The sequence below is a fragment of the Neofelis nebulosa genome, chromosome 4 (genome assembly GCF_028018385.1).
Source record: "Neofelis nebulosa isolate mNeoNeb1 chromosome 4, mNeoNeb1.pri, whole genome shotgun sequence".
Lineage (NCBI taxonomy): Eukaryota > Metazoa > Chordata > Mammalia > Carnivora > Felidae > Neofelis > Neofelis nebulosa.
Genome location: NC_080785.1, coordinates 98,299,614 through 98,371,702, shown reverse-complemented (window position 1 = coordinate 98,371,702; position 72,089 = coordinate 98,299,614). Strand labels below are relative to the sequence as shown.

The following is a 72,089-nucleotide window of genomic DNA, read 5'->3' as shown; positions in this document are numbered from 1 at the left end:
AGGGAGAGAGAAAGAGAGAGTAAGCATGAGTGAGAAAGAGGGACAGAAAGAGAATCCCAAGCACTATCCTCAATGTCAGTGTAGAGCCCAATGCAGGGCTCAAACCCATGAACCATGAGATCATGGCCTGAGTTGAAATCAAGAGTCAGACACTTAACTAATTGAGCCACCCAGGCACCCCTGTTCAGATTTTCTATTTCTTTCTGATTCATTTTTGTTAGGTTTTATGTTTCTAGGTATTTATTCATTTTTCTAGATTATTGAGGTTTTTTTTCTGGAATGTAATTGTTAATAGCAGTCTCATAATCTTTTGTGTTTATGTTTCCTTTTTCATTAGTGGTTTCATTTACTGGCGATCTGTCTCTTCTGTTGTTGGTTGGTTTAGCTAAATGTTTGTCAGTTTTGTTTATCTTTAAAAAAGAAACGACTATGGGGCGCCTGGGTGGCGCAGTCGGTTAAGCGTCCGACTTCAGCCAGGTCACGATCTCGCGGTCCGTGAGTTCGAGCCCCGCGTCAGGCTCTGGGCTGATGGCTCGGAGCCTGGAGCCTGTTTCCGATTCTGTGTCTCCCTCTCTCTCTGCCCCTCCCCCGTTCATGCTCTGTCTCTCTCTGTCCCAAAAATAAAATAAAAAGCGTTGAAAAAAAAAATTTAAAAAAAAAAAATAAAAAAATAAAATAAAATAAAATAAAAAAGAAACGACTCAGTTTCATTGATTTTTCTATTGTCTGTAGGTCTAGTCTTTATTTCATTTATTTCTGCTTTGATCTTTATTATTTCTCTTTTTCTGCTAACTTTAGGCTTAGTTTGATCTTTTTTATTGTCTTTTTGATGTAAAGTCATGTTGTTTATTTGAGATTTTTCCTTTTTCTTAACGTAGGCATTTATTGTTACAACCCTCCCTCTTCAAACGCTTTTGTTGCATTCCATAAAATACGGTATATTGTATTTTCATTTTCATTTGTCTCAAGATATTTTTGGTATCTTTTGATCTTGTTAAGGAGTGAGTTGTATAATTTCCACATATTTATTAATTTTCCAATTTTACTCCTATTATTGATTCCTACTTTCATATCATTGTGCTAGGAGAAGATATTTGTATAAAGATTGATATTCCAGTCTTAAATTTGTCAGGACTTATTTCGTGGCCCAACACATGATCTATTTTGGAAAATGTTACATGTGCACTTGAGAAGAAAGTGTATTCTGCTGCTATTGGGTGATATGTTCTGTAAATGTCTGTTAGGTCCATTTGTTCTATAATGTTATTCAAATCAGCTGTTTCCATATTGATTTTTTTGTCTGGATGATCTATCCAGTTATGAAAATGGGGTATCGAAGTCCCCTACTATTATTGTATTGCTGTCTGGGTTTCCCTTCAGTTCCATTAATATTTGCTATATATATTTAGGTGCTCCAATGTTGGGCATATATATATTTACATTTATTTTATCCTTTTGGTGAATTGATCTCTTTATCATTATAGTTAGATAGTCTCTTGTGACCAGTTTTGACTAATAGTAAGTTTTCTTCTGATATAAATATAACCACCTCTATTCTTTTTGGATTACCATTAACACGGAGTATCTTTTTCTATCTCTTTACTTTCAGTCCTGTGTGTCCTTAAAGTTAAAATGAATTTCTCATAGGCAGCATATCTTTGAATTCTCTCTTTCTATTTTTAATTTATTCAGCCACTCCATTCTTGATTGGATAATTTAATCTCCTTACATTTAAAGTAATTATTTCATTGATGTCAGGGCTTACAATTGCCATATTATTAGTTATCCAGTATCAACTCTCCTGTTTAGCATTGTCCTAGAAATGTTAGAGCATTAAGGCAAAAAACAAAAAAAGAAGGAAAGAAAAGGCATACAGAAGGGAAATGAAAAAATAAATCTGTCCCTATTCACACATAGCAGATTTGCTTCATAGACAATCCCAAGGAATAGGAAAAAAACAAAATAAAACAAAAAAAAAAAACTATAATAAAAGTGAGTTTAGCAAGGTTGCAGGATATAAGCATAACACACAATACATTGTGTGTATTATAATACATAGAATATGTATATGTTCATATATAGAATATGTATATATTGATACATATATATATACTATATATATATATAGTATATATATATACAATATATATATATACTATATATATATATAGTATATATATATATACAATATATCTATACATACATAGAATATGTATATATTGTATATATGTAATATAATACATAGAAATGTATTTCTATACATTAGCAAGGTACATACAAACCAAAAATTTTAATAAATATATGTATTTATGTAATAGGTTCAGAAATGAAATAGAGATAAATTTAAGAAAACATATGTGGATTCTGTAGTCTGAAAACTATAAAACGCTAATGAAATCAAGTAAGAACAAGATAATTGGAGAGAACATATCGTGTGTATGAATTGGAAGACTCAACATAGTAAAAATGTTAATCCTCCCCAAATTGATTCAATATGCCCAGTTAAAATCTCAGCAGGATTTTGTTTTGCAGATATAGACAAACTAATTCTAAAATTTATGTAAAGGCAAAGGAACTTAGAACAGCTAAAACAACTTTGAAAAAGAAGGTAAGGTTAGAGAAATAAGATTTTAAGATTTACTGTAAAGGTACAGGAATCAAGAGAGTGTAATATTGGCAAAGAGATTGCATCAAAATGAATCATGACAGAAGCCCTGGGGGTGGCCATTACGATGCAATAATTAATGAGCCTGTTGTTTTGCCAACGGACACCTTCCTTCTGTTTGAGGTGGTCTTCATGAGTGAACATTTTGCCATAAAAGCATTTCCTTAGGTGGCTGGTACATTCTGTCTTTCACAGACAGGACCCAGATCTAAGCTAGTTCTAGAAATTCAAAGTAGAGGAAAAAAACAAAAAACAAAGCCCAAGTGGGTCAGTTCTGGTATAACACGTTGGCTCTGAGGTTTTTAGATTCTGGAGCTGGTGAGGTGAGTATTCTAAATCTCAGCACATGGATACCTGAGCCATTGGACATATATCCTGTAGTACTCATGATTGGCTTAGGAAGTGGAGTAAGACTAAGAACTGTGCAGTGATTCTCCAATTTGAACATGCATCAGAGTCACCTAAAACACCTTGAGTTTTTGATTCAGTAGGTCTGTGTGAGGAGTAAGAATTGGCCTTTCTAACAAGTGCCCAAGTGACGCTGATGTTGCTGGTCCAGAGATCACACTTGGAGAGTCAGTGGAATAGTGCACAGTAGTGAATCCATATGTGAAAATGCACAGAATACAAAGATAAAGAAAATGAAGATAATTATCAGTAAAATGCCTGTACCATTCACTTCATAGGTTTATTATAAAGCCCACAGGCATAGATAATGCATGTGCATATCTCTGTATAAATTATCAAGTGCTACACAAATATAAAATATTTTATATCACCTTCAAAATACAGTCCTTCATTGTAAAGAATGAGGTAATATTTGTCAATGTAAATCACTGGGTTTGGGAAATACCAGCTAGGCAGGGAGTAGTTGACATTTAGGATTAATAAAAGGTATATTTTGTGGTGAAATGGTTGATATACTTGATCTCTCAGTTTCTAGGCTACAGTAGCATTATGAAACTTGTGTGACTGACACTGAAAGATTCCCCGATTTACTTATTTATTTTTTAAAGTTTATTTATTTGTTTTTAGAGAGAGAGAAAAAAAAAAGCAGGGGAGGGGCAGAGAGAGAGGGGGACAGAGGATCAGAAGCAGGCTCTGTGCTGACAGCAGAGAGCCCGATGAAGGGCTCGAACTCACAAACCACAAGATCATGACCTGAGCTGATGTCAGACGCTTAACTGGCTGAGCCACCCAGGTGCCCCAAAGATTCCCAAATTTATGATTCAATTGTTCAGTATGGACTGCATTGGGTTTTACATTCACACGGAATGGCAGTCCTGTATGGTGCATTCTTGCATTTGCTTCTATTTCACAACTGCTATTCTGAAGATGTGTCTGCTCCTGTACTCGGCTTCCTTAAGCAGCATCTCTTCAAAGCTCCCACTGCTGGTTTCAGTATCTTTCAGGTAAAGGCCCAGCCAGCAGCTTTTAACTGCTGCTTTGTCAGAGGGGGACTTTGCCTGGACCTCTTACCTGTGACTACTTGGGATTCTGGATCATCTTCCCTTCCTCCCAACTCCCACACTCCCATGCCTTCTCTTAGGGCTCAAACTGCATGAGCTCACTAGAAAATGGAAACCACCCTAAGTATTTAAAACCCCAAAGATAGCTTCATGCTGTTGTTTTTGAAGCCTCTACCTACATGTGTAAGTTACTTCTCCATACTGCCTACTAGCTAGGCTCTAACCAGCTGCAATAGTTCCAGAATGGAGAAGGGTGGGATAATCACACCTGGGTTGTTGGCATCCTTTCCCTCCCTTATCTCCACCATCAAGCACATGACATCTTCAGGTGAGAACGGAGTTATTTGCTCTCTCAAATGTTTCAGGTGGCCCCATGAGCATACTTGTCCTCTGATAAGAACCATGTTGTTGCTAAGGCTTTTTCATCAGTGACATGGGCAGATTATAGATTGATTCATAAATATCCTGAAGGCAACCTTTGTTTAATTTCACATCCATTAGATTTACAGAAATGTATGGTCTTACACAAGTATCAACCTCTTGAGGCATTATTTCTCAAGCACAGAAATCAAGGGGCTGGGCTAGGTGATATTAAAGAAAAACGTTCTTTGGTTCTTCAAAATTTTCCTATGAGAAAAAAAATGCATGGATTTGAGCTTTATATCACTGATTATGGATCCAATTTTAGTTTTTTTTTAATGACTATTCTCTGTAGTTTATAATGGGGTATTCATAATTGTATCAGATTGAACCATATGAAATTGGCTTTTGTAGGTCAAAAATGGCTGAATATTTGCTATGGTTCAACCTAATATATCCTACTAGAGATAATAAAAGCCACATTTTAAGTGGACTTAAATTTTGTTACTGAATACTGTAAAACCAGATTTTATACAGGGCATGATCTGTTAGGATCTAAGTTTTTTTAGCGTCTAATTTAATGTCAAAGAAATGTCTTTGTGAGAAGGAAAGTGATGTGTTTCTTTTCCTTCCTTTCCATCTTTCTTCACTTCTGGGAAACCAGCTCCTAGCATCTCTAGCTTGAGCTAATGGCCTAAAAGATCTCCCAAGCCTGGGGAAGTCAGTCAATAACTGGCTTACAGGTGCATGGAACTTTACATGACTTTTCTTTCGCATGAAAGTTCAACCAGTGGAAATACTCATACTTTTCTTTTTTCAGAAGTCATACCACTTTAGCATGAAAAATCAGGAACTGACCAAAAATTGTAATAGCATTAGGTTCAACTCTCTCTTTTGCTGACCGTCTGTTTCTCCCTCTCTTCATGTCTTCACCACGATGCACGTGCCCTGGTGAACTGAGGTGTGTGCATGGCACCCTCTTTAGCTCTCTTAGCTCCCTTCCCTTCTGCCAGAAGGAGTTGTTTTGAAGTTTGCTGTGATCTAAAAAAGAGGAAAGTAGGGGCCATCATATCGGGTGTGGTGATGAGTGCCTGATACAACTACCAGGGGATATAAGGTATCAAAGCCAAGTGGGACCCATGGTTTTGGACACTGGGAAGGGTACGCTGTGTTTTTCAGGGATTCCTCTTGGAGTTGTTCTTCAGCTACAGGATTTTAAGGAATGCCTTAGACCGATTTATTAGTATCTCAACTTCACTGGCATTTCAAGAGGAATGGTGTGACATCCTTGGAATATTTCAACCGGGAATCTCAACTCTTATGTTGCTCAAGTCTGTTCCAACTGTTAAAAACAAAAAAAAACCAAAAAAACAAAAAATGGAATTTTGAGTGTAATCCCCTGTTACTGGTTTCTTTTTTGTTCCTGCCACATCCTGTGTACTCTAGTTCCCGGATCAGTGCTTCTTGAAAGGGTTGATTTTAAACAAGAAGCATTTCCCTAGCAACTAAAAAGAGTTAGTTACTTTGGGGAATAAAACCAGCTGAAATTATACATAGCAAAACAGGTGCCCACATGGAGCCGGGGGACTCACTCAGAGGAAAGGCATGAAAAGATGGGCTATCACCTGAAACGTGATGCTCAGAGCCTTGGAGCCTGAACTACTACTCTGCCTCCCTACCCGGCTGTACCCTCAGATGCCCAGGCCCAAGCTTCCTGGAGCTCTCTCCTTGGTTGATCTTCTTGGGGATGTGTATTTCTTCTTACTCCACAGCCTACAGCCCTGTACTGGCTCCCCTTTCCAAATGGGAAAGAATACTAATGTGCCTCCTAGAAATGAACATTCCTGTGGATGTTTCATCTTCTAACTGCCTGTCTATTCTTTTTTTCTCTCCGCTTTTGCCAGCTTGGGCTATCCCTCATCACTGGCTTATTCTAGACTCCGTATCTTCTATCCTGCAAGATCCACTACAGAGAATGTTTTAATGCAGAGAATGTTTTAATGCCCTGAGGCCCCAGCCCCAAGTCTCCACTTAAATTCTGTACATCCTGCCTTCCCTGCATGTGGAGAATGGATGGCCCAAGCCTGGGCTGGAACATAGGCCACATTTTTCCATGTTATATCCAAAGGTCAACCGTTTCACTTGTCCATCAAGAATCTGAAGCACATGGATCTATTTTTTTTTAATTTTTTTTAACGTTTTATTTATTTTTGAGACAGAGAGAGACAGAGCATGAACGGGGGAGGGGCAGAGAGAGAGGGAGACACAGAATCCGAAGCAGGCTCCAGGCTCTGAGCCATCAGCCCAGAGCCCGACGCGGGGCTTGAACTCACGGACCGCGAGATCGTGACCTGAGCTGAAGTCGGACGCTTAACCGACTGAACCACCCAGGCGCCCCATCTCTGTTTAGAGGCGAATACCCATTTCAGGAACAATTCAGGAAATCGACCTCCAAGTGCTCCTGCCAAAAATATTACAGGAACTACTATTATTTAATCATCTGAGACTTACACCCTCTTATAAACATAACAAACTTACTTGTTTTTGCAGGTTCTCTACCTACCCTTTGGTAAGTTAAGCTCCCAAAAGCCAGTAGACCTGTCTAGTTCTCTCAAGAAGGCTTTCTCAGAGAAACATTGTTATATTTGCATTCAGCTGAAGAACCACTGTGAAATCAGTATTTGACGAGCATGCTTGCAAAGGTGCAGCTGAAGACAGTGCCCACTGTTCTTCCGCATCTGTTACAGAGCAAGTGTGTCGGACAACTTCCTGACACAGGCTTTTTCTGTATGAAGAGTGCTGCCGACTCTGGTTTGGCCTCTTCCCCCTGTTTGTACTCATTTATTCTTCACCTACTTCTCACCTAGTTACCCTGATGTGCTTTAAATATTATTGTAAGCCGTCTTAAATTCTTTCTGAAAAAAAGTAGGTTACTCGTGTACTCCAGACTGACTGTGGGCTGAGAACGTCAAGAGATCGAAAGGCAAGCCCCCAAATGTGAAAAACTTGCTCAGTGAGCATCAGTCAGAGCTGCCGCCTCCCCAACTGCAGTACCGCCCTGGATGCTCTGAGCTTTTTTGCCTAATACGGAGCTGTGTGCCCTCTTTTGTCCATAGTTTCCACGTGGTTCCCATACTTCTCCAAATTCCTAGCTTATTCTAATTTCAGGTTAATTTCAGGCGCGTTTCGAATACCTGCTCAACCTGACGTCCAAGCTTTTGTTTGTTTGAACCATCAAAAGGTAAGGGCCTTTCCTCAAGGTGCTTTTCAGAATTCGGTCTGTTGTATTCTTCTGTACACCTGTATCGTTATTTTGCTTAGAACCTTCCTTTTGATGCCCTCCTTTTTCCTATTTGACCTCAAATGCATGGAATTGAGTTCAGAGTATTTGGATGCTGATAGACTGTCATCATTGCCCCACTCAAGGCTTACTTTTCCTCTTTTTGTTAGTTACTTATTTACTTTGAACAAGGTAGCACGTGTCTGTAATCCACCCCCTCAGGACAGGACACTCACCTAAATCCCAGCCATGTGGTCCCTCTTGCAAGCTCTCTCCTTGCATCCTCCAACATCAAAATCATCCTGAAGCTTATGCTTATCATTCTGTTGCTTCCTTTTCTAAGTAGTCTCATTTCATCAATATGTATATCTAAAAATGTGCATTTTCACTTTTGTTGCTTTTAACCTTATGAAGAGAATCTGTGTGTATTATTTTGAGTCTTGCTTTTTTCACTCTATATCATACTTTATTTTATTTAGATCTATCCTTGTTCTGCATGGCTGTAATTCATTCATTTTGACAATTGTGCAATATTTTCTTATTTGAAATCACCGGTTTTTCATCTACTCTCATACCTATGTTAGATACGGTGGAGATTTCCATGCTATTGTTCAGAAGCCTCCAATGAACCTTTTTCTGCATATGGCCTGCAATTCAAGTGCAAAAATATATCTTGAGTAAGGACATATCAGTGGAACAGTGACTCATGAGGGCAGGCAGATGTTCAATTGTTTTCTAAAGTGGTCACACCACCTTATTTTGCCTCCAGTCACATACAGGTATCTCATAAATCCACATCCTCCTCAATTGTTGCTATTGTTAGACATCTGGGTTTACAACAATAGGATAGGTAAAAAGTCTCACTTAAAAAAATAAATTTATTTTAAAGATGAATAAACACTAGTATCACTTGTTATGAGGAGAAGGAAACCATGAAAAAAAACCTCACATTTTAAATTGTTGCTAGAGGGGTGCCTGGGTGGCTCATTGGTTAAGCATCTGACTTCAGCTCAGGTCATGATCTTGCGGTTCATAAGTTTGAGCCCTACAGCAAGCTCTGTGCTGACAGCTCAGAGCCTGGAGCCTGCTTGGGATTCTGTGCCTCCCCAGTCTCTCTCTGCCCCTCCCCCACTCGTGCTGTATCTATCTCTCAAAAATAAACAAACATTTAAAAGTTTTTAAATAAAATAAAATAAAATAAAATAAAATAAAATAAAATAAAATAAATTGTTGCTAGATACTCTCACCTACTGAATGCATTCAACCCCAGGTCACTGTTCCCTTTATTAAAAGGGAAAGCTAGAAGGTATTGGAGAATATTAGAGTCAATGACTTAGTCTGATTGAAAGACCATTGAAAAGGAAGTGACTTTCTCACCCTGTGATTGACTGGATCTAATTTTGGATACTCTTAATTCTTAAAATCACCCACACTACCACCCACTACATTTGCCCTAAATTGGTTCTCCGCAGTATTTCCTCAAATAATCTGTTACTTACAGCCAATTTCTGGGGGACCCTCTGAGGCTCTGATGCATATGCATCTATTTGAATAAATTCTCTCTGCATTTCATATCTAGAAAGAGTGCCTTCCTTTGGTGGAACTTGGGAAGATAACAGAGTCCTTTTGGATCTTACACTGTGCTTCGATATTAAGAGGTTGGCATGGTACTTACTGTAAGACTCCTGGCTGAAAGTTCTCATCTGTCTGAACTGGTTTTGGTCTTCCAGTCTTACATTAAATGTTTTGTGTCACATGTGTTGTAACACTGTAAGCTACCTCAAGTGTTTCAGAAGCGTGTTTTAATAAATCATGCTTTTGAAAAATGAGGTCGGGCTGACTGCAAATGACAGAAGGAATCAATGAATGGAGGCAATGATCAGTGGTAGTTCACATTGTTATTGAACTGTTAGAGGTGGTTCCCTCATGCCTTTCCTCCCAGATCACAGGCTTCTAGAAGACAGGAATTACCCTGCATTTCATGTTATATTCCTTGGCCCTTGGCAATATGTTGGATGGTAGGCACGAAGCAAACACTTGCAAGGTAATATGTGTAAGTGGGGGGACACCCTCTGGAGCAAAGGCAGGACAGTTGGAAGTGAATGATCTCAGTAGGCTTTGCCAACTTTTGCTTGAAATCTCAAAACTGAAACTCAAGGCTTTATATAAGTTTAAGGAGATAACTGTGTCGTCAGGGGAACCAGGGTTCTAGTTCAACTCTGCCAGTTATCAGCTGTGCAATCTTGGGTATTTTCCTTAATTTTCCTGTTTGGAGTGGTTACTCTGTAAAATGTGATCCATGATTCCTTCCAGATTTAATGAGGTTTAATAAAGGCAAGGCATGGGCTATAGAGCCGATGCCTACATGTTGCTAATTCCCCTCCTCTAATTTCTTGAAGGTGTTGTTTCCCGTGTGGAATTAAAACTCACTTAGAGCTCCTGCTCATACATAATAATTACCATTATTTTTAGCTACAGCTAGATTATATACAATGGATTCGTGTGTTGAGTTTTCGTCGCCTTGATATATGACATTAGGCAGGTATTGTCTTATGTCAGCTATCCTTAAGTGACATCTGAGCTATCTGTCATTCTCCTGAGCTCATTCTTGTAAAACAGAATGAAAGAGCCTCTCTAAAATCTTGTTGCCTTCCTCTGTGGTAGACTACTATAATATAGGTTTTCTTCATCAAACCAGTCTGACGGTTTGATGAGTGATAACTCTACTTCAGCTCTGAACACTAAATGTTCTCTCACTTCATACACAATAATAATAATAATAATAATAAAAGATATTCAGGGTGGTACAGACACTATATGTCTCCCAAAGTATTTTATTGACCCTGAGAGCATGTGCTAGAAACGAGGGATAACAGTTGTGTTCCGGGTGGGATAGGGCCTTGCATGTATACACCAAGACACCCTGTTAGGAAGGCTGGAGAATGTTATTCACATGAGGCCAGCATCAGATTCTGGGCAAATCAACGGGGGTGCTTGTAAGATATGAATCACGTCCATTATCTGGCCCACACTTAAGATTCCGAGTCTGTCAATGAAGTTGGTCAAAATTGGCAAAAATGTTCGTTCTGGTCTCCATGAACCCTGGAGAGCTATAAAATTGCTCTGAGTGGAAAATTCAACTCTAGCAGAAATTACAAGTCTGCAGCCAACACCACCAAGCAAACTGAAAACCAACCAGAATATTAAAAAAAAACAAATGACCACAAACCATACAAAACGTTCAGGTCTGTGGTATAAAGAAAAATACTCCCAAGACTCCAAAGGTCTGATTTATTAAAGACCTGAGTTCTTGCAAATGCATAAAATTGCACAATTACTCACAGAAAATCAGTCCTCAATGCATTTTGCACCAGGTAGAAGATATATGAGGAAAAACCCCATTTATATAAGGAGCCCAGGATCACTATGATTTATTAGGCAATTTCCCCACGTGCAATTCTGTGTGAGCACCAGGCCCAGCATGGAACCCTAACCAGGAGAAGAAATCAAGATGTGGCCAGAGGGCCCGGAAAATGTCTGGATTCAAGGGTATGTTTGTGTGCAACTTGGCAGTAATGAGACCAAGTAGGGAGGCTGGAAATCTTAAAGAAAGAAAAACATACCCGTTGGGCTTCAGCAGCTAAAGGAGGAAGGTTTTCCCTGAGAAGAGTCATTCACTCCCAGCTCACTCTGCTCTCCTCAGGACTTCCTGTCCTGAGGAGAGCAGAGCCTTCACTCCCCTTCCGAAAGGCCGAATCCACTATGGACCGGCACCCACGGCCCCCCTTCCCTGAGGGGTGCTGCTGTTGTGCTAGTCCAGAAGGCTAAATTTTGCACTGAGCTGCACAGAATTGTTATGCCTTAGGGATGCGAAGGGAGGGAAGAAGCTACTGGATCTTGAAGTCATGTTTGTTGCTGAGAACAAAGTATATATTTTAGTCTAAAAATGCCGAAAACCACTCTCTGTGATCCCGGCTGCTACATCTAAAACAAATTGTTTGGGATGCTGGAAGTCTTAAGGAAAATTCATTTACACCAATGACTAGGAATAAGACTGAATCTCTTCCATGTTTCCCTGTCGTGAATTTCCCCAGGTAGTTTCGTGGAATATTGCCATGTGGCATATTTCTGTCTTCAGGCATTCACAGAATATTTAAATTACACAGCTGGAACTCAATATGAGATTATATTAAAAAGTTTAATTAGAAAATTTGTGTACATATATCAAATGATGCATATGTGGAATATATGTGTAGGTATATATGTGTGTGTAATTTTAATGTATGTACATATTTCACAGACAGAATTCCAGGATAACTTTGGTCTGGAAAATCCATTCCCCTTTCTTTAAGAAAGCTCAAGGCAGGGTGCCTGGGTGGCTCAGTTGGTTAAGTGTCTGACTTCCGCTCAGGTCATGATGGCACAGTTAGTGGGTTCCAGCCCCGCGTCGGGCTCTGTGCTGACAGCTCGGAGCCTGGATCCTGCTTCGGTTTCTGTGTCTCTGTCTCTCTCTACCCCTCCCCGACTCATGCTCTGTCTGTCTCTCTCTCTCTCCCCCTCAAAAATGAATAATGGTTAACAAAGAATTAGAACAAGAAGAAAGCCCGAGGCATGGGCAACCTTCTTTCCGATAGTTTTGATGCGGTGGAATTCAGTCTAATGTGTGCACTTGACCTGCAGGAGCTGGTGGGCCTCCATGTCTGTTCCTGTACCCCCAGCACCCCCTGAATGTGGGAGCTGGAGCTGCTCTGAGAGCCACCTTCAGGGAATGAATGGTCTCGCCCTCAGGCTTCACTCTGTGTTTGAGTTTTTCACTTGTGGCTCCAGGTCAGTGTCCAGGCTCCTGCGTCCGGGAAGTGGGGGAAAGGAAAAGAAAACTTGACTATTTCACCTGGGTCACATCACCCGCCCTTTTCTCCAACAAAATGCTTTCTTCTGCAGAGGGTTATCCCCTGATTTCTTGGGCTCTCTTTTCCTCCCAATTTGCTTACTTGGCTCCCTGACTGCATTAAAAGTGTATATTTAAGGAAAACAAACAAGCAAACAGTCAAGTCATCAAAGCATCAAGTTTCAAAGCAACCATGTGAATTCAGAGAGATGCAGGTTCTAATCCCAGTTTCACAATCTGCCAGCATTTAATTAATCTGCACCACCGTTTCCTTCTCTACGAAATGGGGATTAGTAATTAACCAATTCAAAATAGAAGCTTATAACCTAGGGCCAGATCCATGCAAAATGCTTAATAAAAGGTTAAAACCATCATCGTTAATATTAACAGATGCTTGATGATGTTAATGAATCATTAAGCAGTTCAAATTCAGGCGGATTTTTTCCCCCAAATATATGTGCTTGTGTAGATACGTCTGACGTAGCCTCGGGCATCCTGAAAAGTATATCTGGGGTGTTGACGTGGAAAATTCACTAAGTGAACCCTTCCCTGCTGAGTCAGAGTTATTAGTCCATGGTCCTTACTTAGCCCCTTGTTTATACATAAAATGCCTGCATTATTTTTTATTCCTACACTTGCTTAATGTTTCTGCAGCTCTCTCTGTGTGCCGTAACTCTATGCAGCCTGATTTTTTTTTTTGTCTTGCTTCATGAACAGACCGAAGGTCATGTCATGTCTTCACACACTTGGTACAGCACGGCACTCTCTATAAATGTTGTAGATAATCCTGAATGTAGAGGGTTCATCACACGTAAAGGGCTTTTCTGTAAATTTTGTTGTTGTTGATAATGTTCACTTGCTTCTTCACATAAGCCTGTCTCCAGTTAACACTGTCTTCAGAAGCGAACCCTCAACAAACTGTGTGGTTTCAAGGGGGAAAATCACAAAAGGGAAGTTTAAGTTAAAGATGTTATTCACATATGTTGTCCTAATTGGTGGCCAAAGAAGTAGAGGTGATAATCTATCTTGTTAACAATACTTTCAAATAGTTCAGAGCAGCTGTCTGGTGTCAGAATGTGGTTGGAAAAGCACCCTTGGCCAGTACATTGGCCTGGCTACCAGTATATAAGAGTCACTGGTTTGAGCAGGCTCTTCTACGGAAGCCCAAGTGATGTAGGATGTTATCATGACCCTTAATGCGAAGTTTCCCAACTGATGAGCACTTACCAGCGATTACTATAAATGGACTATGTTAGGTATTGTGTTCATCAATCTGCACTTTCAGAGCCTTCTGAGGCTCAATTGCCAAAAAGAAATTTATAAAGTTCCACAGTTAAATGTGAAAAATATATCTCAGTTTGCAAATCAAACTCTATTTGGGCACTGTGGTTTCAAGTGTTTTATATATATATACATATATATATGTATATATATATGTATATATATATATATATTTTAATTTTAAAAATATTTATTTATTTTTGACAGAAAGCAGACAAGCAGGGGAGGGGCAGAGAGCGAGGGAGACACAGATTCCAAAGCAGGCTCCAGGCTCTGAGCTGTCAACACAGAACCCGATGCAGGGTTGAAACCCACTAACTATGAGAACATGACCTGAGCCCAAGTTGGACGCTTAACCGACTGAGCCACCCAAGTGCCCCCAAAGTGTTATATTTTAAAGAGATAAATTGAATAATGACTAAAGTTAGTGAAGTAGCCATGGGTATTGAATGCCTTGCTTCCATGCTTTTTGAGTGAGACTTTAAAATACAGATGGCTCTTGGCATTTGTGGGGGGGGGGGCAGAGTACTTTAAAAAATTCCCAAGGGGCACCCCCAAAATAAATTTACCTTCCATCTTGTTCTACCAATGAAACTTGCAGTGACTAAGTGGTTAATCACAGGATAGGTAGAATATTCCACTCATTTTATTTTTTCAGTAAACTAAATGATGGAAAAGAAGTATAAAGTGTAAGAATTGATGGATTTATGGTCTAACATGAGTGGAATCATGCAGAAGTTGTGTGTGTGTGTGTGTGTGTGTGTGTGTTTTCTCATTTTGGGGCCTATCCTGATTCACTACTAATATGTTTTTAAAAATCAAGGAGGAACTTGTCCAAACCTCAGTTCATAGGAATGGAATTAATATTGCTGTAAAAACAAGAGTGGGGGGAATAAAGTCTGGAACTCTGGCTAATAGGAACCACTGAACTCAGCAGCCATGTGGATGGTGTGACTCATTCCGGGAAAGAGCTCCCCTCTGCCGCTCTCGGATGGAGACACCACCACTTCCAGCAGCCATTAGCTCAGCTCTGTAAATTAAGCCGATTAAGACCCAAAGTTGCCTTAAAAAGGTGTATGCAGTACATCGTCCATGTGCTTTGAGGACAGTGACCAGGATTGTGAGAGATGAGACGCTCTGGGGACTTGTTCTTTCTTTCCTTCGTTTTATAGCCTCTCTTGTAAAGTGAAAAAAAAAAAATGAGTTGGAAAAATAAAGTTTTGTGGAAAAATGTCTGAGTCCTGTTCAAATGAAAAACATTACAGGGAATTATTTATTTATTTTTTTACCCCAATCGGTCTTGTTTTCAAAAAATATGACACATGCCATTTAAAAACTTCAAGATGGGAGAAGAAAAGTCATACGCTTCCAATTAAATTCGGTTCTTTGAGCGTTCCCCAAGAGGGTTTAAGTATTCCATGGGAGCCTGAGGAATAAAGGCACTTTCGTCTTTTTCAGAAGGGGTGTGCTGCATTATCTCCGAAACCCCTGCCTGTGGTCCCGTCTTGAGCAAATTTCCCAATTTGCTTAGAAGAGAAAAGGCTACTTACCACCTGGTGGAAACAAATTTCTTTTTCACGTATTTTTCCAGATTATGCTCCAGCGATAAAGCCTTGCTTGCATCTCCGTGACAAAAGCCACAGTGGTTTATTTCTCAGTGACGCTATGCAACCACGCGTCTGTGGGGCCTCAGGGACCCAGTTGCTGAGCGTCATGCCAGATGGAAGGAGGGCTCTGGAAGGTCTTGTCTCAGCAATTCAGTGCTTAGCTCAGAGTAGACCCATTCGAGATATGACCAGAACTAGTCACGTGACACCACCCCACCACAGGGGAGCCAGAAGCACAATCTTTGTGTTTGTCAGAAATATTGGACGGACCGCCTTAAACACAACCACACATGTCATTGCACACCAACGTTATTTGGAGCTTGGCCTCCAATGGTTCCTTCCTGGCATGGAGGTGTCCATGAATTCTAAAATGACTTGCAACTCATGAATCTAAGTTGTCCTGGCTCCTCTCACCTCAGCCAATAACTGTTTAGGTAAACCACAGCGACTATTTTGACTACAGTTATCATCCAGCTAGAAGTTGAACATATAGATTTCCCATGCTTTCATAAGCCAGATACTTCACCATTTACCACCCAACTGAGAATTTAGTTGTATTCTCGTCTTCATTAATATGAGATTTTCTCTTTTTCTATTACAACACGGCAGAGAAATCACTAATTAGAAACTGCTTCTCCTCTGGGAATCCAAAGACTATGTGACTCAGCGTTCTGATTAGGAAAACAGTGGTGTTTTCAAAAATTAATTTTAATAGTTGCCATTCAAGGAATATTTCGAATATGGCTTGAGGATTTTGCAACTATTTTGGAAAGCACATCAAATATGTTAAGAGCAATTGTAAGATTATGACTAAATCTATTTTCCATCTAGCATCTAGTATGTGAAGACATGTGGCAAATGCTTTGAAATTATATTGTTTTGAATCCCTAATTAAAAGATATTAATCATGAAAAATTGAGAAGCTGCTATAATGAGATACTACCCTAGGAAAAATGTCCTAAAATAATAAATAAAGGAGTTAAAGAAATTCTGAGTTGAGAGATCAAATGCAGTGGTCCTGAAACTTTGCACTCCTCCAAATAAAAATTTACCCAAGACCTTTTATTTAAGTTTATTTATTTATTTTGAGAGAGAGAGACAAAATAAGAGAGAGCATGAGCAGGGGAGGGGCAGAGAGAGAGAGGGAGAGAGAGAATCCTAAGAAGGATTCTGTTAGCTCAGAGTCCAATGCAGGACTTGAACTCACCAAACTACAAGATTGTGACCTGAGTGGAAACCAACAGTCAGATGCACTTAACTTGAGTTACACAGGAGCCCCAGGCTTTTTTGTTTTGTTTTGTTTTGTTTTTTGAGAGAGAGAGAGAGAGAGAGAGAGAGAGCCTGGGCACATGCTGGAGTGAGCAGAGGGAGGGGGAGAATCTTAAGCAGGCTCCCCACTCAACACACAGCCAGGTGTGGGGCTCGATCTGGCAACCTGAGATCATAACGTGAGCTGAAATCCAAGTTGGACGCTTGACTGGCTGAGCCACCCAGGCGTCCCTAAAATTTACTTAAGACATTAAAATACCACAAGGTAAAAGCAGGTCTGCTTTCCTGAACACAAAGCAGCTGCAGGCAGTGGGGTGGGGAATGTTGAGGCAGCACCGTGGTGGAGGGCTTTCTGCCCCTACTGCTTGGATTTTCCTTTGTTTCTCCCTACTCGGGATGGCTTTGGGGCGCTTACAGAAATCTCTGGGTCTCCACGGAGCACAGGCTCAACCACCCACTTCACAGATGAGGCAACCGAGGTACAGAGAGGTCAGTCATGGACCTAAGGGGCCCAGCTGGTTGACTGAAAAGCCAGGTGTCTAGAAGTAAAGATTGAGGTTTTTGAGCTTTGAAAGAATTTTTCAACACACTCCAAACCAGAAAGAAATTCGGGCAATACTTGCTAAATACACATATAACCCCTCAATCAGCATATATTTATTACATCTCTGGTTATTTACCGAGAAGGACGATATATCCCTGGTGCCAGGGGATTAAAAAAAAGTCACATTTCTCACCCCCAAGGAACTTGTTGTCTAGTTTGGAGAAGAAAATTTTTTAAATCTATTTTTCTGAACCGAGCATCCATCTGTCTCTGCATTCCATGAGCACTTACTCAATAAATATTTAACCAACATCTTATTTATTAGACATACTCTATGTCTGTACTCCACTTTCCTCTGTTACCTCTCTTACATTTTCTCCTTCTTTTACAGCTCTTCCCTTTTCCTCTCCTGATTTCTGATTTCTTCCTCCTTTTCTCTCTCATCACCACCACCATCATCTAAAACATCGCTGTAAGCAGGTGAAAGCCTGGAATTTCTTTTAGCATAGCAAATAGCCTTGCATTCCACATTGGAAGATAAAAGGATTAAAATGCAAATGAAGGGTTGAAAGCACAGGTTCTACTTGTGTGACTGGATTTCAGTTAAAGTGCAATTAATCAATCCATCATCAAGCATAAGTGACTGATAACAGAGTCTTTCCTGTTTTCATAGGTGCAGTGGGCGGGAGAGGGGGAGTAAAGACAGTAAGAAGCCTTGGGCACCTCCAGGGGTGGGGGAGAGGTAGCATCTAGAAACAAGCGGGTCTGGGACTGCCAAAGTCTTGGTAGTTTTGCCCGGGACAAATAGAAGCATTACCCTGAAGTATCTGTGGAGAGCAGCTGCGACAGCAAGGCAGCTCTACGTGATTTATGAAAGGGCTCACATGATTTATGAAGACTTAAAAAAACATCAGCACACAGCTGACTTTCTATAAAGGAGCTCCCTTCCCCCGGGATTCAAGGAGCTTGGAATTTAATGAGGGAAACGGAATCTACAATGAGAGATGATAAGGAAATGAGACTGTTTCTCACACAGACATACCAGAATTTATGTATCCTGACACTCTGGCCTTCACAGGCCTCAGCCAAAGCCCGAGATTCCTTGTTCCCCAAGACACTCGTTGGAACCCTTCCACTCTGCCCGTCACCCTGACGCTCTTTCTACTGTGATCATCCCCAAGGAGGATTCTCTCAGAACCTTAGTTGACTGATACCTGCCCACCCCCCCACCCCTGCCCCTTGCTTGGTTGTAATCCTGCCCATCCCTCACATCCTAATCTGACTGTCACATAGGATCTGTCTCATCCCCTAACTTGTATAGCACTCTGCTCGCAACCATAGCATGTAGTATGTTTTACTTTGCTATTGGCCCACATATTTTTTTCAGGTGTGTTCTACAAAAAAGACAAAAGTGAAAAATTAAAAACAAAAGGAAAAACAAGAAGGTGTTAGGCCTTGGTGGGCTGTGGGTGCCTGCAGGAGGATATAAATTGATGACATAACCAAGGAATCCCCCGTATCCTAGATCGCTTCCAGAGAGAAGGGGGTTGGTTCTGTATGTTTGCCAGTGAGCGTTCCCACCACCTGGCCCGTGGCCATCCAGAGTCCCGGTGGAGTTGGGAGTGGTGGGGGAGGGGTGGTGTGGAGAGGCCTGGGCTCGGGCCCCTTATTTTACTCCCATTTGTGTGGACACAGTGATTGGTCTAAGCGCTGGCGGGTGTCTCAAGTCCAGCCAATCAGAATACTTGCCCAAGATCTCTTCATCTAAAATATTAGATGAGGAGCATTTGGGGCTATGAGTGGGGCTGCTGGTGTTTGTCCCCAGTGAGAGAGAATGAAGTCAGATAGACACATGAGCGAGGAAGAGACGGAGGGAGAGAAGCTAGTTCCAGTCCCCAAGCTTATGGTTTCTTAGGTCTTTTGTGCCTGTGTATACGCTACCTTCTTTTCTGTTAGCTCATTTAAGTCGGGTTTCTATTGCTTGCAACCAAATGCCTTTGCTAAAGTGACCTCAGTTAAAGGAAATGATCTTAAAACCCAAATGGGTAGAATAATGAAATTTTTTTAAAGAGCCAAAATATAATCACTTAGTAGGTGAAGTAATTCTAACAGAAAGTCTTGCTTTTTTTTTTAATTTAATGTTTATTTTTGAGAGAGACAGAGCATGAGTGGGGGAGGGGCAGAGAGAGAGGGAGGCACAGAATCTGAAGCAGGCTGCAGGCTCTGAGCTGTCAGCACAGAGCCCGAAGTGTGGCTCGAACTCACGAACCGAGAGATTGTGACCTGAGCTGAAGTCAGATGCTTAACGGCTGAGCCAGCCAAATGCCCCTAGAATGTCTTGCTTTTTAAAAATAGTTTTTCTGCCCTGGGCTCAGCACATATGCCTATTGTCAGTGCTTAAAGAGGCAAAACAAGAGGAAAAAAGAGGTATAGACATTTGCAAAGACAGGTACAACATTCCAAAGGAAAAAAGGAAAGGTCATGGCAGAGATGGCCAGCTATCCACCAAGGTTTATGTTCCCCTTCCATAGCTTAGAGTCAGCCGGGGAGAGACTAGATCAAGTTTCCACTTGGTAGAGAGTCATGTGACTGGCTAAGAGCCAGGTGTACCTTCTCCACCTTCTCTCCTCCCAAAGACTTTGGGATGACAGACCCATGAGTAATTAAGTCCCGAAACCACCATATGGAAGTTGTAAGAATCGTGAACTACTCTGGGGTTTTAATTGCATTAATCCCACTACGACTGGGGAGCTTACCTGTTGCAGCAGTTGTACCCTACCAGTACAGATGGGTTTCTCACGCTCAGGCCGGAGAGCAACGACTGAGTCCTGGAAAGATTCTGTGCCAAATCTTGGATGTTAGAAAAGGAGACTAGCACCCAAGAATAAGTTATGTCAGACCGACCTGAGCTTTTCCTGAAGCAACTGCTAAGCAAGAATTAACAGCAAGGCACGTCAGTACATCTGGCATATTTGGATGTAAGCAAGACGATGGACATAGCTTTGTTAATATCCTCAGACACAAGGCAAATTTACGAACAACCCAGCTAGGGGAGCTGCGCTACATTGGGGATTAGATTGATATTATCTGGAGGACGGCTCTAGTAGTAGGTGATAAGACCTATGCTGTCCTTAACCGTGTCCTGGTCTGTATACATTTTTTGAGATTTTCTAAAAAATATAAAATGTCATCCTTATCAGATTGGAGCCCTTGCAAGAAAAAGGGATGGATTACTCTATGGTCAACAACAGAATTAAAATCGAGACCAGCGTTTGGCACACTTTCCTGTACGTGGCCACACAGTAAATATCTTAGGCTTTATAGGCCGAGAGGTGAAGTTGAGGATAACATGTAAGTACTTTCATGTAATTTTCATGTGTCATTAGCATACTCTTGTCTTGATTTTTCCCACTGAAATATGAACGTAAGAACAATTCTTAGATGGTAGACTTAGATGGTGCTAATGCAGGTGATAGGCCAGATTTGGCCCACAGGTTGCCACGTGTCAACCCCTGATCTCAGATGAAATATTGGGGTGAATATAAAAAGATGAAGTTATTCTAGATTAAAAACAAGATGATGACATCAGACCTAAAGAATCAGCCTCCCACATACGGGAGGAGAGACCAGGCTTAGGTATAGAATGAGATTTGGCGGCCTTAAAACATTCCTCCGTGGACCACACCCCAGAGGAATGGTTGAAGACTCTGGAGACAGTGCAAAGAAAGACAGAAGACTTCAGGTTTGGGATTTTAGATGAGCTGCTCCCTGGGAAAGGAACCCACGCCTTTAGGGCACGGGGAGTCACAGGGGTGTTCTTCCTGGGCTCTAAATCTGCCCGATAAGAAGACAATCCAGGACACCTGGGCTCCCTGGGACCGCTGGCCTAGATGGCCCTTAATCCTTTCCCAATCCTGAGAGTCTGTTTTCCTTCCCTTACAATCAGGCTTCCTAAAGACATGGGAGGTATCTGTTTCACGATTCTATCTCTCACCGTAAATATTCTATGAATATTTACTAGTGAGTGAACCTACTAGAGTTTGCAAATTGCTTTGATATATGAGACAAAGAAAAATAAATTCTCCAAGCAGAGGGAGGTGGGCTGCCCGAGCGTGGGGCTTTGTGGTATGAAATACTCAGGGGTTACTGGACTCAACGCAAAGTTTGGCTTCAGTTCTTTTTAACCTTGGCCTTGAGGAGCAGAACGGGTTTTATTCCCATTCTCGGACTGCGTTACATTAGTGCTTTCAACACCAGAACAAACACTCCTCCGGGTTTCAGGCCAAGCTAATCCCGGATGCCCTCCAACACCCACCCACACATTGCAGGCCGGAATCTTCCCCAGGAAAGGCTGAGTTTTCCAGCTTGGCTCATAAACAAGCAGTACACAAGTCCTCAGAAACCCATTTAACGAGTGTCATCCAGGACTTACAAGCTGGCTGCAAAAATAGAGAGAGAGCTCAGTAAAACACCCAGGGGCTGCAGAGCTCCTGGAAACCGAATGCAAGGGCAGGCACCGGGGATCTTACAGTGAAAGTAATTTCCAGAGCTCACGTTCAACGCCGGGCACTTTGATAAGCATTTAGAAGGGGTCCTATTACTACTGCAAATTAACAGGCAGCTGCCTCGTCTGGATTTTGCCCCAAGGGGCCAGGATCAGCAGAAGGTCAACCCAGCAAACTGCTGAGACCTCGGGCGCTGGCCTGGGGGCACAGTCGGGCCTGGGTGCCCAGGTAAGGAGGTCCTTTCCTGGACAAAAGGGACTCCTTGCTAGCTTGGTCCCAGCAGGGTTAGGGTGGTGTCCCGGACCAGCAGGCCACATGTCCCGCCTCCTTGGATCTCAGTCAAACACAAGAAGTGTAAATGGCTTTTTCTTTCTGTGCATCAAGTCGAAGCCATATTTAAACGGACACCAAAAAGCTTGTTGTTTTAAGAAGTTTTCTTTTTTTTTTTTTTTAATTTTTTGAACGTTTTATTTTATTTTTGAGAGATAGAGAGAACAGAGTGCAAGCAGGGGAGGGGCAGGGAGAGAGAGGGAGACACAGAATCCGAAGCAGGCTCCAGGCTCCGAGCTGTCAGCACAGAGCCCAATGCGGGGCTTGAACTCATGATCCATGAGATCATGACCTGAGCCGAAGTCGGACGCTCAACCGACTGAGCCACCCAGGTGCCCCAAGAAGTTTTCTTAAGAGACAAGCCCCTTTCTTCTGCTCCCAAGGGACTGTTTCTTTACTTAACAACTCAGTCGCCTCCCTGGGAGGATAATCAGAAAGACAGAATCAGCCCCTGGGAGGGCCACTCACCAGACAGGGCAGGGAGGAGGTGGGCTGTTATAGGCAGGGTCCCCAGGAGCTCAGTGTGGCCTCTCTGCTCTGGGCCCTGGAACCAGGATATTCCAGTAAGACTTCTGGTATCAGGCCCAGTCTGGGTAGGTTTCAGAAACCCCAAGGAGAGCTGGACATGCGTAGGCAAGAGCACAAAAGACACATTCCTGGGTCATTCCCCATGGCCTTTAGTGAGTTCTGGGTTCCCCCACTGCCCATCCCCTAAGGACAGGCAGGAAAAGTAAAGGAGGATAAACGGGTTGACATTCTTTGTTACGAGGGGCACATGTGTCTATGAGAGACAAGATCGTGTTTACAACACGAGGTGCTCTGGACTCTGCCAGCCGGCTGCCGGGGCAGGCCTAGACCTTGGTGGTTCTCTGCGTCCCCTAGCCCCCAGTCACAGGAACAAAGTTCTGTTCCCCAGCCAGCTCTGTGGGGTGGCTGCAAGCTGACAAACCCTCCAGACTTCCCCTGGCACGGCTCTGAGACCCACCTCTGCTCTGATCATGCCCTGGTTAGAACCCTTCAAAGGAAGGTGTGAAGTTCTTCAAGTGGTGTCTGGGCCCTTCGGGACCCTTCCCGCCTCTCTTGTAGCACCTGCAGAGAAGTATGGCTCCCCCAGCCTCTCCCACGGCTCCTTCACCACCAAGTCACCTCCAGGTCTCCACTCCACTCTGGCCCTGTCCACACCACCGCCCCTCCACCTCCACCCCCCTCCCCCCCACACGCACTCCCCGGCTAGCATCTCTTCACCCTTTACAAATTAGCATGGATGTCACCGCCCTGAGAAAGCCCTCCCTGACATCACCCCCCAACCAAAGTGTGTTAGATGTTTTCCGAAGTCCTCTCTAAAATCTTGTTCTTACCTTCATAGTTCAACGGTCACGCCATCGTGTCTGTATCACCCACTAGACAGAAGTTCCACGAAAGTAGGGCCATATCTGGATTTTCTTTTTTCCTCCCAGGCACCTAGCACAGAGCCAAGAATTTAGTAGGAGCACAGCAGTCTGGTTCATTAAATGAAAGAAAGAAGGAAGGAATGTGCTTTCCCATTGCTTTCTTGCATTGGTTGGCCCAGATTATGTCATGGTGTCAGCATCTGCTACCTGTCTGTACCCATGGATGCTCTATTCACGGGTGCCATGTGTGGACAGGAACACAGGACTTCCTTCTGCATTGTCAACCGGCTCCAACACAACACCACTCCCCCCCTTCCCATAGGGAACTCTGACACCAGGTCCTGCTCTCTCCTAACCTGCTCCCTTTGGTTACAGTTGACTAGATCTTTCCACGTGGTTCCTGTAGACCCAACAACTGGAGCTGGATAGAGATGCAACTCAGTACCGATATGTTAGGAAACAGCCTCAGAATTTAAGTTTCCAGCACATTCTGTGGGAGTCTGCCATGGAGTTGCAGAGGAAGACAGTGCTGGCAGACTACATTTCCTCCACTACTGTCCTGATAATGGGAGGTAGTGGCCTATCCTAAGGGACATGTGTCATACCAAACTCACTGAACCAAACTCAGTTCATCCCTGAAGAGGAACATGAACAGATTTAATTTGGGAGAGAAACATGACAAGCAAGCAAAGATTGTATAGGTCAAGTTGGAGGTGCAGAGGAGAGAGGAAGTGATATGTGAGCGCTCTCTTCAAATATTTGAAAAGCAGGCCATATGAGGGTCATGGATGTGCTTTGTTGGGAGGGAGCTGGTCCATGAACTCCATGAATTATAAGCAAAACTTTACCTGTATGCACATTTTGCTTCCTGGAGAGAAAGTCCATAGCTTTATTTTGTTTCTCAAAGAGAGCTCCGAAATATTAAAAACCTAAATATGATTGAAAACCAAAAATTTATTCAAACCACTGAAATATATTCTTCAGCAGAACTGAAGACCAGTCAAAGGCATGATTAAGTAAGAAATGAATATATCCAGTAGGAGAAGGGGCAAAAGAAAGGACAGAATGACAAGGAAAGCTCCACATTGGTTATGGCAAGTGTTTATAACAACACCCTTGAGTTAAGTTTTCCAGATGAAGTTTTACTGAAGCCTGACCGTTCCTGTAGTTTGACTCTGTGGTTTTCCTGCAGCTGATCTTAAAGGTGAGGTTTTCTAGCATCTGACACCTTTAGTATAGTATAAACCTTTAGTATGATTACATGTTTTTTTTCTAGAATTTCCTTAGTTGTGTATAGTTGCTGGACAGTGCAGGAGAGAAATCAGCCCCAGAAATAGCTCCTGAAATGGTCTTGAGTCAGGATGCTCTCTGTGTAATCCTCCAGAATCTTCAATACTCCTCCATGCATCCCAAGAAGCAGCCAACACAGGTGTGTGATTACCCAGCAGTGGGTATGAAAGGCTTGAGCCTTCCCTGGTGGAATGGAGTCACGAGAGAGCAGGGTGAGGGTCTTACTCCCACCCTCCAAAGCTCCAAGAGTGGCCCTGCTTCCAGAAGCATGACAGAGTTGAGTATTAATTACTTGCTGAATTTCATGCCGAATAAAACCACATGTGTCTTTCAGCTGTGGTTTGGAAACATTTCCACCCTGGATATTATCTGTGAAAATTGGATGGGATTACATCACCTTGCTGCTGGTTTATGCATGTTCAAATTTCATGTCAGCAGGGAAGAGAAGGCGCTTCTGTGTGTTTCTCCTGGAGTGCTTCACAGAAAGACAGCAGACTGACTGGGGCAGGGAGAGCTGTGTCTGCCATCTTGGGAGCCTGGAGTTCACCCTGCAGGCAATAGGGACCCATGAAACGTTTGTTTTTAAAAACTTGAGTGATGTGTTCATAATAGCCTAGTGTCGGCATGGAGTGATGAGGGTGTAAGAAGGGAGAAAAGTTAGGGATTGAGGGCCTGAGAATAGAACATATAAAAGATCGGAAGCATTTTGAAAAATATGGAGCATAAAAAGTAACTCTGATGATTCACTGGATACTGGGGGGTATCCACTCACTCAGGGGGGTGCAGCATCTCAGAAAAATTCCAGGTTCTGGCCTGAGTGACTACTGCATGGTAGAGCCATGATAAACAAAGTTAGGGATCACAGGGAATAGGTTTGAAAGGAAAATAATGAGGTATGTTGGGCCCCTTGAGCTGTGCGCTATTTATGTGGCAAGTAAGTGTATGCATTTTAGGGGGCAACTAGGGATATGAATTTGGTATGCTCATGAAAAGTGGGGCGAGGAAGACAGTTTGGGGTCATTGTCCCATAGGGATAGATGACCAGCAGCATGGGTGGGCTTGCCCTGGGACAGCAGTCAAGTGAGGACCATTGCAAGCCAAGCTGGGGAATCCTGGGAACCCCGATGCTCCCATGAAGGAGATTGAGAAGAAATGCTCAGATTTGGGAAGGATGTATCAGAAAGAAGTAAAAAAGAGAGAAAAAGTAATGGGCCTGGAGGGATAAGAAAAATCAGGAGGAAGTGGTTACAAGAATCCAGGCACATACAGAATTCCAAGAAGTGTAACAGTAAATGCATCAACTTCTGCAGAAGACCAAGGAAATAATAGCAACAATATTTTTTCTTGAAATGCCAATAGGGAAAACATTGGTGATTCTTTTTCGGGAGCAGTTTCAGAGGAAGAGTGAAGATAATAGCTACATTGAGAGGCTTTGAGGGGCACTGGGGTGGCTCAGTTGGTTAAGCATCCAACTTCTGCTCACGTCACAATCTCATGTTTCATAGGTTTGAGCCCGTGTGGGGCTCTGCACTAATAGTTCAGAGCCTGGAGCCTGCTTCAGATTCTGTGTCTCCCTCTCTCTCTGCCCCTCTCCCGCTTGTGCTCTCTCAAATGTGAATAAATACACTTAAAAAAAAAAAAAAAAAAAGAGGCTGTGAGATGAGAATGGGATGTGAAAAAATTTAGAGCAAAAATGTATTCTAAGTTTTCTTGACTTCTAAGAAGGGGGATAGGTCCAGCGTAAGGAAGTGTTTCATATGGGAAGACGTGCAACAAGAGAGTAGGTGATCCCTGGTCGTCTTTCTGGTCTAACCAGGCAATAAAGAGTCAACTCTGCTGGTTGATCATGCACTTCCCCCACTCCTAGATGAGACTATGGCAGAAGGTGGAGCTAAAAAGAAGGGTATCCAACCTTTCCCAAGATACTTTAATGCGACTACTACCACTGCCACCTTGTTAGAAAATTAAATTTTCAGGACCAACAAGATCCTAAGATAACACATGTATACATCAGGACTCTTTAGGGCAAATCGGAAAGTTGGGTCCCTCGGGGTGGGAGGCCAGAGAGAGGAGCTCAGTGAAACCAGCATCCTCAGGGAAACAGCTTCAGAAGCCCTGTGAGCATGCGCAGGTCTGGCCTCCAGCCCCTCAGACGGGGGCGTTTCCGGGCACTGCTAAGACTGCCGAGGAGGCCGGGCCGTCGCTGCATGTCCCCACCATGGCCTCTGCGGGGGTTGACTTCTTGCTCTTTTCGGTGGCAGCAGCTCAGAAAGATTTTTCTGCTGGGAAGATTAGCTTTCATCTTTGAATTGTGGTTTCTGGTCTGGAGTCCACAAGGCTAAAGCTAAAAAGTCTCCTTCCTGCTGTCAGAAGTCCTCTTGCTTAGAAGAGACAGAGCGTCCCAGGGCACAGGGTCTGGAGTCGGCTCAGTTGCAAGCAAACGAGGGTAATGCCCACCTGACGTAACGTAAAGGACCCACCCCAAATCTCCCTCGACTATTTCATCACCATGGCTGAACTTTGCCCTTACCGTTAGCCTTGTAAAATGTAGACAGCCCCTGGAAATATAGAATAATCCCTTCTTTTTCACATTTTACTGTGACTCCTGAAAAGGAGGGAGAAATCGGGATTAAGCCTGTGGTGCAGGGGTGGGAGCTACAGATCAGAAGGGCAAACAGGTGAATATGTGTGTGTGAGGGGGGTGAGGGCTGGGAAGAGTGGAGCTGGTGATAGTTGACCTGCTGCAAAGCTGTGTTGGGAGCGGATCTCCTGGGGGGAATCCAGCTGAGCAGGCACATCTTTGTTTTTGCTTTTTGAAATTGGTCTCGTAAACAGACTTCAGGTGAACGTATTTGACAGAGTCTGTATCTGTTATCCCGGTGTCTGGCTTGGGCTTGGCAGCAAAAGTAGAAAGAGGGAGGTGTTTGAGAAATGACTTTCATTCCAGCCTCTCTGGAAATATTTAATGTCGAAAATATTTGGATAGTTAGGATTTACAACTTTTAAGAGATCTGCAAAGAGTAGCAGGAACTACCTAATTACTGAATCTGACCTTTCAAAGTTTTATTTTCATTTGTTTTATTGTGAAATAAAACAGATGCACAGAAAACACACATATATATGTGTGATTTCAATAAAGCAGGGAATGAAAAAAAAACACTTATTTATGCATGCAACAACATGGGTAAATTTCACAAACCAATTATTGAGGAAATGCAACCAGACTAAAAATAAAAAGAATATGTACTATGTAGTTCCATTTATAGAAAGTGCAAAACAAGCAAAACTGATTGATAGTGTTGGAAGCCAGAATAGAGTTACCTTTGAAGGGCTGACCTGCCATTCTTTACTTTGTAAACTTCTGCTTACTTTGTCTCTCTCTCTCTCTCTCTCTCTCTCTCTCTCTCTCTCTTTTCTCCCCCATTAGGATAGCTAGTGATTCAGATGGAGTTCTGATGTGCTGGAAATTTTAGCTCCTTTCACTGAGCTGCATACTTCTGTTTCTGCACTTTTGTGCATATATTTTAGTTTGCTAAAATAATAATACAGAGAATACCCAAGAACTAAACATCCATGTAGAGTTGTAATCCATCCAAATAGATTGTGCCATTTTCCTAGATACCCATTCCATGTGTCACTCCTCCCACTAAATGTAATCAGTATCCTGGCTTTTGTGATAATCATTGCTGTGCTGTTCTTTATGATTTTAAGACTTTTGCATATATCCCAATAATGCGTTGCTTCGTCTGATCGGTTACTAAAACGTTTTACAGTTGGAATCATACTGCATGTACTTTCTCTGACTTGATAGTTTTGCTCATGTTTTGGCGATTCTTCTATGTGGATGTAGGATGTTCATTGATTTTCACTACTCTGTGGTAGTCCACTGCATAAATGCACTGTAAATTATTTGACCGTTGATGGATTTCTTTTCAATTATATGCTATAAAATTTAACTCCTATATATATGCTTATCAACTATATATATATATATATATATATATATATATATATATATGTATATTCTTGTCAACTAAAACTAGTTTATAGCAGACTCCACTCAGGGGGGTTCATCCCTTTTTTCTAGAAGTGAATATTTGCTGGAAAGGTGTAAGGTCTGGCATGGCTCTGTTCTTCTGGCGATAACACTGTGGCTCTGTGGCTGCTCCAGCAAGACTATGCCCTTTGGTGCATACACATTTACAATTGCTACACCTTACTGCTAAATTGAATCATTTGCAATCTGAAATTCACTTATATCTAGGAAATCTTTTGACCTTAGAATCTTTTTTGTAGATGATTAACATACAGTGGCTTTTGTTATTATTAATATTTCCTGATACATTATCTTCTATCCCTTTACTTTTAGTCTCTTGTGCCCTTAGTGCTGGGAATCTGCCTCATGTAAACATATGTCCATAGAGTTGGCTTTTGAAAAATTCATCCTGAAGGGGCGACTGGGTGGCTCAGTCCATTAAGCAGCCGACTTTGGCTTAGGTCATGATCGGTTCGAGTCCCATATTGGGCTCTGTGCTGACAGCTCAGAGCCTGGAGCCTGCTTCGGATTCTGTGTCTCCCTTCCTCTCTGCCCTTCCCCTGCTCACACTGTCTCTCTCTCTCTCTCTCTCTCTCTCTCTCAAAAATAAACATTAAAATTTTTTTTTAATTCAACCTGACAACTTTAGCATTTTAATTGCATTATTGAGTCTATTTACATTTGCTGTAATGAATGTCTCATGTACTATATTTTAATTTGCATCTGTCGTCTTGTTTTTTGTTTTTCAGTTGTCTTGTATGCACTTATTTGTTCATTTTTGGACTTTTGGGAACTTGCTTTTTTATCCATCTTTTTCCTCCTCTAGTTTGGATATTGTGCATTCAGTTTCTATTCTTTTGGTGTTTACCTAAGAAATTATAACATGCCCATTTATCAACATTAAATTTCATTAATATCTTTATCCTCTTTCCAGAAATATAAGGATCTTAGAATACCTTGGCTCCATTCACTTCCTTCCCAAATTTTATGCTGTTTTTATGTTGTACGTTATTTCTCAATGTCAGAAGAGTTACTGTGGATTTATTCAGTCAGTAGTCATTAAATATTACCCAAATATGCATTTCTTTGTTAGCTCTTTGTTATTCCTGGCATTCCAAATCTTTACCTGGAAATTACTTTCCTTTGAGCTGAAGGCATACTTTAGAATCTTTTTTTATTTTTAATATTTAAAAGAAATGCTTATTTATTTCAGAGAGTGAGAGAGTATGAGTGGAGGAAGGGCAGAGAGAGAGGGAGAGAGAGGAAGAATCCCGAGCAGGCTTCATGCTGTCAGCACAGAGCCCAATGCGGGGCTCTATCCCACAGACAGTGAGATCATGACCTAGGCCAATATCAAGAGTCAGATGCTTAATCCACTGTGCTGCCCAGGCACCCTTAGGATTTTCTTTAGTGAGTTCTGTGGGTAACAAAACCTATCTATTCTTGTTTCTCTAAAAATATCCAACTTCATTTCTGAAAAATATTTTCTTAGGCTCCTAGGTTGAATAGTTCCTGGGTTTAGTTTGCTTGTTTGCTTGTTTTTCCTCTCAGTACAATGAAATTTCCACTGCCCTATCTTCTAGTTTCCATGTGGCTTTTGAGAAGTCTGTTGTCAGTTTGACATACTTTTGAAGGCAAATTGCCTTTCCTCTCTTGCTTTCCTTATAGTACCTCTGCTTTGGCATTCAAATTTCCCAGTGTTAAAATGATCTTATACTTACTTACTCTTTCTTTCTTTCTTTCTTTCTTTCTTTCTTTCTTTCTTTCTTTCTTTCTTTCTTTCTTTCTCAATAGCATGAGTGGGGGAGAGGGGCAGAGGAGAGGAAGAGAGAATCTCGAGCAGGTTCCACACTCAGTGTGGAGCCTGACATGGGGCTCAATCTCACAACCCTGGGATCATGACCAGAGCTGAAGTCAAGAGTTGGACACTCAACTGACTGAGCCACCCAGGCGCCCCCTATGTCGTATTTCAATTCTTGAATCTCTTGGTCTGAAAATTCTCATCATTTTCTTGGCAGACATTTCCTTTGCCACATTCTTTATCTTTTCCACTTCTAGAACTGCAACTAAGAATAAGTGAGAACTTTTCATTTTATCCTTCATGTCTCTTAACTCTCCTTTATAATTACTGTTTCTTTGTCTTTTGTGCTACATTCTGGATAAATCCTTCAGCTCAGTGTTCCAATTTACTCTTTAATCTCCAGCTTTGTCTGATCTGTTTTAAAATGCAAACAAACTGAGTTTTTAAATTTTCATCATGATGTGTTTTCTTTCTAAAAGTTTTGATTCTTCTTTGCTTTGTTATTTTGCAGTATTTTATTCTCTGTTTAGGCAAAGTTGTAGCTCATATTCTACTAACTTAAACTTTGCAAACATAGTTGTTTTGTTTCCGTGTCTAAAATTTCACATACAGTGTTCAACTCTGCTGTTTCTCACTCAAAGATATCTTGTTTCTTCATCTGTTCGGTCATTTTAACAATGTGAGCTGTGGGGCACTTGGTGGCTTAGTTGGTTGAGCATCTGACTCTTGAATTAGGCTCAGGTCATTATCCCAGTGTCATGGGATCAAGCCCTGTATTGGGCTCCACACTGGGAGTGAAGCCGGCCTGAGTTCTCTCTCTCTTACCCTTCCCCCTCTTCTCTCTCTTTTTCTCAAAAAACCCAAACCAAACCAAACCAAAACAAAACAAACCCTAATGTAAGCTTCTAATTTTCCTGTGTGGTTTGCTTATGCGTGTAAATCTTATAAGTACTGAGACAAAGTACCTTTGTACCTAAGCCTGGGTGGCTCAGTCGTTTAAGCATCTGACTTTAGTTCAGGTCATGATCTCACGGTTCATGGGTTCGAACTCCGCAGCTGGCTCTGTGCTGAAAGATCAGAGCTCAGAGCCTGGAGCCTACTTTGGACTCTGTGTGTCTCTCTCTCTGCCCCTCCCTCACTGGCACTCTATCTCTCTCTCTTTTAAAAACAAATAAACATTGGGGCGCCTGGTTGGCGCAGTCGGTTAAGCGTCCGACTTCAGCCAGGTCACGATCTCGCGGTCCGTGAGTTCGAGCCCCGCGTCAGGCTCTGGGCTGATGGCTCGGAGCCTGGAGCCTGTTTCCGATTCTGTGTCTCCCTCTCTCTCTGCCCCTCCCCCGTTCATGCTCTGTCTCTCTCTGTCCCAAAAATAAATAAAAAGCGTTGAAAAAAAAAATAAATAAAATAAAAACAAATAAACATTAAAAAAAAAAAAGAAGAAGAAAAAGAAAAGGATTATTGCTTTCCTCTGCCAGGTAACAACCAATCTAGGATTATTTAAACAATTCTATTTGAAATTTTCCGGGCCATCCAGATGCTATGAAATTAGGGCAACAAATCCACACGAGAGCTCGCTTGTAAATATAATTTCTCAGTCTTGTCTCCCCTTCCTCTCAGTGCCAAGATTTGAAACAGGCAATTTTCTTTCTCTTTTTCTCCTTTTTTTTCTTTTTCCCGTTACCATTTTCTGGTCAAAAGGCGGGGGGGGGAGAGTTTATCTCTAGTTCACTGTCGTACTGAAGATATAGCTTCTTGATGTTCTCACGTTATGGGGAAAGGTTTCCCATTAGACTGTTACTTGGAAGGGACCTGCACTTTACTTTCTGGCCTCCACACTGAACAGGATCATAAAAGCTTAAATGGTCAGCTTCTGCAAATGTTCTCAAGGTGAAAATACTGGATGAAATGCCATGCTTGCCTCTCTAGGTTCTCATGTTCACTGAGATCTGGACCCAAGTATTCACTTGCTTGCTAGCTCACCAAAGCAATCATTCAACAAATAGTTCTGGAGTGCTCCCAATATGCCAGCTACTTCTATGTGTTGGGGGTGCATAAGAAACAGACAATGCTTCCTTCCCTTAAGGCTTGTATGTCACAATCACTGAGTGGTTGTTTTAACAAGATTTTTTCTTAAAAAAAAAATATTTCATCTAGCTTTTCTATTTGTTTGTTTTCAGTGGGTTGACCTAGCACTAGTCTGACATATATCAAAAACAGAATATCTTTCTTTCAATCAGACCTTGTAAAATGTAGGACAGTAACAGTTTTCAGGGGATCTCTTTACCTCTCTCTTTTTTAGGTCCCTTGGATTTAGTGCTTTGAAATGAGCATACGACTGAGAAATGGGAAGATGAAAGGTTAATCCCATTTTACATTTTAGCAAGTACAAATATCAGACCTTAATTTTCTTCCTGGATTAAACGGGTTGATCATGTCTCCACTACAGGGTGACCAGAAGGCATTAATGATAAATGTAAGTGAAGGCACACTGCGGGGATTATTCTTCAGATGCCAATATTTTATTGTTTTTGAACTAGAGAAATAGTCCTCAAGGAGTGAAGTATCATGTCCAAAGTCATACCGTAATAAGGTACTGTTCAAGTCAGTCTCTTTTTTTTATGTTTATTTTTTTTGAGAGAGAAAGAGAGAGAGGGCATGAGCAGGGAGGGGCAGAAAGAGAGGGAGACACAGAATCTGAAGCAGGCACCAGGCTCTGAGCTGTCAGCACAGAACCCGAGGTGGAGCTTGAACTCACGAACCGTGAGATCATGACCTGAGCCGAAGTCGGACACTTAACCAACTGAGACACCCAGGTGCCCCTGAGTCAGTCTCTTTTGGATGAGAGGGTATAGTTGTTCTTTCAGTGAACAGGGTTCACGCTCAATACAGGCTTTTAAATTTTCTGGCTTTTGGGGAGAAACAACTCTCCTGAATTCACAGGACCACCCCATTATGCCTCAGCCATTAAATAGGGTATAAGCAACAGCAGAACGGTTGCTCTGATGAACAACCATAAAGCTACATACTGTATGTTCTTGGGAGCAGAAGGAAAGGGAAGATGGAAGATGTGGGGGGAGGAGACCCAACCTCTCTTGAAAGTCCTGTTTTCTAATACCCACAGCCCCTTAAAGAACTACCTCATCTGGGCTGACTTTATCCCCCTGGTATCAGTGAACACCCACACTGAGGAGGCTGAGAGGCAAATCGACTGTCTGGTAGGCCTCTTCCGTGTTCTGATGACCAGTGAAGGGCTGACTGAGGCACGTTCCTACAGAGCTCCAGGCACCTCTGTGCCGTTCCGTTGTGATGTGAGTCCGGAAATCGTGACCGAGTGGTCCAAGGTTCTGCGACGTAGCTGAATCCGCTGCTACCTGGGTTGAGGTAAAAAGCCTGCAATGTACTAGCTAATTATTGGTTCTTTTCTCTGCATTCACTGATGGATTCTAGAGAGATTTAGAAGATGCTTTGCGCTTCTGGTCCAGTGCTGAAGTTGCTTCGGAAACCCAAGTCCATGGACTAGTGGAATTCACAATCATACCCGGACAAAGTGTTTATTTATAATAAAAAGAGAATTTTTCTAATAAAGAGAGGCAGATGTTAACCATCTTGATTCATTTCAAATGTGCTTGGACTAATTCAACAAGCTTCAAATGGAGGATCAGAGGGCAAGCCCTGTTTTCCTTATATCCTTCAGGGTCACATTAAATCCATGTTGTGCTTTCTGACAGATTAGAAACAGACTGCCCAACATACCCAACAGTGTTGAGATGCAACTTTTCTGTTGAATGTAAAACCCCAGTTTCGTTTCCATGGTTATGATTAACAGTTGTTATTTATGCTAAATTCCCTTTTATTCAAAATCTCGGACATGCAAGGAGGCTGCCTAAACGCCGATCATTTCACACTCTGTTTAAACCACTTATCCATCATTAAGTGCCAAATGGGTATCAAGGTAAGCAAAATTCAAGGGATGTTAAGAGACCCATTCATAATTTTCTAACAATATAAAGATATGTTTCTCAAACGGCAAGGACAACGCTGCATGAGTAAGACTCCCCTGAGTCCAAGGATGCTGTTTAATTGTGTTTCAGAAGTTTACTCTTGCCTTAAGTAAAGTGAAACTGGTAACTAGTAAGTCCCAGTGCAGACCCACTGATGAACAAGTTGCTTCAGTGCAAACAGAGAGGCTCAAATATTTTGACTTTACCATTTTTCACCGAAGTCTTTCAGGAAACCTGACCACAGCTGTCCTTGAGGCCAGATGTGAGCTGTAAAATTCAGTGAATTTAATATACCATGCAACCTCCCTGCCTTTTTCGACAGGCTGAAGCCCACAGCGTCTGCGTGTATTAGCTTTACATAGCTCTGGTTGCGGGGTCCAGATGCCTATTATCCTCGGGAGGTGGTGGGGGGGGGGGGGGTTGGGCGGTGGCTCAGATTACTGCCAAGCTGGCGCACAACCACTCCATTCAGAACCTTCTGCTTCTATTGAGGTGAAGGAACCCCACAAATTGCACTTGATACTGGCCGTTCCGGAAAGTATTGGGACGAAGTCAGATACCTTCCGTTTTTATCAACGGTGAAGCCGCTGCCCGAGCCCAGTTCATTGTGGCCTCCGCGAAAGTACTTTTCCCGGAAGGTTGCAGGATTGCGCCGGGCATGCCCCACAGGACAGTGAGCACTTTGCAGAGCGCCGTGCTGCCGGGGTTCTCAGCTCCCCACCTCTCGCCAGTGCATTTTCTGGTCTGTTAATTAGAAACTCAGGACGGTGCAAATGCCTGTCTGTAACTCCTCAGGGCGAATTCACAAAGCCTGGAGAGCAGTGATGCAATGGAAAGAGCGCGGGCTTTCAGAATTGGAAAGACCCAGGCTTAAATCAAGCAACACCATTGAATTCCCTGAATGGCCGTTGATTCCTGCCTAAGCCTCACTCCTCCCGACTTTAAGCAGTCATTTTCAAGCCAGGCTCAGGACTGCTTCAGGGTCTGCAAATGTCTGAGTGGCTTTTTAAAAGACACATTAAAACTTTAAATAAAATTGTAATTAAGAAGCACAGACACTCAAATAGGCCGGGTACCTAAACTGCCCCACTGTTCTTACGGATGGCCCTTCCCCATGTGAGATAATAAACTTTTACTCATGAAGTCCTACTTTAACCTATACTGTATGTTGGAATCCCAGGTAACATTTGGGGTGAGAAAAAGGCCTCCACTGTTTAAACTTTTCCCTGGCTCAGTCAGTTAAGCGCCCGACTTCAGCCCAGGTCATGATCTCACTGGTTGTGAGTTCCAGGCCTGCATTGGGCTCTGCGCTGACAGTCCACAGCCTGGAACCTGCTTCCCATTCTGTGTCTCCCTCTCTTCCTGTCCCTCCCCTCCTCGTGCTCTTTCTCTCTCACTCTCTCAAAAATAAATAAATATTTAAAAAAGCCTTTAAAACATTTGAAAGCCACTGCTTAACAGCCCGATTCCAACCCTCTCCAAATGTCCTTCCGCTCCCGAGGAGAACCCGGGTGTTGTGCATCACCCAGGAAACGCTGCAGTTTTAAGGTGCTTCATTTTTTAGATCTTTCATCACTCCTTTGGAGGTTTGAAAAAGTGACAGGGATGTGGGGCCGATTGGGTGGAGCACATCCTCTGCGCTGGCGAGCGGATGGATAGCACTGAGCCTGGGCGCAGACTTCTCCACTCGCCGAGCGCCCTTTGGAGGAGGAGTGGTGGGGCCTGGAGGATGGCGGGGTGGAACTTTCCCGCAGAGGGAGCTAACCTAGCCACGGGAAGCCAGCAAGGCCTTCCAAAGTTGGGGCTTGTTGGGTGCAGCTGGAAGGAACGTGAAGAAGAGAGACGGATGAAATACATGTGGAAAGCTAGGCAGTGAGCGAATGATGCAGGCTTGGGTATGGTGTGCAAATGCGCTTGGATTTCATCCAGTGAGAGCTCAGTAAGCCCTTGGAAGTTTATATATATGATTAATACACACAGCATTACATTAGTTTCAGGTCACAAGGGTGGGTAATTTTTTTTTTTTTTCACAAGGGTGGCTATTTTTTTTTTTTTTTCAAGACAGATATTTGGGAACTTCCACATGTGTCTTTTGTATTTTCCAGAGGGTAGTATGAATTACTCTTCCTTTTTTCAGCTCTCATGGTTACATTATATAGCTTTCTGGGTTTGGGCTTGCTCTTTTTTTTTTTTTTTCCTTGGATCAAATAGGTCAAACAGAGCTGTTTAAATTTTCACTGGTCTTGGTCACTTCCTAGGGTGACTTTGGCCAAACTCTTAAGCATCTGAATCGAATTTCCTAGACCTGGCACCATTTCCTGGGAAGCAGATTAGCTCACAGTAAGGGAGGACCTCATTTGCACGTGTTCTTTCTCCCCAAGACACTCTTGGGACTCTTCTTCACCCAGAAAACTTCTCTTTATCTTAGCACAGATGTGCTTTGCCCAGAGTGGCCTTTACCCAGGTACTCGGACAGGATCAGGGCCCTGAGATACTTTCCAGAAGCCCCTGCAACAGCCCAGGACTGGCCTGTACCAGTTGTCATGCTTGTAATGATTTGCAGTCCTTTACTTTTTCTTTTAAAGAAATGATCCTCGATGCTGTAGCCTCTGGGCTCTTACAGACATGAAAAAGTCCGTCAACTATCTTCGTAAAATCACCAAGTAAATAGGGGCGCCTGGGGGGCTCTGTGGGTTAAGCCTCTGACCTTAGCTCAGGTCATGATTTCCTGACTCCGCTCGTGGATTCGAACCCTGAGTTGGGCTCTGCACTGACAGTGTGGAGCCTGCTTGGGATTTTCTCTCTCTGTCCCTCCACCCACTTGTGCTTCCTCTCTCTCAAAATAAATAAATAAAAACTTAAAAAAAAAATCACTAAGTAAAATCAAGTTATATGGCCATGGAGAAATCTGAGGTTAGCTTGATATTTTTCCACCTTTTTCCCCCCACCTTTCTTAGTACGTGGTTGCTTTCTGCTTGGATGACTGAATAATTTTTAGAGCTTTATTGAAGTATAATGTACATGAAATAAAATATACATGGTCATAGTGTACGATTTGATAAGTTTCAGAGTATGTATATAACCATCAAATAATCACCACAATGAAGATAACAGACATGTTCGCCACTTCCAAATGTATCCTTGTGCCCCCTCGTAATTCATGCTGTCTCCATCTGCCCTTTCCAGGCAACCACTGTTCTGTTTGCATCACTGCACATTAGCTTGGGTTTTCTAGAGTTATCTATAAATGGAATCATACAATTTGTACCTCCTGTTTTGGCCTGACTTCTTTTCCCGAGCATAATTATTTTGAGATTCATGCAAGTTGTTGAATATGTGAATAGTTTATTCATATATTTACATAGTCCATTACTGAGCGGTAGTATACTACTGTATGAATGTACCAAAATTTATTTATCCATGCACCTATTGATGGCATTTGCATTATTTCCAGGTTTTTCCTATTGCAAATAAAGCAGCAATGAATATTGCTCTGTGTGTGTGTGTGGGGGGGGTGGGTGTGTGTGTTGATAACTTGGAATTTATCAAAATAAGAACTTCTGCCCTTTAACTTTTTAGTTGTTTTTTTAGTGTTTTATTTATTTTTGAAAAAGAGACAAGAGTGCAAGCAGAGGAGGAGCAGAGAGAGAGGGAGAGACACAGAACCTGAAGCAGGCCCCAGGCGCTGAGCTGTCAGCACAGAGCCCCACGCGGGGCTCAAACTCAGGAACCGCGAGATCATGACCTGAGCTGAAATCCGACGTTTAACCGACTGGGCCACCTAGAGGCCCCGAACTTCTGCCCTTTAAATGACACTGCTTAGAGAATGGAGATACAAATCACACACTGGGAGAAAGCGTTTGCAAACCACACCTCTGAAAGGTCTTGTAACCAGAATACATGTATTGTGTATTTGAAAGTTGCTAAGAGAGCAGAACGTAAAACTTCTCATCACAAGAAAAAAAAAGTCTGTAGCTACGTGAGGTGACAGATGTTAACTAAACTAATCATTTTGTTATATATATATTATTTATATAATATATATACCAAATAATTATGTTGTATATTTTAAGCTAATACAATGTTATGTTTCGATTATATCTCAATAAAACTGGAAATTATATAAAAAAAAACTTCAAAAATTTAATATTAAAAGGGCACCTGGGTGGCTCAGTCGGTTGAGCGTCTGACTTCGGCTCAGGTCATGATCTCCCGGTTCATGGGTTCGAGCCCTGCGTCGGGCTCTGTGCTGACAACTCAGAGCCTGGTGCCTGCTTCAGATTCTGTGTCTCCCTTTCTCTCTACCCACCCCCCCCCCCCCACTCACACTCTGTCTCTCTCTCCTTCAAAAATAAATAAACATTAAAAAAAATTGTTTTTAATTTAGTACTAAAAAACAAAAAATCCAACTGAAAAAGAAATGGGCAAAAGATTTGATCAGACATGTCACCAAAAGAGTATTTAGAAACATTTAACACATTGAGGACATTGTGGGTCTTGCCTCCAAGCTCTGTTAGGCTGGCCCAGAGCAGCATTTGGTCTGGAGCTAATTCTTTCCTATGACTGAGGCCTCTGAGCACTGTCCCCGATGGCCCATGAATTCTGAGGCTTTCCACTCTGGCTCTTGGGAACAGAACAATTTCTGGCCCTGCGAGAACCTCAGCAATTCCCGAATCCTTCCGATGGTTCTCAGATAGCTTCCTCCCTTCCATGTGCTGACAGTGGGTGGGGACCCCCCCCCACAGATCTCCTGAGTTCCTCTGGACAGCTCTCTCCTCTCCGGCCCTCTGCCCCGTACTCTGGACACCTGGCCTCCCCAGAAGACCATCTCCATCTCTTCAGCTCTGGGAAACCACTGGCTCCACCTGGGGTCACTTCTACACCAGGGTGTAGAACTTTTCCCCAGAAGACACATTGAGCAGCTGTGGGGCACATCTCATTCTTTTCTAGTCCCTCAGGGATCACTGTGGTGTGTTGTGGGGAGTGGGGCACAGGAAGGTCTCATGTCTTGAAAACCCTTCTTGTTCCATACACTTGGTCCAATGGGTTAGTTTCAGGAGGGAGAGTAAGTCCAGTCTCTGTGACTCCATGTTAGACAGTGTAGAACTCTGAATGATTGTTTTTGTTTTTTTCATATTTATTTGTTATTTTTGAGAGACAGAGAGAGGCAGAGCATGCGTGGGGGAGGGGCAGAGAGAGAGGGAGACACAGAATCCCAAGCAGGCTCCAGACTCCAAGCTGTCAGCACAGAGCCCGACACGGGGCTCGAACTTACGAACCGCGAGATCGTGACCCCAGCCGAAGTCGGACACTCAACCGACTGAGCCACCCAGGCACCCCTCTGAATGATCGTTTTTAACCTAACAGTTATATTCAACCCGCTTCCTGACAGTTGCTTCATCCTCACAACAACCTTCTGAGATATGGCATTTTGACCCCCAGCCCCCCCTAGAGAGGTAGCACAGATTGCCAATGAGGACACAGACTGTAACTAAAAAGAACTGAGAGCTGAACGCTGGCAGTCTTACTGTCAGCTCCACATGCTTCAGTAATATACTATACAGCCCATTCTTGAAACGTGGTACCTTCATCAGTATTTCTTCTGTGTCCAAATTCTCTATTTTTTTCTGGAACACAGTGTACCTTATTAAGTGAACTTTTGTACTTACAACTTGAATACATTTCCAAGAATCCATTCTCTGACTTTTTAAATTCAAGTACATCTGCCATTTGTGTGTTGGATTATCTTTGAAACAGATATTCATTGACGGCAGAATGACTCAATGCCATATTTTCTCACAAACGATAACGGTCACGATTAGATGATGCTGGGTTATGCTGTGCTACTGAGACATCGGCTGGAGAAAAACACAGACATCAACAACTCTGAGCTGGAAAGCGATGGAGGGCAATTGGACACAATGTGAGAAACTAGTTATGTCTTAACTCATTTATCTTGTTATAAATCTTGATAAGGTATCCTTTTTGTGTGCGCCAGAACCGTCCGTGATATAAAACAATCTTGTCTATGATTAAATGAGCTCCATCAGTAAATATAAAAATGCTAAGACAACCTTGTGTCCTGGTGTTATCGGCAGCGCTTTTTTCCTCTTTGAGTGCTACGTAAAATAGCCGTGCGTCTTGCAGTTGATGGTAACTTTGCTTTTATGAAATAAGATGTCATCTATCTAAATGTTTTAATTGTATTCTGTTTCCCCTCTGCACCAACCCTTATCTAAAGCCTTTATTTCAATAATTAAATTTCAGACATGGTGTTCTGTTTATTACATGCCTAATGTATGTGTTTCCAATATTGCTGTTTTGTTCCTTATTTTGTTTCTTTAACTGCAATCTCCATTTTTTTCCATTCATTCTATTGTTTTTACTATTCCTTTCTCTGAGCTCGTTCTTTGAAAATGAGTTTTTATTAGGTTCTATGGTGGTAAGGGAATTTCTTTCATTTCCTTGGTTTGAGTTCTTGCCTATGGAATTAATTTCCCAAAAGGACTTTCTCGCTTTATTTTTTCTACTTAAGCTTCAGCCAGTTTGCTCCCATCCATCCTTTCCTTCCTCTTTCGGGGTCCTGCCCTAGCCGGCCCCTCCAACTTCAGCCTGTCAAATTCCCTTCAATTCTTCAATGCCTGCCTCGACTACATCTTTAATAATGCTTTTCATGATTTTGTGAGAGCGATGAGACCTTTCCCTCTTTCCGCCCCTCATAGCACTTTTGTCATGCCTTGTAGAGCCTTCCAGATTCTCTCTTGGAGTTTAATCAGTAGGGTTTAATCATTTAGGGCTGCGATAGGTTTTTGTTTTCTTTTGTTTTCAGCATACCTTTGTGTTCCCCAGTCACAGGAAGGTGATTTGTACCTGATAGATTCTTGGCAAATATTGGTTGATTTGAACCAAATTGATACACCTAAGTTGTATGGGAAAACTCCATCATGTGAACTGTTAATTTCATAACATGATTTTAACATCATTGAGGAGGTCTTCACATATCTCAAATAGCAGTTCTCTGCCTTCAGGACATGTGAGAATCACCTGTGTAAGTAGTTTTTGTTTGTCTGTTTCAAACAGCAATCCTTGTTTCCGGCCAAATCTACTAAAACTGTAATCATTGAAAACGAGCCCCAAGAAAGTGTTTTTAGAAGCTCTACAGAAAATTTTCCTCATAAAAGGTTAAAATACTGCTGTTAGGAAGTCAAGTGATGATTTTCTTTTGAGCTGTATGTAGATTTGGGGACTTTTCTTAGATGTCCTCATAACGGAGCCTGGGTCCTAATCACCTAAATGGTGAATGTGCTAGAATATTTAAAAATCTGTTCTCCCAGGAAGAGAAAAAGGTAGAACACAGCAAATATGGGGCTACTATAAGCCATTTATTCACAGATTAAACATATATGTTGATGTAAAAATAATCTAGCCCTGACGATTTCTTCTTCTCCTTCTTCTCTTTCCTCTTCTTCTTTTTCCCCTCCTCCTCCTTCCTCCCTCTTCTTTCCTTCTTGACACAATGTCATGAAAGAGAGAAACATACATTATAACTATGTTGTGCCACTGCAGTAACATAGGCTCAAATGCAAAAATATACATTCTGTCGACTAAGAATAAAGCGCTTTTTTTTTTTTTTTTGGCAGCATCTGCTTTATTTTGTGTAAATAGTGTGGAAACATGATTTTCAGCATGGCTAGCAAAGCATGTATGGACAAGTTTGTAAGAGCGTATTTATACACCACCCCAGGTAAGTCGTCAATCAGGTAAAGTACACAGTTCTTTACTATGTACTGAGTAACCTCATGTTAATCATCCTAAAGCATTAGAATCTTTATTAAAAATTAATGTGTTTAAGTTAGTGCCTATACAAATTTCAGAATAGCCTCTAGGGTTCCCATCCTCCAGAAATTTAGAACCTAACGTGGATGAAAGAATGTGGATACAAATGAATTTACTTAAGTGACACAGAATTGATAGAATAAGTATTTTCTCTCCCATTGGCTATAAATAGGCATGGCTTTGTGGATCTGAGACTACTTGTGAATTTGCACAAACCATACAGCAGAAAAACTATGAATCTTCTGTAAAGATACAGATGTTCGAAATGCCAAGCTTTGAAAACAACAGGATCACAACCTCTACATTTCAGGAAAGAGAACAAGTCTGGATTTAAATCACCCGTATCTTCTGTTGTGGCATCGGACACCTGATACCTTGGACACAGCTTCCTTGTGAGCAGTCCAGAATTAATCAGTGTTCACACAGGTGAAAAACTCCTTCGGAGTCAGTTGAGTTAGAATAAGAGGCTCCACTCAGGGCTGGTTGCTTTTTGAGCCCCTAAAACACACTCTTTTTGGCAGCGGAGTCTGGGGAGAGATGTTTTTGTGTGATCTGTCACTAGGATGTAAGGTCCTAGAGAGCAGAAATGTGATGGGACCCCGGCACAGCCCTAGCATCAAGAACAGTGCAAGGTACACAGTACATGCTCAGTGAATGTTCTATACAATGCTTTCAATTGAAAATTTTGTTTTTATTTTAATACTTAGTTCCTGCTTATAAAATAAATCAGTTCATTATAGAAATTTGGAAAAAACTTAAAACCTTAAGGAGAATATAAAAATTATGAATGATCATCGTCAACTTTTTCAGTTAATGTGTGAGTGTTTTTATAAAAATGGTTTGGTGCATGTGTGTGCGTGTGTGTGCATTCACATGCATGAGTGTGTACACGAGAGAATCACTGAACTTATGTGCGTAAAGTTTTTGGCAACATATCGTGAGTTTTTTCTCATATGATTAAATTCTTTGGAACCATGATTGTTAGTGGTTACATAATTTTCAACCATGTAGATTTACCATAATTTGTTGGGCATGTACCCTATCAGGGACCATTAAGGTGGTTTTACTTAGCTATTTTTGGTAAAAATAAATAATACAATTAAGAATGTCTTTATATGTTAGTCTTTTGACATGACTAATTATACCCTTAGGATAACTTCTCTTTGAAATGATTATAGAAATTTATAGTGAAATAAAAATTTTCAGGAATACCCTTTTACTTCACTTCTGAGAACATCAGTTATTCTTTTCCATTGTTTCCAACTATGTAAAAAACTATGTAAAAAATAATATCTCATTTCCTGTGAATTTGAACTTAGTTTTTTATTTGTGCATAACCATGTTTTCATACATGGATATTTTAATTAAATAAATTAATTGTGTATATTATTTATATGTTTTTGGTTGTCTTTTTCTTAGTGACTTATAAAAGCATGTCATATATTACAGATAGGAAGCATTTTATCTGTGGCACAAATTTTCCTCTTTGCCATCTCATCTTAAACGTTATAATGCTTTTGATGGGCAGAAAATTTACATTTCTGTATATTCCAACACATTAATTTGTGGTTTATTTTATAGCTTTCATTCCTACAATGCTCTTTGTTAACTGTTATCACGTATAACCATTTTGTTTTAGTTCTTTTGTGGCTTTCTTTTCAAGAAGGTTGAATTTCTTTTGACCAGTCTGTAATTTATTTCAATGTAAGGTGTGAGACAGAAAGAGAATTTTATATTTTACTAGTTGTCATGTTATAATGTATTCAATAATGGTTTCCTTCCCCAATTATTTTGTATACACATTTTCTCATTTATTAAATTCTGTTCCTGATCTCTTCAGTTAAAATATCATTTTCTTCATACTTTATGTATGCCAAAGCTTGATAAAACTTTATATGTGGTATAGTAAATCTTTTCTTTTTACTCTTCTTCTTATTTTTTTAATCTCAAGAAAATTCCCAGTAGTTTAAGTTTTCAAGAAACTTTAGAATCCTGGGGCATCTGGGTGTCTCAGTCGGTTAAGATCAGGTCATGGTCCTGCTGTTTGTGAGTTCAATCCCTGCATTGGTCCCTGCACTGACAGCACAGATCCTGCTTCGGATCCTGTCTTCCTCTCTCTTTGCGCCTCTCTGGTTCTCTTTCAAAAATAAATAAACATTTAAAATAATGAAAAAATAAACTTTAGGGGCACCTGGGTGGCTCAGTCGGTTAAGCGTCCGACTTCGGCTCAGGTCATGATCTCACAGCTCGTGAGTTCAAGCCCTGTGTCGGGCTCTGTGCTGACAGCTCAGAGCCTGGAGCCTGCTTCCGATTCTGTCTCCTCTGTCTCTCTCTGTCCCTCCCCCACTCTCTCTCTCTCTCTCTCTGTGTCTCTCAAAAATAAATAAAAACATTAAAAAAATTAAAAAAAAAAACTTTAGAATCCCATTACCAAGTACAAAAAGGGGGAAAGGTAAGATTTCTACCCAAAGTAAATAATTAAAATTTAAAAGTAACTTGGGACGAGTTAATCTGTTTATAATACTGAGTTCTACAGCACCTTAGGCCCCCACACAGCCCAAAATTATGTTTTCACAAATACATCTCTCCTTTCTTTCAATAAAATAAAATCTTCTTTCATATTTCTCATCAAAGTTGTATTATTTTCTTCACGTAAAACAAGTGTATTTCATGTCATATGTATTCATGTGTATCTTAATATTTTTCTTGGGATTTTTTTAAAACACTTGTTGGACATATAGGTTGTTTTTCACTTTTTGGCTGTTAAGATTTAACATTGGTGTGGAAGTATTCATGTAGACATGTGTCTTTAGTTCTCTTGGGTAGACACTCAAGAGGAGAATTGCTGGGTCTCAGGGTGACTCTATATTTAACCCTTTGAGTAACAGCCAGGCTGTTTTCCACAACAGTTGCGCCATTTGCTTGTATAGTGTTTGGGTGTTCGCATTTCTCCATCCTTGCCAACACTTGTTATTATCTGCCTCTTTCATTCTGGCAATCCTAGTGGGTGTGAGGTGGTACCTTATTGTAGTTTTAACTTAACATATATATGATACCTTTATGCTAGTTATTGCTGTTATAAAATAAAGGTATACTAACTCTCATAACAGATCTTCCCAAGCCCTCTTCCCCTATTCCTCTGTCCGACATTGGCCGATGGCTCCTGCACGATGAACACTAGTGGTCTGTCTGCTGTTCTCCAGCATCCACGTGGGAGAGTCGGGACAGCGCACTGCTGAAGAACGCAGGTCCTGTGCCCACACTGCCTAGAGTCACATCCCAGCCCTGCAACTTACCTGTTGGCGTGACCTGAGAAAGTTATGCACATTGGGTTACAGATGTTCCCAAACTCTTGGAATTAACAGATATGTGAGAAAGACAAAAGGGAATTTTAATGAGCGTACACACGCTAAAGGACCCCCAAATTGACAAGTTGTCACGAATTTTTAAGTTGAAGTCATGTTTGCAAGCATATTTGTATAATTTTAATGATTCACCACTTTAGCAAGTTGTCTTCAAGGAACAAATCGAATCCTGCTATCAATTTTATTAAATAAAGTATTTCCCCAGTATTTTGTACTTATTTATATACACTTATCTTTTTCAATTAATTCTAATTGATTTTTAAGAAACAATTATCATCTATAAGCAGTAACACATTAGTAAATGTTTAATAATTGGCTCTAAAAAATGTATGTATACGTGTGTGTGTGTGTGTGTGTGTGTGTGTATGCACACACAGACTTAGAAATTTTACTGGTATAAAAGACTGTAACACACAATTTAAAAAATACAATTGGGGTGCCTGCGTGGCTCTGTCGGTTAAGCATCTGACTTTGGCTCAGGACACGATCTTGCTGTTCACAAGTCAAAGCCCTGCATAAGGTTCCCTACTGTCAGCATGAAGCCGGCTACTGATCTTCTGTCCCCTTCTCTCTATCCCTCCCTGACTTGTGCTCTCTCCCTCAAAAGTAAAACAAACAAACATTAAAAAATTAAAAAAAAAAAAAACAATTAACTGGAGTGCCTGGGTGGCTCAGTCAGTGATACACTCGCTTTTGATTTCGGCTCAGGTCATGATCCCAGGATGGTGGGATCTAGCCCCGCTTTCACGGATTTTTGCCAAACTTTTAAAAAAAATTTTTATTTAATGTTTTATTTATTTTTGAGACAGAGAGAGACAGAGCATGAACTGGGGAGGGGCAGAGAGAGAGGGAGACACAGAATCCGAAGCAGTTTCCAGGCTCTGAGCTGTCAGCACAGAGCCCAACGCGGGGCTCGAACTCACGGACTGTGAGATCATGACCTGAGCCGAAGTCGGACGCTCAACTGACTGAGCCACCCAGGCGCCCCAAACTTTTCTATTTGAAGCAACCTATGGTTGTACTTGACCTGTGAACTGAAAAGTGGAGTTACAACCCAATTTGCTTCCCCCCCCAAAATTTATTGTTATCAAATTGGGTGTGTGATCCGTCGTTCCCATCTTTCTCACCCTTGATAAAGGACATTAATCTGTAGCATGCAGGCCTTCACGGAGACCATGGTCCTGGTGCTCAGAAGAGAGCCCAGAGTGTCATCTGTGGTTGGAGTACATTCATCCCTCCTGTTCCGTTTATTGCAAAATGAGCTGTTGAGTTACGCAACAGGACAAAGGTTCCTCAGTGACAACGAAGACACTATTCAGATACATCAGCCAACTGTAGTATTAGCAATTGCTAGGGAAAGTTAACTTTTATTTATCATTTTCCTCTTCTCATCTTTTCCATGTAGCTTCTAAGTTCCTCATACATGTCTACGATTTTTCCAAAGTGATTTTTACAAAAGCTGATTTATCATACTCTACTCGTTTTGTATATAACCTTTCAACCAGCCGGTATATATTTTTATTCTTAATGCAGACTCCCCTGAGCCTTATTCATGACTACTCAAATTTGTTTCAAAGATAAAACGTCCTCTTCAATCATTTAGAATCGAACATGAGAGATTCTCTAAATTTTCCTACTGTTCAGGCAGCAAGTTTCTCTGCAGTTCTAGAAAACTTTTTTTTCATTGACTTGCAATATTTTCTAAGAGATTTGACCATTTTTCTCTTTTGCTCATCTTTACATAGTGGTTTATAGTTAGATATGAGTTATAGTTGTCCCCAAAATGGGACAAACACCTGCCTGAAATTTTTGAATCCAAATGAAAGAAAAAAAAATGACATTTGCTGTACTTCTGCATTAGTTTATAGAGATCCAGCAAACCTAGGAAGACCCTTGAGAATCTCAGAGCATTTGGATTCTGATATTTCCTCACTGTGTTTGAAAAAACACAAGAGTAGACATGAGGTCTGCTGGTGATGGGCTTTCCTTTGAGCAAAGCCCGAACTCCAGGAACACGCAATGGCAGGAGACAGTATTTCCCTTGGTCTCCCTTCATGCCCTAACCACCCAACCACTGTGGGCTCCAGTGTCTTGGCAGCTTCCAGATGGCAGAGGGCTCCAGAAGCCCCAGGGTCTTTATGTGAGGTCTTATTTAGCTGAATTAGGAGAACTTAGAGGGTTTTCTTAGTGTTTTCTCTGATTACTTCCTGGGCAGCTGCTCCTTCTCAGGAATGGAGTCTGATGTGCATTACTTCCTGTGAACTATAGTCCCTGATGTTCCAGCTGGAACCTGGAAAGCTGGCCTGAAGTTCCAGCTGGCGTTGAGACTTTCACAAAATGATCTTCTTTCCCTTCCTTTCCTCTCCTCCCCCTCCCCTCCCCGCCTTCTCCATCCATCATCTCCCTCTTTCTTCTTTCTTCCACAGATTCCTGATGAGCTGTTGTCCAGGCAAATTAATTGTGATGCATATAGTCAATTTCAGAGGCCACCCTGGTTCCCTCATGTAGCCAGAAACTCAGTATATTAGTTTCTTATTTATGCTGTAACAAATTGACACAAATATAGTGGCTTAAAACAACACAAATTAATTAATTATATTATAGTTCTGGAGCTCAAAAGTCCAAAAAGGTGTTACGATGCTAAAATCAGGGCCTACATTTCTTCTAGAGACTTTAGGGAAGAATCCATTCTTCGCTTGTTCCATCTCCCTTAGGCGGCCCACATCCCTTAGCTCAGGGCTACGTCACTCAGCCTCCGCTGCTATTGGCACATCTCCTTCTCTGACTCTCCTGACTTGCTCTTTCTTTATAAGAAAACTTGTAATTACATTCAGCCCACTTGGATACACCAGGATAATCTCCCCATCTCAAAATCCTTAAACACAACTGCAAAGTTTCTTTTGTCATGTAAGGTAACATATTCACAAGCACCAAAGATCAGGACACAGACATTCTGGGGGGACCATTATTCTGCCTACCACACTTCCTGTCTATTATGCTTATCTTATGCTGCCATTTCTGTGTTTGCGTGTTTATTTTTGCAAACAGGGTTAACATGAGAAAAAGGCTTCTGAACTTCCGCTTCAATTTTGTATACATATTCAGTGATTTCTGGAGTGGAGCCGAATACAGACATGGAGGGTTGATCATCTGTTTACCATAATGTAAACAGTATCAAGAAAATCCAAGCAGTCAAATATCCTCGGTAGAAAAGAAATCTGAGGTCTTGCTTATGAATACAGTCAATCTTATTCTTGAGCCAAATAAATGCAAAAATTATCCTGATACTTGGTTGGAATCTAGTAAAGAGCTCAAAATCTTGGATGTAAAATGGAACGTTCATTATATGTAACAGAAGGGATCGTGAAGCTTATGCATTACTTATTATTTTACATGATAATTTACAGACACCATGTGAATATTAATTCAATGGAGGATCTACTCTTGTATTTCACTATATGAGAAGATAAACCCCAAGTTACCGTTGGCCTCCCTGATCAGTCTACATCAGTCCTTTGTAACACAGACTATGAATCCCGGAGAGGACCTCATGTGGACCACATATTATTAATGGCTTCTGTGGAAAACGAATACTCCTCCCCTTCTTCCACTTTTCATTCAATCTGGTCCTATAAATAATGAAATCGTCACTGTATTTAAGGATGATACCTCTCTTTGAATATGTTGATACAGTTATGGCCATCTGGTTATATTACATTTTCTGTAGGTTTTTTATGTCCTGAGGCAGTTTTGAATTCAAAAGATTTGATGTTGAATCTGTCAGTCATGGTGGGTGGAAAAAAAAAAAAAAGCTGTCATTTCAGTGAATGAAACTCACCAAAGATTTTAGATCGAATTTAATCAGATCAGGTCAAATACAAAGCATAATAGCGTTATATTGGTGGTGAAATAAAATGTTCTCAGAAATAACTGAAACGATGTATCCGGTTATACAGTTTGAGATGTTTTCTTATGCAACAGACGACTTAACTATAAAAAAGTACCCTGTCCATAACTTTCTGACTCCAAGCTAGATGGAATGAACACACTCTACCCTGTGACCCTCTCCCACCAAGCACAACTATAGACTCTGGACAGAATGGATGAAGTCGTGATATAAGGATTCTGAAGAGTAAACAAGGCATATTAAGGAAACAGATCACACTCTGATGTAATATGACACTCACAGGAGTTTCTCATGTCTTCCCCTCCAGAATCATTCTACCCAGACTCAAAAACAGCCAAAGCCCAGAAGTGTACAGCAGGTGGAAGTGGAACTCTGATAGGAGTCCTCTCTTACAGGTCCAAGAGCAGAAAACAAGACTCCAAGTGTCATAAAGAGTGAGACGAAATCCCTCTTTTGTTTCTTTCCTTCCCCACCACAGCCCCTAGGAGACTATCATTATGGCACATCAGGAGCAAAGATGATGGGAGCAGTGGCTCCAAGGGAACCACTCTGAGGGAAGAAGATTCACTCTGACCAGAGGAGTTGTAGTGACAAGACCATGGGGGCAATTCCTACTGCTGGTTTTTTGGGTTTGTTTTTTTCCCCCCTCAGTTCTTGTGCTTCTTGGTCACAAAACAGATGCAGTCATGAGAATTGTGAAGCAGATCAGAGAAAGTAAAGTTTGCCTTGCTGGCTGAAGTACTAGAAAAGGCAGAGGGGGTGAGGGATCAGGGAAACTTTAGTGAGATTATAGAGGGGAGGGAGATGAAGAAATCAATCCCATAACGTTGCTTATAAACTCCTAAGTTCATCTAAGAGCTGTTCACAAGTGCATTTAATCTTTTTTTTTTAATTTTTTTAATGTTTATTTCTGAGACAGAGAGAGACAGACAGAGCATGAGTGGCGGAGGGACAGAGAGAGAGAAGGAAACACAGAATCAGAAGCAGGCTCCAGGCTCTGAGCTGTCAGCACAGAGCCCGACGCGGGGCTCGAACTCACAAACCGTGAGATCATGACCTGAGCCGACGTTGGTTGCTCAACTGACTGAGCCACCCAGGCGCCCCTAGTGCATCTAATCTTAAACAGCATACCCCAAGCTTTGAGAACTTTGGTATAGGACAGACCATCAGCCAAGTCTCAGATTAGCCACCACGGTCGTACATATAGAACAGACTTAAGTGACACTGAAAAGGCGGAGGAATCTAATGGATATTGAAACCACAGCTGCAAAAAGGTGGATCAGAAGTTGTGGACTGAACTGAACCAGGTAAACTGCCTGCTGGAACAAAAACAAAAAGAAGACAAAAACAAAAACAAAAAGTCAACAGTCTCAAGATACAAACAAGACTCACAGTCTCATGATACAGTATTCAAAATGTCCAGGATGCAATCCAAAACTGCTCAGTAGATGAAATGTTAGGAAAATCTCAATTTATAATGGAAAAGGGAGTCAAAACAGCTATTATGACCATGGTCCAAGAAGTAAGGCTGAACATTTTTGAAACAAATAGTAAGATAGGAATTGTCAGCATAGATATAAAAAATATTTTAAGAGGATCAAATAAAAATTTCATAACTAAAATAGACACAAATCAACATAAATAATGTAGTAGATGGGATAAAAAAACAATGAAAATAGCAGAAGAAAGAGTCAATGAATTTGAAGAAGTTATACCATGTGAACAGTGGAGAGAAAAGATGGGAAAAAAATGAAAAAAAATAAAAGACTTCTGGAAAAGGGAAAAGGTCTAACATTTATGTCATCAGACTCTCTAGAAGGAGAAGAGAAAGCATGGCACAGAAAACCTGTTTGAGGAAAAAACATACCTGAAAACTCCTAAATTGGGCACAAGATATAAACTTACAGATTCGAAAAGTACAGCAAATCTAAAAAAGTGTAAGCTCAGAGAAACACACACCCAGATACATAATAACCTTATTAATGCAATTAATTAATTGCATTAGAAATAGAAAGAATTAATGCAATAGAAAGAATTAATTGCAATGAATGCAATAGAAAGAATTTGAAAGTGGCCAGAGAAAAAATAATGCATTATCTGCTTGGAAGCAGCCGTTGGAATGACCATGCACTTTGAGTGAAAAGGCTGGGCCATAACAATATAAAGGTACTGAAATAAAAAAAAAAAGAAAAAAACAGAAAAACAAAACTATAAATTGAAAATTGCACATCTAGCAAAAATATTCTTTAGGAACAAAGAAGAAATAAAGACATTCTCAGATAAAAGGAAAGTAAGAATCTGCAGTCAGTCGACTTGCTATATAAAAGAAATATGAAATTGAGTTCTTTAGGCAGAAGGGAGATGATATCAAAGGGAAAGTGGGAACATCAGCAATGAAGGCGTGAAAGAAATAGTAACTATACAGATAAATACAATGGGCTAGTCTTCTCTTTTGTTGTTTGAAACATGTATGCAGTTGAGAGAGAATTTTATAGCATTGTCTATAACAGTGGGTTTTTAAGTATGCAGAGGTAATACATGACAACTACAAGGATAGGAAAATAAAGACACTTATGTGGTGGGAAGTTTTCAACATTCCACTCCAAATGGTAAAATATCAATCCTAAGTAGAGCATGAAAACTTGAGCTTGTATAATCCCTAGAGCAACCATTAAAAAACTACACGAGGAAACATAGTCAAAATTCATAGAAAAGTTAAAATGAGTTGCTCAAAAAATTCAAATAATCAGAAGAAAATACCAAAGGTGAAAAGAAGGAATAAAAAAGAGAGGAAACAGAATGCAAAAAGCAAAATGGTAAACCTAAATCCAAATGTAAAAAATAATTACATGAAATATAAATGATCTAAGGGCACCTGGTGGCTCAGTCAGTTAAGCATCCAGCTCTGGCTCAGGTCATGATCTCATGGTCATGAGTTCGAGCCCCACATCGGGCTCTGTCTTGACAGCACAGGACCCAATTCAGATCCTATGTCCCCCAATCCTTCCTCTCCTGCTCATTCTCTCTCTCTGTCTCTGTCTCTGTCTCCCTCTCAAAAAATAAATAAGTTTTAAAAAAAGAAATATACGGGGCGCCTGGGTGGCTCTGTCGGTTAAGCCTCCAACATTGGCTCAGGTCATGATCTCATGGTTTGTGAGTTCGAGCCCCGCATTGGGCTCTGTGCTGACAGCTAGGAGCCTGGAGCCTGCTTCAGACTCTGTGTCTCCTTCTCTTTCTACCCCTCCCCAACTTGTGCTCTGTCTCTCTATGTCTCTGAAAAAATAAATAAACGTTAAAAAAAAAAAGAAATATAAATGATCTAAGTACATTAATTAAAAGGCAGAGATTGTCATAATGGATAAAAAGAAGATCCAGCCATATACTAAAAGAAGCCCGCTTTAAATAATCATATGGAAAGGATAAAGATAAAAGGATACAAAAGATTTCCCATGCAAACAGCAATGGAAAGTAAACTTATGTGGACTTACAAATATCACATAAAGTAGATTTCATAGCAAGGAAAATTGCTAGAAACAGAGACATTGCATAATGATAAAACTAAGTAAACAAAACAACCTAAGTGTTTATACACCTAACAACAAAATTTCTAAGTACAGGGGGAAAAGTGATTGAAATAAAAAGGGGATTATAGGTAGAGATTTCAAAGTCTCTCTCTCTCTCTCTCTCTCTCTCAGTAATCAATGAACAGGCCAAAACAAAATCAAAATGGGAGACAGAGAAAAATACAATTGGCATTTATAGAATGTTCTTCCAAAAACAGCAAAATACACATTATTTTTAAGTGCACATGGATAAAATATGCATAAACATAGACCATATTCTGAGTCATAACACAAAATTAATGATTTACAAGATATAAAATCATTCAAAATATATTTTCTGACCATAATGGAATTAAACTAGAAATCAGTAACTGGAAAGTAGTAGAAGGTAATAGAAACTCTTTATCCAAACTCTTGAAAATTAACGTACATCTAAATAAACAACTTGTTACAGAAGGAGTCTCAGGGAAATTAGGAATATAGTTTGAATGGACCCAAAAGAAAAATATAACACATGAAAATTTCTGGAATGCAGTCAGAACAGTGCTTAGAGGGGAACTTATCACATTAAAAGACCATGCCAGGACATCATGTCTAGGAACCTTTGCGGCTGAAAAATTGGTCAGCTGGATGGAGAAGGTCTGGAGGAGAGACTTGGAGGATTCCAAGCTGTGTGTGTTCAGGATCTGTCAGGTCTCAAGGATTGGGCACAGGCTTAGGGAACCTCATGTAAGAAGAGTTTATCGATCAGCTATACAGGGAATACAAAAGAAAACAAAAATCAGTTTTAAAAAATTGTTAGCAAATACATACATGCCTCACAAGGAACTGAACTGTGTTCATCATCTTTTGGGATACAACAAATGCACGAGCTTTGGATTTAGGCACATTTAAGTTCAGATCTAGGATCTGCCACTTGCTAGTTAAATGATCCAAGGTGATGTACTACTCTCCGGTCCCTGATGCATAGCTAGTCTTCAATAAATAGTAGGTGGTAGGTGGTGATGGTGGTGACAATAATAGCAGGTAGCAGCTTTAGAGATTCGGTGCCACCCCTGCGGTCTGTGTGTCGTTGACTCAACTTCTACATTTCTGCTTCCCACAGCTTCTTTCTTCTCTATCGTTTCATTTCTCTCTCTTTAGACCTTGCTTCAGAGTCTTCCATGATCCTGGATTAAGACTTGTCTGTGTGGATTACATGATCCTGTATATAGAAAACCCTAAAGATTTCATCAAAAAGTTATTGGAACTGATAAATGAATTCAATACAGAATACAAAATCAATATACAGACATCCATTACATTTCTATATGCTACATCCAGAGAAATTAAGAAAACCATCCCATTTACAATTGCACCGAAAAGAATGAAATACCCATAAATAAATGTAACCAAGGAGGTAAAAGACCTGTACTATAAAATCTATAAAACAGTGATGAAAGAAATTGAGGATGACACAAATAGAAAGATAGCCCATGCTTGAGGATTGGAAGAACAAATATTGTTAAAATGTCTATATTACCCAAAACAACCTGCAAATTTAATGCAATCCCTAGCAAAATACCAACAGCATTTTTCACAGAACTAGAACAAATCACCCTAAAATTTGTGTGGAACCACAAAAGACCCCAAACAGCCAAAGAAATCTTCAAAAAGAAGGACAAAACTGGAGGTATCACAATCTCACATTTCTAGATATACTACAAAGCTGTAGTAATCAAAACAGTATGGTACTGGCACAAAAATAGACACATAGATCAATGAAACAGAATGGAGAACCCAGAAAGAAACCCATGATTATATGATCAATTAATCTTTGACAAAGCAGGAAAGAATATCCAATGGGAAAAAGATAGCACTTTCAACAAATGGTGTTGGGAAAACTGGACAGCTACATGCACAAGAATGAAATTGGACTACTTTCTTAAACCATGCAGAGAAATAAACTCAAAATGGATTAAGGGCCTAACTGTGAGACCTGAAATTATAAAAATCCTAGAAGACGGCACAGACAGTAATACCTCTGACATAGGCTATCATAACATTTTTCTAGATGTGTCTCCTGAAGCAAGGAAATAAAAGAAAAAATAAACTATTGGGACTACATCAAAATAAAAAAGTTTCTGCACAGCAAAAGAAACAGTCAACAAAACTAAAAGATAATGTACAGAATGGGAGAAGATATTTGCAAATGACATATCCAATAAAGGGTTGGTATTCAAAATATATAAAGAACGTATACAACTCAACACCAAAAAATCAAATAATCTAATTAAATGGGACAGAGGACCTGAACAGACATACCTCCAAAGAAGACATCCAGATGGCCAACAGATACATGAAAAGATGCCCAACATCACTCATCATAAGAGAAATGCAAATCAAAACCACATCACCTCACACCTGTTGAAATGGTCAAAATCAAAAACGCAAGAAACCACAAGTGTTGGTGAGAATGTGGAGAAAAAGGAACCTTTGTGCACTATTTATGGGAATGCAAACTGGTGCAGCCACTGTGGAAAATAGTATGGAGGTTCTACAAAAAAATTAAACATAGAATTACCATATGATCCACCGGGCACCTGGCTGGCTCAGTGGGTAAAGCATGTGACTCTTGATTTCGGGGTTGTGAGTTTAAGCTCCATGTTGAGTGTAGAGGTTACTTAAAATAACAATCTTACAAAAAAAAAAAAAAAAAGAATTACCATATGATCCAGTAATTCCACTGCTGAGTATTTACCCAAAGAATCAAAAACACTAATTTGTAAAGATATATGCAACCCTATATTTATTACAGTATTATTTATAATAGCCAAATTATGGAAGTAGTCCAAGTTTTCATCAATTGATGAATAAAAAAGATGTGGTATATGTATGTACATACATATACACACGATGGAATATTATTTAGCTATAGAAAAGAATGAGATCTTGTCATTTCCAACAACATGGATGAATCTATAGGGTGTAATACTAAGCGAAATTAAGTCAGTCAGAGGAAAACAAATGCCATATGATTTCACTCATATGTGGACTTTAAGAAACAAAAGAAACAAAGAAAAAAGAGACAAACTAGAAAACAGATTCTTAACTATAGAGAACTAACTGGTGATTACCAGAGGGGAGGTGGATGGGGGGGATGGGTAAAATAGGTAAAGGGAATTAAGAGTGTACTTATTGTGATGAGCACTTAGTAATGTACAGAATTGTTGAATCACCTGAAACCAAAGTAACACTGTGTATTAACTGTACTGGTATTAAAATACAAGAAATGAAATGAAATGAAATGAAATGAAATGATAAAAATGAAACAATAAAATATAAAATAAAATAAAATAAAATAAAATAAAATAAAATAAAAGTAACAGACTTGCCCGTCTGGATAATGCGCCAGGGTTCCATGCTTTAGCGACACCAACAACATAGGGAGATACCACTCCATGCTGAGGATTCAGTAGCCCATTTGCTTCTCACCAGGACCCCATATTGTAACAGTTTCATCTCAATCTTACTAGCTATGAACAGAGATTCAAAGTGTAAGAGAATGATGTCTGTCCAGCTGTCAATCCTGTACTGTCTTTCCTGCATCACACTGTCGCTGGGGTAGATAACATTCCCTTGACTTCGGTTTATAAAGTAGGTTCTGTTCCCTCTGAATGTTAAGATACCACTTCCTCTAGCAGAGCTAACATGTAGCAGAGCTGGCTTGAGTTTTTCCCTTTAGTTTTCATCTGCAGTTAACAGTTGGTTGCAGTTCTAAGAAGCAATGAAATGATTAAAAGCAGGTAGAAAAATCCACCAACCAGAACGTTACTTATTAAACAATCAAGAGTAGATGGATTTCTTGCTCATGTGGATTGTCAGGAAGTCCCCGGGGGGAACCTCGAGAGGATTACTGAAACCTTAGAGGCTCTGTTGGCCTCGTTCCCTCAAGCCCTCACTGCTGTGGCAATCTGTGCCTTAGAAACTATTATACGTCTGCTTTCTTGGACAGAGTTTGTGTAGATATCCTGGACTATCTCAAGGACATGAGAAGAGTCCGAAATGCACCAGGCCCCATCCCAGAGGCAGCCCCTTCTGGGGAAAGGCCTTTTTCAGCCTCCTGCTGTAATCCATTCTGGTGTCTGTGTCTCAGGACGTTCCGGTCAGAAGGGATATTCTGACACTGGCCTGCTTCCCCCGTGTAGCCACTTAAGCTCAGTTCTTCTGAGAGCAGGGCAACAGCTGGTCACCTTCAGGAAGGCGCGCACTCACTGCCGGCATGTTGAGGTTACTGAAGCTGCCAAGATACTTGTTGAAGAGTGCATGTGTCTTTGCCTTCTATATTCCGAGATGGCGCTGTTGAAGAGTTGTTCTCCACGTCTGTCAGGAGGGCTGAAACAACCGACCGTGATCTTGGACAACATACAAATGAATATTATGCTTGTCCTGATCGCAGAATCTCTTGCTGCTTAGAGCTCTGTCTCCTGACCTTGCAAGACTACCTGGTGTCTTTGCTCGAACACTCTCCTCTTGTTCTCTGCCTTGTCCCCCTTGCGATACCCTTAAAACCTTGCTGACTTGCAGGGCCTCTGCCTTCCTCGGTTTCCAAGCGGCGCTCAGTCGCGCTACATTATCTGGAAGGGCTTCCCTGGTCCTCGTCACATTTCATTAGCCAGCCTGGCTTGAGTTCTTTCTATAGCAGCTGCTTTCGAATCCTGGGGTCACTCAGTTTCCAATCTGTTCAAGTTCTTGGGCTGCTCTTGAACTATGGTGGCTGTCTCCACAATGTTGAAACCTCAACACCAATCTTGCCTTAAATGTTTTTCTCTTTTCAGACAGTGATTCTCAAACTTGAGTATGCATTGGTATGCATTCGGACTCCTTTTGGAATTCTGGTAAAATATAGATGAATAAGAACCATCCCACACCTGCTCAATCAAAATGATCAGGGAAGGACTCTTCATGCAGTCTATTAAGAAAACGCTTCCCCCTGAGGCCCTGAAATGACCTCTGGCTACATGGTTTTTAACGATCTCCAGGGAATAGTGGTTCTCAAACTGTAGCATGCTTCAGGATCCCCGGTAGAATTTGGAAAAACGTGACTGCCCTGCCCCACCATGAGATGTTTTAGTCGGCCTAGGGTGGTGTCAAAGAATTTGCCTTTCTCACAAGTTTCCAGCTGATTTCGACACTGCTGTTCTAGGATAACACTTTGAGCATCCCCCCACTTTCGAGAATCTTTTTACTGTTTGGTTTATGCAGTTGGTCTTTTGCGCAAAGAAAAGGAGAACAGAGGAGTCCGAGAAATGTTTCCTTCCAGGTGAAGATATCTGGTCCGTACGATGACTGACCGATGATGATGATGGCTGTGACATAGGTCTAAACATGCAAAGAGCCTAAACGGGGGTGGGGGGGGGGGTGGGGCACACCACCAGACATTATATATGCGTGCAAAAATAGCAGATGTCTGTTGACTTTTTTGCCTGCCTGGCATCTCCTCTTCCGTCTCGTGTTAAAAGAATTCTCTTATCAAGAACTTATCCCATGTAGTTGAAGTGGGAGTAACTCCTCCTCCTTCACTTCTCTCATGGGGTGGACACATGCCCTAGACCTGGCCCGCCATAATTCTACATTCCCCTGTCCACAGTGTTTGGATTACAGAGAGATGTAGCATCCAAGCTGGCCGATGAGCACTCTCTGCGGATTGTGCTGGGATTCTCAGAAAAGAGGCATTCTTTCCTTCTGAAATCACAGATTTGCCACTTCATAGAAAGAGCCTTCTTGCAGGGAAGGGAGCAAAAAAGAAGTGGGGCTAAAAGGTGGAAAGAGAGAAAGAGGAAAATCAAGGAAGAACCTGACAAAGCCCTCCAACTGAGCACCAACTCACCAAGCTGTCTTTTAACCCTTCTGCTTCCCAGCTACACGGCCAGTGCATTTTGTTTTTACTTAATCTGCTCTTGCATTGACTTTTTACCATCTCTATCCCTAAGAGTTCTGCCGAATGCAGTGCATACTCCCAGATGTCTACAATCTTACACAAATTCCCCTGCCATAATAAACTGGGATCTTAAAACATGCAAGGGCGGGGTGTGCTTTGTGTAGTTATGTGACACAAAAGGGTCTCACTGATCAAATACATTTGGGTAATACTCCAGATTATTTCTTCTCTTGGAAATGCATTTCACACATTAGCATAGTTAAGAACCTGAGAAGTTTGGAAGCAAATTAACCATTTAAGTTTTGTAACTCAGCCTTTCCCAAATATGTTTGATCATAAAGACTTTTTTGTCCATGTGTGGAACTGGCTATCCAACATCCATAGCTTTTTGTTTTACTTCTGTGATGAATTGCAGGCCATTTTATACGGTCCATAGATGAAGTATCACTCTTATGTATAAACCATTCCTCCAGAAAACACATGACACCTGTTATAGAACAAATACTATGTGAAATTAAAAGGCATGTGGCCCCTTTCCTGGAAGGATCTGTCTATAAATAGCACTCCATTTTAGCTTTGCCTATGAAGGATTAAGAGGTATGATCAAAGTTTGGAGTAAAAGAAGACTTTCTTTGATTTGGGAAGAGACCTATATTTACTTAACGGCCGATCTCTCCTTTTGATAGCAGTTTTGGAGCTTGGCCTCAAAGTCTCTCTGGTAGCTTGTGCTGCGGAAGCAGCATGCGGTCCGAAGGTCATCACTTTTTAGTCAAAGGACAAATATGTGGAGTGAGGTTAGGAGGAAGGACCAACCACAGTCACATCCTCTCCTCCTCAGGTCCCTGCTGGTCCAAGGGTAATCTTCTGAATCCTATCCCCTCTGATTCTGTCAGCTCCCTTTAAAATGAATGGGAAAATTATTCACATAGTAAAAATTGTCACATGTCCCACCCCAGGGCCGTTGGCTGTTGTCTTTTGGTCACTTGTACAAAGTCTGCCAAGGCTGAATTTCTGAGTGATGGTGTGTGACAGTCCCCCAGCTCTGCCAGGTGCCCCAGGCCCCAGGGGCTATTCACAAGAACTCACATAGCCTCTACTCTTCTCCTACTGTGGCCTCCACCAAGTTCTAAGGACAGACACTTCTGCTCAATCTTTCTGTTCAAACGAGCTTCACAAAACAGGCACTCCAACTGCTACTGCCTTCTAGTATCTTGGCTGCTACATCTCCTAACACCCAAACCTGACCAGAGTCCCCACACTGCCAAATGGGAGATGAGGGGAGAGAAGCCCCTCTCCCTTTCATTCAGGTGGCTCTCGCCCACCCCCTTCAAAGAGATCCTTGGACAGCGCTGCATTTGGCTGAACCCTTAAACAGATTGTAGTAAACTAACTCCGGAGAAGCATTTATGTCCCAGATTCCACTCGGATGAAGAGGTGAGTCTCGAGGAGTTGTGACTGGAGGGCAAATTCACTTCACTGGAACTGAGCTGTGCTCAGAATGCACCTCTGTGGCAGCCACTGCCTTCCTACTGGGGCCCAGCGTTCCCGACTCTGTCTTGCTTCACGTGGAGTTTTCCAAAGACGTTCCTGAGTCCCCATAAAAATGAGTTTCTGGAGCTCTCACTTCCCTGCCTAGATATGTCTGGGGCTCACACTCAAGCTGGAACGCTTACCACGAGGTCATTAAAATGATAAACAAAGACAGCAAAGGAACTAAGAAGATATATCAATGATATCTGAGACATCTTCGGTGACTGGTGGTCCTAGGTAACGCAGTTACCATTTATTTGCCTTCTTCCATGTCAGAGATTGGGAATCATTTTCTGTAAAAGGGCAAGTAGTAAATATCTTCGTCTTCACAAGCCATATGCTTTGTGTCACAGCTACTCAACTCTGCTTTTGAGGCCCCAAAGCAGTCAATACGGAAATGAATGGGCACGTCCGTGTTCCAATAAAACTTTATTTGGAAAAATGGGGCAAGCTGGATTTGATCCAGGGGCTATAGCTTGCCATCCTCTGTTTTTGGGGATAGAAATATTTCAAACTCTTCCTTCTCTGAAGTGTTCATAAAATGCTTGTCATTTATTTTCCTGATACACATGTTGAAAAAAGGCATTTGATTGATATTTTCTTTTGTTGTTGTTGTTGTCGTTGGGTTTGGTCTTCCATTAAAATGTTCAGTGCTTTGTAATGAGGAGCTGCTGAAACATGCCTTTAAGGTCTCGCACTAGAGTGAATTTGGAAGCCCGAGATACAAACCGTCTGGGAAGTGTTTATTTAACTCGGTCAGATTGCCAGAGCCGAGTAGGTAATTCTCAACTTCTCTCCCAAATATGGAAGATAAATACAGCCTTCGCTGCACCTCACGTGCACACAAGAAGGTAGCAGAAGTACCTGATTCCTTCACTTCTGAAACGCCTTTCCGCTGCCTCGCCCCCAACCCGTCCCTGAGCACAGTTTTAAGACCCACGTTTATTTTGTGTCCACTTCCTGTAGCAGAGCAAGACTGCACTATAAAATTTCCCGTTCCCACTTTGCCTTCTGCTCCATTTCCTTCTTCTCTCTTCCACCCGCCCCCCCCACCCCCCAGCTCCACCCTTTTCCAGCTCCCCTTTAGGAAAGTAGCTAAATATCCGTGCAAATTGAAAATTAATTTAACTCACTTAAGAAAAAGATAAGAAGAGGTAAATGGTGTTGTGAGAGAGGATTTCAAGGTTAGAGAAAGATTTCATTTTCTATTTCAGGAGTCCGTTAGGCATCTTGCAATCATCCAACAAGCAAGGATTGAATACCTAGCATGTGTCAGGTCTATGCTAGGCATTCCGTGTGGGTTATCTCACTTAGACATCTCGATTTTGCAGCCTCAGGAACCACCCAGAGCTTAGTGGATCGGAACAACAAACATCATTTTTGTTATTTTATGCGCGATTAGAAGGCCAAATGGGCTTGTATACAAACATCCCCGACTGATAACTCTGCTAGAAACCACAAGAAGGAAAAGTGAAAACTCTCTGCAAGAAACAAAGAATGTGATTTCCCTGAGAAATGATATTAAACAGTATTTTTTAAGTTTCCCCAAATATCCACTGAAAGGAAGAGAAGTTTGAAAGGGCCGAGAAACACCCTGGAGAGCTTATCTTGTGATTCTACAGGTCCCTTTGGTCTGGAGCCTGTGCAAGGCTGGCCGGGGCCTCTTTCCGCAGGGTACCTTCACCCTGCAGCCTGCCAGCCTGGGCTTGCTCATGAGGACAGAGGGGCCTGATGGCAGGAGAGCAAGTCCCAGAGTGCAAGGGACTCGCATTTGCCTTCCAGCTCTGTTTGCCCCACTTGTGCACTTGTCCCATCTGCCAAAGCAAGTCACTGGCCAAGGGGTGGAGAACCTCTCGTGGGCAAAGTCATGGTGCTCGGTGGCATGCAGACAGGGAGGCATGCCACATTGGGGCCACTGTCGGAACAATTTACCCCAGCCAACAAGGTCTTTCCTGCAAGCCACCGAATGAATATCCACCCCTCCTGTTTTATTTCCTCTGAAGAAAGAATTAGAAAAAGGCTCTGTTGGCCCATGAGCCCTCATTACACGACAGTGGCAAAAGAGAAGGCCAGCTGCTGCACCGCCAGCTCGTAGGTGATGTAACCCAGAACGGCTCCGCAAATTATACTTGGGTAGAATTAGAGCTTTTTACTTAGTAGAGCTTTTCCATTGGGGGGAAAAATGAATGAAAAGTAATAGGAAAAAAATATACCTTTCCCTGCACTTACTGTGAGCCCCAGAATGATGCTGCATTTTACAGATGAACCCATTATTTGGAGAATGCCTTCTCTTCCTTCTAGATGTTGGTTATAATAGGAGAAAAAAAATTACCTTTCTGTGCCCGGTGAAAAATCAGCACACTACAAAACTGGGAACGCTGGGCAGGGCTTTTCAAATGCACATAGTTTTATTAAGATAATGTGGTGAACGCGAGGTCATTATTCCTCCGTGTATTTTTTTAACAGACATGTTGCATCCTCCGGACTGAAGAGCCAAGCTAGGAGTTAAGATGGGCATCTCGCCTGACATGAGGATTAAGTGGGGGTTGTGTTGTGGGAATTGAGTAACAGAGCCAAGAAACCTGGTGGCTGTTTTCATGATAATTACAAAGTTTGAGCCTCTTCTGAAACCTGGGATTTTAACTTTGTGCCGGAACCAGGCCTTCCACTTAGGTTTCTGGTACTGTTTGCTCCTAGTTAGTGTGGGCCAGAGACCACAAAACAAAACAAAATAAAGAACTCCAAGCTCAGGGTTTGGGGAAGGGAGGGCAAGAGTGAGAGGTGCTGTGAACACAGGCCTCCGGTCAGTCCTGGTGTGCCCAGGAAAGAAGAAACGCTTTCAGTCTGTCGCACAGAGGGTTCACGCATGGCACCGGTTGCACGAGCAACAGAAGGGCCGAGAGGCCAGCCAGAGGAAGACAATGCTGTCAGAGGTTCGCATCAGGAAGTGGCCGCTCACACCTCGAGGTCAGAGGGCCCTTCAGAGGCCAGCCAGCAGCCAGGCCCAGGAGCAGCCTGGCTGTGGGCTGTGAGGCGCTGTGTGCTTCTGGCCCCAGGGAACGCCCTATGTGGTGGCCCCCACGCACCTCAGCACCCCAGGGTTTCCTGGGACGGGCCTTTGGCGCCTGATGCAGGACTCCTGACGGGCAGAGAAGCGCCTCCATCAGCACCACACGCTCTGACTGCAGGGGGAGGCACTTCCTGTCCGATCCTTTCTACTTCCGGATTGCGCCGGAAGGCAGCGGAAGGCTCTCACCGCCTGCCCTTACTCTCTCTTGCCTTCGTCCATCGCTAGCATTTCCCTCCAGGAAATCTCTCGCGTGTCTGATTCCATCTCGGCGTCTGTGTGTCCGAGAACATGAGCTGATCTCACTCACAGTGAAAGAGGGGCTGCAGCCTGGTCCACAGACCCCACGGCAAACACTCCCTCCTCCCTGCCTCTGACAACACGAGCCTCTCTCCTTCTTGAGCATTAGCCTCCACCGTCCTCTGAGGCCCCGGTCGCCCTCCTTTCTCCATCACGGTTACCCTTCTCCATCATTTATGCCCTGTTCCACCCCGTCTGGCTCCTCCCCGGCGGGAAGAACCCCGTCCATTCCCGAAGGCCCTCACTTCAGCCCCCAGGCTCTCTCAAGCTTCCCAGCTTTCTCTCGCTCCTTCTCACAACCGGAGTCCTCAGGTGGGCACTGGCCACGCTTACTGCTTCTACCCATATGGCCAGGTCCTCACGGCCCCCAGGAAAAAACCCACATCCAGTTCCTGTACCTTATACTGGTGACAGTTCTGTCCTCTTGTTAACCACCCAGCCAGCCTCTTTGGATCATTTGGCACTTTTAGCTGTGCCCTCCTTTGCTGGAAACTCCTTTTTCGCTTCCTCTGGGGACACATTTTTCTTTAGTTCTATAACTAGCCCTTCCTAGACTCTTTTGGCTATTCCTCTTTCTTTGATCTTTCCCTAGGGACCCTTCACTGGGTCCCTGAGCATCTCACTTTTCATAGGCTTCCTGGGCAGTGAGATTCACACGTGGGACTTTAATTTCTAGTCCAAAGTTGATAGTTCTAAAATCTGTCTCTACCGTAAAACTCTCTCTAGAACTTGGGACTCCTATATTTGAACTGCTATTATGTACTTTCACTTCTGTTTCTCCCAGTGCACGTCAGACTTAACACATCTACAACACAATAATCCTCAGCTTCCTCCCCATCCATATTTCTGGACAATAATTCCTGATAATCACTTTATTATTATTATTATTATTATTATTTGTATTATAATTTACAACACTGGGGCTCTGGGAAATAATGACAGGACTTTTTCAATTCCTGCTGAGCCTGCCCTTTCCTGATTTTTTTTTTAAATTTTATTTTAAATTCTATAGTATGCTAGCTTTTGGCTTATCCCGTGGCTCCTTGGTTAGAAAAAAGTACATAAACAGAAAAGGCATAGACGGGAAAGGCTGGGAAACTCGACCAAAGATACATCAGTAAATAAATTCTACATCAGGCTTAAATCACCTCTTATAGCCTCAATATTCCAGATCTTGTTCAATCACTCCTCTCTTATCTAAACTACTTGCTATATTCCCATTTCCTCAGGGCTTTGCTAAATGAATTGTTATCTAATTTCTGAGAAATCATTTCATTAGAGTATTAATGCTCTCCATTATTTAACATATTATCCTCTGGCAGATAATATTTGCATTTTGAGAGGTACCTTCTTTGCCTTAATCAGAATACTGAGCAATATGTTAATTTTAGGCACTGTGTCAAATCTTTGGGAGACCTATATCTGCCCATTAAATCTTAGAAGAAACCACCCATGCTTAGTGCTGTTCCAATTTATGGCTTCAGTCACCAGGGAGTTTTTTTTTTTAACCGGTGCTGGACAAAAGATTCCAAAAGGTTAAATTCTAGAAACGGCTGATGGAGGGTGGTTAGTGAGGGACTTGTTTTGGATTCAGTGGTCACAGCTCAGCTTCTGGATGTTACACTTAATGGCTACGTAACCTCGGGCATATTATTGCCTCCGTGTCTTTCTCTAAAATGGTTCTTAGGTTCTTCCCATGACAAAAACACCATTAGAATTCACCATAAATTATTTCTTACAGGTTGAAAATGCCCCGTTGCGAAACACTATAAATCTGAAATATGTATTTACTGAGGAATACCTGTATTTTTCAGCTATGCATTACGGTAGGATTTAGAAAAGTTGCCCTGTTGTTGGTGACTGGCAGAAGTGGGTACAGAATGGCTAACAACGAATATATTGAGGGCCGAGCATTTGAGAGCTGGCTTTCGTAGTTTACTTGGCCTCCTCTACTTTTACCCTAACTACCCAATTCATCTTTTGTTTACAGAATCTTGAGCCTTTGTTTGTACTTTGAAGGCAGCAGATTTTTATTCAGTTCATAAGGCGGTAGTGCTTAGAGGGAGATGAGAACTGGATATCCTGATGATGGCATTCCACCTTTAAAGGACGGACAAGCCATTCTCAATGCCTTAGAGGCTGAACTCTCAACCGACTATTTTAAAGAGGGCAGCAGAGCCTACTTCACCACAACCTGGAAAATAGCAAGCTATTTGCTCTCCAGGGGTGACCATTTTTTCCTAAACAAATAGAGATAATTGCTTATTTAATTTATGACTTGGGGCAAGTCACTTACTGCCTGAAAATATTCATTGGAAGAGCCTGGCATTTTTAAATTAAAATACACTGTAATTTGAGTTACAAGCCATCATTTCTTTTTAATCCAATCATCTCCTTTCATTTTTATGTAAACAATTTTGATTGAAAATATATATTTAAAAAAAAAAAAACAGCTCCTTTCCCAACTTCCTTCTAAATGACCTATTGTAGACCCAGAAAAACATAAACACTCACAACAGCAGAGAAAACTGGAAGTTGCAAACAGCCGATTGCCAGAATCTGGGAGAAATGTCTGCTAATTATGAGGATGAGATAACTAGTTTTGAAGTAAGGAGCACTTGATTAGGCCACCAGCCAAGTGGTGAGTGTCTGAGGTCAGGTTCCATGAAGCTAGAACTAGGAAAAAGAGAAGGTTTCACTGAAAGCAACATGAAACATCATGAAATAGAGAAACATTCCAAATCAGAGCTTTTTAAGAAAAACTAAGCTTTCTGTATGAGCAACGACTGGCTTTGAATAACAAGCACGTTCACCAGATGTCTTATGCAGAACACAAAACCATTAACAATAAAAGAAAAAATTGAGCAGCTGGACTTCACGAAAACTAAAACTCACAGAAGACACCATTAAAAATATAAAAATGCAAGTTACAAATGGAAGAAAATATTCACTTATATATACATATATGTGTCACTATGTACGTAAATATGTGTTTATATATTAAATATAGATATAGATATAGATATAGATATAGATATAGATAGATATATATTAAGTGGACAAAAATTTAAACAACTACTTTGCAACATAAGATGTGAATTGCTATGTGAAAAGATGCTCCATAGTAAGCAAGGAAATGCAAATTAAAACCACAATGAGCTACAATGCCACATCCTCTGAAATAGCTAATATTAAAAAGAATGACAACACTAAATGTTGGTGAAGATGAAGAATAACTGGAAACTACTTTCCTTTAGAAATTTAAACGCATTTACCTACACTCCAGCAATTTCATCCCTAGGTATTCCCCCAACAGAACGAGAATATATGTTTTAAAAAGATTCATACAGTAAATACACAGTGTAGAATATTCACTTATACAGAGGAGTGTTGCCCAGCCACGAAGGGGAAAACAGCAACTTTTTCTCACCAAAGCTTATGTGAACCTCACAGGGGTTGTATTATGGAAAAGAAATGAAACATGAGACTATATACTACCCAGAGCAGGTACTGTCCTAATTTCTATCATCATAGCTGAATTTGGGCCATAAGAGCACTTTCTGCGATGCTAGCTGTTCTATAGCTTTACTGGTGTGTATATTACACAGATGCATGCCTTTGCCACAACTTCCCAAAATGTACCCTTAAAATCTGTGTGTTGCATGGTGCATAAATTGACTTCGTTTTTTGAAAAAGTAAAGCGTTACATGTAATTGTTGTGTTCAAGGAATTAAAAGGAAAGAGGACGAATTTTGGGAGACTACTTACAACTTGTTTTAATTTGGGTTCCCACAAAAGGACATTTTGAGACGATGATTCAATTATAAGCAGTTTATGTGGCAAGTTCAGGGAACACTGGGAGAGGGTGGGGAAGTAAAACAGGGAAAGGAAGTCAGCCAGTAATGGCTGTGTTTTGAAATGGATTCCACATTGGACAGGAGTTTAACATCCCGGAGAGACCTAGGAAACAGTGCAAAACACAGACAGCAGTACTGTGGTCCTAAGGGCAAAGAAACGAGTACTTACATACCTACTCGCAATAGTTTTAGGTTGAGGCTGTTCACACAGGTTGTTAATTTCTGGACATTCCCAGCATGCCATCTGAATAAGAAGAGATACATATTCTGTGAGTCCGTAAAAATACACAGGCACAAAAATGCAGATACTGGGAGTTAGAATTCATTTGTGCCACACTAAATGATAACGTCTGAGGGATATGTGGGGATACGGATAGCATCTGCTAAAAAGCATTTTTAAATAATCACAAGGAGAAGCATGGCTTCAGGGGGATATATGGGTGATATTAGACTGCACTACTGACAAGAAAAACTGTAGAAGATGAAAAGAAGAAGGAGGAAGAGGAGGAGGAAGAGGGGAAGGAGAAAAGGAAGAGGGAAGGAAGAAAACATTTATTGAATGACACTGGAGAGCAACCAAGGCAGTCAGAATCTGAGGGTCTAAAATTCTTGAGAAAAGAGAAGCATATTGAAGTAAGCTCTACATGCGAAGTCACTTTACCCCTTTGGGACAACTGCCAATTCGTAGTATGGGGCATGGGAGCCAAACAGAAAGCAGTAATTTAGAACAGTGCTGTTCAATAGGAACATAATGTGAGCCACATAATCTTAAATGATCTAGCAACCACATTAAAAGAGGTAAAAAGAAACAGGCCAAACTAATTTTAATAATATATTTTACTTAATCCAATAGATTCGAAAGATCATTTCAACATGTATTTGATGTAAAAAAAATAATGCAACATTTTACAATTTTTTTGTACTACAACTGCAAAATCTGGCGTGTATGTTACTCTTACAGCACAGCCAATTCAGATTAGCCACATTTAAAGTGCCCAGTGGCCAATGACTGCCATATTGGGCAATGCAGGACTGCAGCTTGCAGCAGTCTCACTGGGCTGTGATGACCGCAAGGACATCCAGGATGTGAGATGCCAGATCCTGGAGAAAAAGTCACTGTGGGTGAGTGAGCCAGATATTCTGCATACAACTCTTCTCTAGATTTGCTAAAATCCAATACTGTGCAAATTCACAGACAGACTCTGGAAACCAAAAAGAATATAGGTGCTAAGATGACTAAATATAATAGCATTTTCAAGGGGCCGAGAAGACAAAATTGCAGTTCACAACCTCCCAAGTTGGCAGGGCCTAGGCTCACAGCATGAGGTGTATACTGAACCTACTTAAAGAGTTATAACAGAGAGGGAGAAAGGCCAGAAATGGAACAGTATCAAATAGACTGAGTTGAGATACTCAGACTATATCCCCAGCAACAAAAACTAAATTCTCTACAGAAGATATTAGGGGCACCTGGGTGGCTCAGTCAGTTAAGCATCTGATTCTTGATTTCAGCTCAGTCATGGTCCCACGGTTCATGAATTCAAGACCCGCATCAGGCTCTGTGCTGGCAGTGTGCAGCCTGCTTGGGATTCTCTCCTTCTCTCTCTCTGCCTTTCCCAGCTCATGTGCTCTCTCTCTCTCAAAATTAATAAACTTAAAAAGAAAAAGCCAAAGAAGATATTATACAGAGCCTCTGTAGTGTTTCATTGCAAATAGTTGACACTTAATCAAAAAATTGCCACACCTTTGAGGAAGCAGGACAAAATGGGCAAATCCAAGAGACAAAGGAGACAATTGAAACACACCCATGTGATTCATGTATTTGGACTTTGCAGATGTGAAGTTAAAAATAACCGGGATGAAAATATGCAACAAAAGACCTAAAACATGGATAATTTTAACCATCAACTAAGATCAATAAAAACGCTGTAATGTAAACCTTAGTACTGAAACAATGCAATAAATCAAATGAAGAACTGAATAGATATGTTTAACTATAGACTGGATGCAGCAGAGAAGGTGATTAGCAAATTGGATGGTAGGTAAACAGAAAACATACTAAAGCACAAAGAGAAAACGAAGATGGAAAATACAGTTAAGAGTGTGAGAGCCACATGCAATTTGGTGAAAAGGTCTAATGTGTGGGTAGTTAGAGACTTAGGAAGAGAAAAGAGAGAGTAGGTCAGAAGTAATAATTGAAGAGATGATGGCTGGTGATGTACCAAAAGTTTCAACAGACTTTACATCACAGATTCAAAGAGTTTTATTAATTCTCAAGATTGAAAGAAAATACAACGTATGGACATTAAAATAAGCTGCTGAAAGGCAAAATCAAAGAGGATAGCTTAAAAAAAATTTTTTAAGGTTTATTTTTGAGAGAGAGAGAGAGAGAGAGAGAGAGAGACAGAATCGAAGCAGGCTTAGGTCTGTCTGAGCTGTCAGCACAGAGACCAACATAGGGCTCGACCCATGAACCGTTAGATCATGACCTGAGCTAAAGTTGAACGCTAAACTGACTGAGCCACACAACTGCCCCACAAAGAGGATATCTTAAAAGTAGCCAGAGGGAAAAAAATGGTATTTTACCTTGAAAGGAGCATCAGTAGAACTGATGAGTGAATTCTAAACAGAAGCAAAGGATCCTGGATGAAAATGGAATGACATCTTTAAAGTCATTCTGAGTTAAACTGTGTCCAATCCCTTCTGGATCATTATTGGACTTAACACCCAGTACCCCAGAATGTAATCTTACTTGGAGATAAGGCCTTTTCAGACATAGTCAAGTTCTATTTACCAAAAGGTGTATTTAAGAAAGTGAAGATATGAGCCTCAGATTGCAGAAGACATTTGCAAAACATACATTTAACAAATGATGCATTGCCAAGAGATATAAGGAAATTTTACAAATCAAGAAGAGAAAACAGATAATCCAGTTTAAAAAATTGGACTTAGATAGTCACATTGCAAAATAAAATACACAAATTACCAATAAAGATACAAGGTGCACTTGATCTTACTTTACATTAAGGAAAAGCAATTAAAAACACAGTGAGAACTTCTCTCAAGCAGGCTCTGCACTCTCAGCCCAGAGCCCTATGTGGGGCTCAAACTCAAGAACCCTGAGATCATGACCTGAGCTGAAGTCAAGAGCAAAATGACTAAATTTCAAAAACTGACCTTGCCAAGTGTTAGCGAAGATAGGAAGCAACAGTTACTCAGCTACTGCTTGTAGGAATGTGAGTTTGTACAACCACCTTGGGAAACTTGTTGAATTCATAAATATCAAATAATACTGATAATTCACTCCTGGATATATACCTCCCAAAATGTGAAAATGCACTAACAATGCTTGTAGTAGCATTATTTATAATAATTAAAAACTTAGAACGACACAGAGGACTATAGAAAGAAGAATAAGTAAATACCTTGTAATCTGCCCATATAATGGGATACTACTCAGCAACGGGAATAAATGAACTATTGCTGCACATAAACAGATAGACACACACACACAGAATAACACATGAATCTCATAAACATAGTGTTAAGTGATATATGCCAGAAAATAAAGATTTTATTCCATTTTTATGAAATTCTGAAGCAGGCAGAATGAACCATATGATAAGAGTTAAGAGCACCAGCACGGGGACACATTTCATCATGTGCCTTTTGATATTATGCACTTGGAAGATTAGGACACAGCATCACTTGTATGGTAATCTCTCATCATACATATGTGAGAGATTTCTTATTGTAAGGAATTGGCCCCTGTGATTATGGAGACTGAGAAGTCCCACAGTATCTGCAAGCTGGATACCAGGGAAAGCTGGTGGTCCATTTGGGGAGCTAATGGTGTAAATTCCAGCCACAGTCTGGAGGCCCCAAAGCCAGGAATGTCAAAGGCAAAAGATCATTGCCCTAGCTTAGTCAGGTAAAGAGAGAGAATGAGGGTTCTCCTTTCCTCCATGTTTTTGTTCTATTCAGGCCCTTAATGGATTGGATGATGCCCACCGGCACAGAAGGGATC

General features: G+C 41.4%; 1 long non-coding RNA gene across 1 annotated transcript; it reads left to right on the top strand.

Annotated features, from left to right (window-relative positions):
• The first annotated feature begins 40,446 nt into the window (after positions 1-40,446).
• Positions 40,447-43,765, top strand: LOC131508432 (uncharacterized). The gene is made up of 3 exons (XR_009260011.1): positions 40,447-40,640; positions 42,358-42,461; positions 42,726-43,765. It is a non-coding gene; the product is annotated as an uncharacterized LOC131508432 (long non-coding RNA).
• The last annotated feature ends 28,324 nt before the right edge of the window (positions 43,766-72,089 follow it).